At 40.0% G+C, this 72,089-nt stretch overlaps 3 protein-coding genes across 3 annotated transcripts; 2 read left to right on the top strand and 1 right to left on the bottom strand.

The window, feature by feature from the left end:
* The first annotated feature begins 730 nt into the window (after positions 1–730).
* LOC130032972 (olfactory receptor 2T27) lies at positions 731–1,684 on the top strand. The gene has a single exon (XM_056124662.1). It carries the CDS (start codon positions 731–733, stop codon positions 1,682–1,684), a length of 954 nt encoding a protein of 317 aa, XP_055980637.1.
* Positions 1,685–29,260: 27,576 nt separating this feature from the next.
* LOC130032989 (olfactory receptor 2T27-like) lies at positions 29,261–30,214 on the top strand. Its single transcript, XM_056124692.1, has one exon. The coding sequence runs from the start codon at positions 29,261–29,263 to the stop codon at positions 30,212–30,214; it is 954 nt and encodes a 317-aa protein (XP_055980667.1).
* A 29,464-nt stretch (positions 30,215–59,678) lies between these two features.
* On the bottom strand, positions 59,679–60,617 carry LOC130033024 (olfactory receptor 2H1-like). The gene has a single exon (XM_056124726.1). It carries the CDS (start codon positions 60,615–60,617, stop codon positions 59,679–59,681), a length of 939 nt encoding a protein of 312 aa, XP_055980701.1.
* Between the last annotated feature and the right edge of the window lie 11,472 nt (positions 60,618–72,089).

Raw genomic sequence — 72,089 nt, 5'->3', positions numbered from 1 at the left:
TTTATCACACGTGTTCTACTTTGATCTATGCTATGTGTATCCACTTTGTGTAAGATTGTGTTTGAGAATAGTTTAAATATTCTTGAACCATAAAGCACAGAATTGTTTCATTATAACATGTAATTGAATAGCACTGTCTGTAGCACTGTCCTCCCATTGTTCATCAATTTTCTCGAGCAGGCACCAGTAAAGTCTCCATTGTGAGACTTCTTGTTACTGTTTTTGGCGTTTTGAATACAGCACGATAGCTTGCCAGGCTCTACCGTGTGAGCAGGATACTCTTGGTAGCTTTCCCAGCTCTCTTAGAGAGACAGAGGAATTGAACCTGGCTCGGCCGCATGCAAGGCAAACGCCCTACCCGCTGTGCTGTGGCTCTGGCCCATAATTGAATAACTCTTTAGAAAAAAGTTAAACACATTTATTACTAATGAATTCATCTAGATGAGGTGTGACATAATATTTTTTAGTGTGCTCCAGAAAATAGAACATTCTAAACATCATTAATTGGGGTATGTGGTACTTACTATCCAAAGTAAAAACTAAGTTTTCAAAGCAATATTGGAATCAAATATAGAAAATATTAGTAACATGAAGAAATTCACGAGATATTTTTACTTTGTTTGATTGTCACATGTTTTGTGAGATAAATATGTATCTTTATTTAGATTAAGCTTTACTTTATGAATCTTTGTCTGTTTTGTAAATAAGTACTTCTATCACTTATAGGACTATGGAGTGGGGTAATTCATCAATGTATGATGACTTTGTTCTACTGGGCTTATTCAACAACACCCGTTTGCCCTGGCTCCTATTTGTCCTTATCCTCGTGGTCTACATCATCTCCATAGCCAGCAACACGATCATGATCATTCTCATCCACATAGACTCCAACCTTCACACACCTATGTACTTCCTGCTTAGTCATCTCTCCATCATGGATATTCTCTACATTTCCACCATCGTACCTAAGATGTTGATTGACCAGGTAGTGGGAACGAGGACTATTTCTTTTGCAGGATGTACTGCACAGCACTTCCTCTACTTGACTTTGGCAGGAGCTGAGTTCTTCCTCCTAGGACTCATGTCTTATGACCGCTATGTTGCCATCTGCAACCCATTGCGCTATCCTATCCTCATGAGCCGTAAGGTCTGCTTATTGATTGTGATGGCAGCCTGGCTAGGAGGGTCCATAGATGGCTTCCTTCTCACTCCTGTTACCATGCAGTTCCCATTTTGTGCCTCTCGGGAAATCAACCACTTCTTCTGTGAAGTTCCTGCTCTTTTGAAGCTCTCTTGTACAGACACGTCAACGTATGAAACAGCTATGTATGTCTGCTGTATCTTGATGCTTCTCATCCCGTTCTCGGTCATCTCAGCCTCTTACACAAGAATTCTAATCACTGTCTATAGAATGAGTGAAGCAGAAGGGAAGCGAAAGGCAGTGGCCACATGCTCTTCACACATGGTGGTTGTTAGCCTCTTTTATGGGGCTGCTATGTATACCTATGTGCTACCGCACTCTTATCATACGCCTGAGCAAGACAAAGCTGTGTCTGCCTTCTATACAATCCTAACTCCCTTGCTCAACCCACTCATATACAGTCTCAGGAACAAGGATGTTGCAGGGGCTCTACGAAAAGCTCTGCGAAAGTGTTTTTCCTCCAAAAGAATAGCTAGTTTCTAAAGAAACCAAAGAAACCATGTTTACATTTCCAACTGGGAGCAATCCCTTCCAACCATTACTGTCATAATGGTCCCTTCTCTGTTCCAAGTACCATCTACCCCAGACCTTGAGGCATGTTTTCAATGGCCATAGACCATTCATCCTGACCCTTTTTTATGCTGTCCTTGGGTGTCAGTCAAAAGAGCTCCTTTAAAGGACAGGAGAAACTTGCCATCTTGTGGTATTGAGTAGGGAACTCACTAATGGTGCATAAGGTTCTTCTCTACTAGAGTAAAAGAAGTTAAAAACATTTAGTAAATCATAATTACAAATTGGCTTTTATTTATTTATTTTCTAATAATTCTATTTGCCATTTTTAATTTTTATTGGACTAGTAAGTAAGTAAGTAAGTAAAGGCCCTCCCGTTGATCATCGATTTGCTCGAGCGGGCCCAGTAACGTCTCCATTGGAGACTTTGTTGTTACTGTGTCTGGCATATCGAATACTCTCGGTAGCTTGCCGGGCTCTCCGAGAGGGGCGGAGGAATCGAACTCGGGTCGGCCATGTTGGCCGCTTGTAAGGCGAACGCCCTACCGCTGTGCTATCGCTAATATGAAATAAATTTGTTGTCTTTCTGCCAAGGGGAAAGATTGGGAGGGAGTAAGGGAACCAGGGATTATTGGTGGAGACGAGGCAACATTGGTGATGGAATTGGTGTCGAAACACTGTGCCTGAAACAGCTCTATTATAAATAAATTAATAAATCACAGTGTCTCAATAAATATTCTAAAAGACAGAAATTAAAAAGAAGAAACCGTGTTTATTGCTTCAGGTTTGAAATTAGTGATAATGGATTTCCTTGTTACCTTTGGATATAAGTATTTCATTCTTAAAGCATAGCAGTCATCCAAATGCCAACAGCTATGGGACATTCTTAGAATTTAGGAAGCTGATTATAAGATTTAGAAGGTTTTGGTCAGTTTTTGGAAGAGTGCAGATTCTGAGCAATGACTGGTTTAGAATAGGGTTAGACATAAAATTGTTTCTGTAGTCACCCTTCTCCTTAAAAAATAAAATTACGCATCCCGCTAGAAACCATGTCTGTTTCTCATCTTGTCTGTTTCCTACATTTATTAGAGATGGTGAAGAAAATTCTCATTCAGTTATTCCTCTTACTTCTCACCATTTAGATACACTACAGAATAACTACTTCAAAGAAACAAGTTCATCAAGTGCTATTTTGATTGTTTTTAAAACTCCCCTTTTTTATTGAATTGATATATCCTCAAATGTTTTGGACCTTCAACATTAATAAGTTAAATTTAAAAAATACAGTACCATTAGTACACATCAAACTTTGTAGAAGACCAGTACCTTCACCTTTTTTCCATACAGTTGAAAAAAATAAATGAACTAGAGATTCAAAAATTTAACGTGTATTTTGCTTCTTTTGCAAACCACAAAACCCAATAAGAGAGAGAGAACAAAAGGGAATGCTCTGCGACAGAGGCAGGGTGGGATGGGGGGGGTGCGCGTGGGAGAGATACTGGGATCAGTGGTGGTGGGAAATGGGCACTGGTGGAGGGATGGGTATTTGATCATTGTATAATTGAAACCCAAGCACAAAAATTTGTAAGTCTACAACTATACCTCATGATGTCTCACTAATAAAAATTTTTTAAAAATTTAACGTGTATTTGAGTCATTGTCAAACATAGATGACTACTACATTTTCTCCCATTGTCCAATCCCCTAACAGGAACATCTGCTTTGCACACTTAAAACAATTTCATTTTTCTCTGGAAAGAAAGATGGCCACCACATGGGAGCCTTGTGGACAGCAGGTGTGAGCCGGGGATGGGGGGCGGCAAAAACCTCATGGGAAGGGGGGCATTCCGGTCCGTCCTTCACGCCCTACCGAGGTCACCAGTTACCCCCCACAAGCGGCTCTCCGGCACGGCCACGACTCCAGAGCACAGAAACCAATCTCTTAATTATCTAATTTTTAAAAGAAATACTTTCAGGATTAATAAGTAAAATAGCAGAAATCCAAAACCGCGCGGCTGCTATTGTGGCCGTGCAACATCATTTAATTCTTAAACCCAGCTGTAGAAAGCAAATCATTTCACAACGCTTTTTTAGCATGTCTGATTTGGGGGGGGGTCGTAAACTCTAAATAATAATGGTGCATCTTTTATCGAAACAATGAATCTAGTCAAAGTAGATAGAGTGTTAACTAGAACTCATCTGCCTCACAGGAATTGGGAGGGGTGGAAGGTGGGGTTCTATTGGGGTTCACGGTAAAAAATAAGGATTGGTAAAGGGAAATGTGTTTGATATTTACATGACTGAGACCTAAACCTGAAATCTCTGTAATTTTTCCCACAGTGATTCAATAAATAAATAAATTATAAAAAAAAAACCAACTTCATTTTTGTTTGTCTGGGGCGGGGGGGAGGGCCACACCTAACAGTACTTGGGGTTTATTCTTGGCTCTCTGCTCAGGGATCACACATAATGGACTCATAGGACCATGTGCTGTATCAGGGACCGACCTGTGAAAATATGTGCCAGTGAAAATATGTGTAATATGGATCCAGAATAGTCATGTATTATATGGAAGCAACCTGAATGCCCAAGAACAGATGACTGGTTAAAGAAACTTTGGTACATCTACACAATGGAGTACTATGTAGCTGTTAGAAAAGATGAAGTCATGAAATTTACATGCAAGTGGTACAACATGGAAAGTATCATGCTAAGTGAAATGAGTCAGAAAGAGAGGGATAGACATAGAAAGATTGCATTGATCTGGGGGATATAAAGTAACAAAATATGAAATTAATACCCAAGAATAGCTGAGATCAGCACCAGGAGGATTACTCCACAGCTTAGTGGCCAGACGGGCATTCTAGAGGAAAGGGCAGCTCAGATAGAGATGGGAGCACCGAATAAAGGGTGTTTGGAGGATCCTCCCAGGAGGAGAGATGCATGTCGAAAGTAGACTATGTACTGAACATGTTTGCCACTCAATGCCTCTTTTGCAGACCACAACATCCAAAAGGAGAGAGAGAACACAGGGGATTGCCCTGCCACAGAGGCAGGGGGGGATGGGGGGATGGGGGTGGGAGGGATATTATCCATGGTGGTGGAAAATGGGCACTGGTGGAGGGATGGGTATCTGATCATTGTATAATTGAAACCCAAGCACAAAAAATTGTAAATCTACAACTGTACCTCATGGTGTTTCACTAATAAAAAAAAGTGGGAAGAGAGGCTGACATAAGTAAAATTGAAGAATGACTTTATGGTTATTTTCACATTGCTAAAATTTGAGTATGGCAAAAGGAATAAACTGCCATTTAGAGATCTATGAAAAAATGGATGTTTGGTAAGATGACTCTTAACCCAAGTAAAAAGAGTATTTACCATAGTTTATACTAACTGTTGTACTGAAGGACCATGGAATACAAAATTTAATTTGGCAATAAGTTCACAACTGTTATATACAAGTAAGTGTGGATGAAACTTGTAATCTATAGGTTATATTATCTTAATTTAAATTATGGAATGTAAACTTGAAAGATCACAGCAGTCTTGGGTAGGAATCATATTCTAATATCACATGAGGTCAGGACACAAAATTGACAATTATTTGTATGCCCCCAAATATGTATTTATTACAAAATAGAACTTGTTATTTGAAAATGCTGTGATGGTATTACTAATATATCTATTAATATATTTATAGTATACAATGTAATTAAAGTAATTTAAGCATTAAAGTAACTTTCAATCAATTAATTAGTGCCATTTTTATCCAATAACTTTTTCCTATGCTTTCATTATTTATAGGTCAAACACATCTGTGTTTTCAAATACATCAGTCTCTTCTCTTGCAAAAATATACTGTACATAATTTTCTGATGATATTTTGTTTGTTTTTGAACTACAGCTGGTGGTACAGTCCTGGCTCTGTGCTATGGTGCCAGAGATTGAACTTTGGTCACCCATGTGCTATTTCTCTAGCCCTCTGAGGATTTAAAGACTCTAGTCTTTAAAGCAAAGGATATCAGGGACGTGTAAATATACAAATTAAATGCTGAATTATCATCATCAGGAGTTCAAAGGTCTATTAAACTAAAATTCAAGAGGTATGTGCGATTAAAATTTATAGATTTCATTTGGATATACACATTGATGTAAAATTACTAATCTTCATTTATTTGCTAATAGGTTGGAAAGAGAACATTTATATATTTCACTGATATTTGTAAATTATGAACTTTTATTGTTTTAAAGTACAATGTTGAAATTGTTACATCTAAAATCCATATAAACAGAAACAGAATTAGATCATTTGAGGATAGAATCCAAGGCTACAGTAAAAAACTATGTCATACCCAAGAAAAGTCAATCCTTTTGATTCTAAATATTGTCTTATTATAAGTTTATGTAATAATTTGAGAATGAAATTTCTATAGAATTTACTCCAGAAATTTCCAATTTTCTATTTCTATTTATTTTTTCCCCTACCCTGTGCCTGACTGTCCTCACCAGTGCTCGACAGCTGAAAACCTCCGGGACCCAGCTAAAGTTATGCTGAGACAACTCTCCACACGCTTGAATGAGCTTCACGCATAAAGGAACTGGCAGAGGAACCCTGGTGTGCGGGACTTGGGGTTGAGATCTCCAAGCCTGCACAGTTTGGGACTGGACCTTCCAGTACCTAGACAGTTACACACACCAACTGCCATGTAACCCCAACAACAGCCAGGATCCAGAGATTATCACACCAAGCTCCCGGGAGCCATTTGCAGCTGTGCGACTTTTTATTTATATCTATTTTTCCAGACTACCTTGAAATATCCCACCCACATGGCAGAGCCTGGCAACCTATCTGTGGTATATTCGGTATGCCAAATCCAGTAAAAAAAATGGATCTCATTCCCTTGACCCTGAATACAGCAGAGTCAAGAAGGATGTGGAAGGAGCGGCTGATAAAATCTCAAGGCCGAACTAGGCTGCCAAAATGAAGAAAGACAAAAATGTTTGTCTGTACTTTCATTGCACGTACGCTGGCATCTGATGCATCCATCGAGGACCTGATGATACAAGCCCCAAAGATCAATTATGATATCATTTATCTGACAGAAACGAGAAGACATCAATCACATCACGCAATTTTCGGCACTGGAGAAGAACTGTTCCTTGGAACATGTGACAAAAGAGGCATCGGTGGTGTCGGTATCCTTGTCAACACGAACTTAGCCATGAGCATAGATTCATTCGAATGCCTAACAACCTGAATTGGACAATTACACTTGAATAGATGTGGCTCACTGCTGGCAGTTTCTATCCTTGTTTTCTATGCACCAACATCCAATTATGGTGAAGGAGAAATTGAGAAGTTCTATATGGAGCTGGAGAAGTTCTATAAAGAAGATCACACCTTCTACAAGATCATTGTCGGTGATCTTAATGCCAAGATAGGACCAAGAAGATCAGTTGATGAACTCCACATCGGGACCCATGGCCTAGAATGGAACAAACTGGGTGACAGACTGTCTGAGTTCATCATGTCAACCAAAACCTTCCATGGTAACTCACAATTCCAAAAGGCTGAATCTAAACATTGGACATGGGAGTCTCCCGGTGGACAGTTCCACCATGAAATAGACAAAATCATATTCAATCGGCGGTTTTGCCTAATCGATGTTGCTGTTGTCCCAAAATTCCAAACGGGATTGGACCGCCTTCTCCTTCGTGCAAAATTCTACCTCACAGAATGGGGAGAAAAGAATGCAAAGTTTAAGAAGAGAACTCCCAGAACGACCACCAACTGGAAGCTCTTTGGCTCTGTTGCATGGGAAGATACCGTCATTGACAACATTGATGAGGAATAGCGATAGCACAGCGGGTAGGGCGTTTGCCTTGCATGCAGCCACATGGCCGACCCGAGTTCGATTCCTCCGCCCCTCTCGGAGAGCCCGGCAAGCTACCAAGAGTATTCGATATGCCAGACACAGTAACAACAAAGTCTCCAATGGAGACGTTACTGGGCCCGCTCGAGCAAGATCGAATGATTCAGCACCTCCATGATTGTGCGAGGAATGCCAAGAGAGAGATAACCACAAAAAAAACGCCTTTCTTAGAACATTCTTAAACTTATTCGCCAATGTGGCTTGGCACATGCCTCAGGCAACCGAGACGAACGTCCGAGCTGGCAAAACAGTGCAGAGAAGCGATAAAGGATGACCTCAAAGAAAAGAGAGCAGCAGTGCTGGTAGATGCGGCAGAAGCCAGGAAAAGCATTTGTAATGCCCACCTGTCCTTCACCAACTACAAGACCAAGATGACTGCCCTCCGACATCCTGATGGATCTATCACATCCTCCAGAAAGGCAATGGAGAAGATTATTCATGAATTCTACTCAGATCTTTTTAATAGCCACGTCCACTTGCCCACATACCAAATTCCGAAGATGGATATGTCATTCCCAATGTTCTCCCTTTTGAAATCCAACATGGCATCTTGTCGGTAAAGAAACAAAAAGCACCTGGCCCAGACAAGGTCAGCCCTGAACATCTGAAGAACTTACCGTCAGTACTCATCAATACACTGGCTCGGCTCTTCACACGCTACCTGTCTGAATGCAAGGTTCCATCCCAGTGCAAAACCAGCAGGACTGTACTACTATACAAGAAGGGAGACATCCACAACATTGGCAACTATCGCCCAATTTGCCTATTGTCTGTCATCTACAAAGTGTTCACTCAAGTCATCCTGAATAGGATTGGCAGAACACTAGATGAAGGACAACCATGTGAACAAGCCGGGTTCCGCAAAGGATTCAGCACCATCGACCATATCCACACTATAACCAAGCTCATTGAGGTTTCTCGGGAGTTCAAGATGCCACTCTGTCTAACGTTCACTGATTTAAAGAAGGCCTTTGATTCTGTTGAGATGGAAGCTGTCATTGAAGCCCTAGCCAATCAGGGCGTACAAACTCAATACATCAGGATCCTCGGTGAGCTGTATTATGGATTCACTACCAGGATCTCACCATTCTACAAAGAAGTAATCATCCATATCAAGAGAGGGGTTTGGCAGGGTGATACCACTTCACTGAAACTCTTCAGTGCCACCCTCGAGAACATCATGCGACAACTGGAATGGGAAGGAATGGGAGTGAAGATAGATGGTCGGCAACTACACCACCTCCGCTTTGCTGATGACATCATTCTAATAACACCAAACATCAGCCAAGAGGCACAGATGCTAACCGACTTTGACCATGAGTGTGGAAAGGTCGGATTACAACTGAATCTCACAAAGACAATGTTCATGAGAAACAGTCTTGTTCTTGATGTTCTAATCACTCTCAACGGAACCACCATCTCCAAATGCAACAGTTATATATACCTTGGTCAAGAAATCAACATGATGAATGACCTGGCACCTGAGTTACACAGGAGGAAGAGAGCGGCTTGGAAAGCCTTCAAAAGCGTTGAAGAAATCACTAAGAGGACAAAGAAACTTCAGCTCCAAGCACATCTCTTCGATTCCACTGTTCTTCCTGTATTAACATATGCCTCAGAGACCTGGGCCCTTTGAAAACAGGATGAGAACACTATTCAGGTCTCTCAAAGAGAAATCAAAAGAGCTCTGCTTGGAGTATCATGTTTCACTCAAATGAGAGATAGAATCCGAGTTCGGATCTCCATCAATGCTCAAGAATCAGGGACGCTGTCTCATTTGCCAAGGCATCAAAAATCAGATGGACAATACACGTAATGAGGTTTAGAGACGACCACTGGACTAGAGCCATTACTGACTGGATTCCACAGGACGTCAAAAAATCGCGTGGACGCCCACCTACAATATGGTCAGACTTCTTCGTCAAGACCCTGAATGATCGGTTTGAGACTCTGCATATTTCTAGAATGAGCAGATGCCATTTGGCTACGCTAGCATGCAACAGGGATGAATGGAGACGTTACTGGCACCCACTCAAGTAAATCGATGAGTAATGGGCTGTCAAGTGATCAAGTGATTTTTTAAAAATTTTTATTAGTGAGACACAATGAGGCACAGTTGTAGACTTACAAATTTTTGTACTTGGGTTTCAATTATACAGTGATCAAATACCCATCCCTCCACCATTGCCCATTTCCCACCATCACAGATCCCAGTATCGCTCCCACCCTGGATCACCCCATCCCACCCTGCCTCTGTGGCAGGGCATTCCCTTTTGTTTAATCTCTCCTATTGGGTGTTGTTGTTTGCAAAAGAGGCAACGGGTGACAATCATGTTTGGTCTATAGTCTACTTTTAGCATGCTTCTCCCCTCCTGGGAGGATCCTCCCAACACCTTTATTTGGTGTTCCCTACTCTATCTGAGCTCCCTTTTCCCCTAGCATGTGTGGTTGGCCTCCAAGCCATGTACCAACAGTTTTAATCCCTTCTGTGCTCTGTTAGGAAAATAAGCTTGTGTAATGATATGAATCTATTAAAATTTTGACTACATGTGATCATTAATGAGATTTGTCCATTAGTCTTAATTATATCCTGTATATTGTCAATACTTGCTAAGTGAAGGAGAGATCTTGGGTGGGGTTAACAGAGGATTAGTTTTATTTTAATGTTTTGATTTTTATTGTTATAAAATAATTAAGCATAAAGAGTATATCATTTTATATTGGTATACCTAATAAATATTAAAAATAAAATACATTATGTAAAAGTACATCATAGAGATGAATATAGTCAGGACTGATACTTTATTTTTTCTTTTTTTTTTTATTTGTTTCTTTTTTTTTTATAGTTGTAGATTTACAATTTTTTGTGCTTGGGTTTTGATTATACAATGATCAGATACCCATCCCTCCACCAGTGCCCATTCTCCACCACCATGGATAATATCCCCCCACCCCCATCCCCCCATCCCCCCCTGCCTCTGTGGCAGGGCAATCCCCTGTGTTCTCTCTCTCCTTTTGGGTGTTGTGGTCTGCAAAACAGGCATTGAGGGGCAAACATGTTCAGTCCATAGTCTACTTTCGACATGCATCTCCCCTCCTGGGAGGATCCTCCAAACACCCTTTATTTGGTGCTCCCTTCTCTATCTGAACTGCCCTTTTCTCTAGGATACCCGGCTGGCCTCTAAGTTATGGAGTAATCCTCCTGGTGCTGATCTCAGCTATTCTTGGGTATTAATCTCATACTTTGTTACTTTATATCCCCCAGATGAATGCAATCTTTCTATGTCTATCCCTTTCTTTCTGACTCATTTCGCTTAGCATGATACTTTCCATATTGTACCACTTGTATGTAAATTTCATGACTTCATCTTTTCTAACAGCTATATAGTACTCCATTGTGTAGATGTACCAAAGTTTCTTTAACCAGTCATCTGTTCTTGGGCATTCAGGTTTCTTCCAGTTTCTGGCTATTGTAAAGAGTGCTGCAATGAACAAACAAATGCAGATCTCACTTCGACTATACATTTTTGCCTCTCTGGGATATATTCCCAGGAGTGGTATTGCTGGGTCAAATGGGAGCTCAATTTCTAATTTTTTGAGAATTGTCCATACTGTTTTCCAGAAGGGCTGAACCAGTCGACATTCCCACCAACAGTGAAGGAGTGTCCCTTTCTCGCCACATCCACGCCAGCATCGGTTGCTTTTGTTCTTTTGAATGTGGGCCAGTCTCTGAGGTGTGAGATGGTATCTCATTGTGGTTTTGATCTGCATCTCCCTGTTGAATAATGATGTAGAGCATTTTCTCATGTGCGTTTTTGCCATTCGGATTTCTTCTTTGAGAAAGTTTCTGTTCATTTCATTGCCCCATTTTTGGATGGGGTTGGATGTTTTCTTCTTGTGGAGTTTAACCAGTATTTTGTATATCCTGGATATCAACCCCTTGTCAGATGTGTATTCGGCGAATATCCTTTCCCATTCTGTAGACTGTCTTTGTATTTTGGTCACTGTTTCTTTGGAGGTGCAGAAGCTTCTAAGTTTAAGATAGTCCCATTTATCTATCTCTGTTTTCACTTGCTCGGCCAGTGGCGTGGCATCTTTGAAGATACCATTAGCTACAATGTCATGGAGGGTTTTGCCAACTTTATCTTCAATGTACCTTATGGTTTCTGGTCTGATGTTGAGGTCTTTAATCCATTTTGATCTTACTTTTGTACATGGTGTTAGGCAGAGTTCTGAGCCTATTTTTTTGCATGTAGCCGTCCAGTGATGCCAACACAATTTGTTAAAGAGGCTTTCCTTACTCCAATTCACATTACTTGCACCTTTATCAAAGATTAGATGATCATATGATTGAGGGGAGATGTCAGTGTATTCAACCCTGTTCCATTGGTCTGCAGTTCTGCCTTTGTTCCAGTACCATGCTGTTTTAATTATTACTGCTTTGTGGTACAGTTTGAAGTTCGGGAGGTTGATTCCTCCCATTTTCTTTTTCCCAAGAATTGCTTTAGCTATTCGTGGGGGCTTATTGTTCCATATAAATTTCAGGAGTGTTTGCTCCATTTCTTTGAAGAATGTCATGGGTATCCTTATAGGGATTGCATTGAATTTATACAATGCTTTCGGTAGTATTGCCATTTTGACAATGTTAAGTCTCCCGACCCATGAGCAGGGGATATCTTTCCATTTCCTCATGTCCTCTTTTATTTCCTGAAGTAGCATTTTGTAGTTTTCTTTGTACAGGTCGTTTACTTCCTTAGTTAAGCTGATTCCTAGGTACTTGATTTTCTGGGGCACAACTGTGAACGGGATTTTTTTTTCATGTTGCTTTCTTCTCTCTCACTGTTTGCGTATAGGAAAGCCATGGACTTTTGGGTATTGATTTTATAACCTGCATCTTTACTATATGAGTCTATTGTTTCTAGGAGTTTTTTGGTGGAGGTTATTGGGTTCTCTAAGTAGAGTATCATATCATCTGCGAATATTGAGAGCTTGATTTCTTCCTTTCCTACCTGAATGCCCTTAATATCTTTTTCTTGCCTAATCGCTATTGCAAGTACTTCCAGTACTATATTGAATAACAGTGGAGAGAGTGGGCATCCCTGTCTCATCCCTGATCTTAGAGGGAAGGCTCTCAGTTTTTCCCCATTGAGGATGATGCTTGCTGTAGGCTTGTGGTAGATGGCTTTAATTATGTTGAGGAAGGCCCCCTCTATACCCATTTTGGCTAGGGTTTTCATCATAAAGGGGTGCTGGATCTTGTCAAATGCTTTCTCTGCATCTATTGATATAATCATATGCTTTTTATCTTTTCTTTTGTTGATATGGTGGATTATGTTGGTTGATTTTCGAATGTTAAACCATCCTTGCATCCCTGGGATGAATCCTACTTGGTCATGGTGTATGATCTTTTTGATAAGTAGTTGGATTCTATTTGCTAGTAGTTTGTTGAGGATCTTTGCATCTGTGTTCATCAGGGATATCGGCCTGTAATTCTCTTTCTTTGTGGTATCTCTGTCTGCTTTTGGTATCAGTGTGATATTTGCTTCGTAGAAACTGTTCGGAAGTGTTTTTGATATTTCAATTTCGTGGAAAAGCTTAAAGAGCACTGGGAGTAAGTCCTCTTTAAAGATTTGGAAGAATTCATTAGTGAATCCATCCGGGCCAGGACTTTTGTGCTTGGGGAGACTTTTTATTACCATTTCAATTTCCTTGATGGTGATAGGTCTGTTCAGGTATTCCAGGTCTTCTTGGTTCAGCCTTGGGAGTCTGTAGGAGTCACTGATTCTGTTCTCAGCAGCTCTTACTCTGCTGCTGAGGCCTTCCACTGAGCTTTTCAATTCGCCTACGAGATTTTTCAGGTCTGACATTTCTGATTGCATTTTCCTCATTTCTGCCTTCAGATCCTCTTGTCTTCTATTGGCATTGCTTTCCATTGTTTCTTTTAATTCCCTAAGCATCCTAAGTAGCTCCCTTCTGAATTCCTTGTCAGAGAGGTTGTCTAACACTACAGTACTGTTGGTGTCATGTGGGCTAGACTCTTCAATATGAAACTTTGGTGGGCTTTTGCGTTGCTTTACCATTGTGAGAGGTGTGGTGTAGTCCTTCACGTTCACTGTTACTATTCTGCTTGATATGCAGTGTGAGTTAAGATAGGCTTATGAGTTATTGGCTACTGTGTTTCTAGTGGCTGAGCTAAACTAGAGAAGTTTCCATCTAAGAAGGTAGCTTATGGTTCCTATGGCATACGTAGTGGGAAAATATTTCACGGCCGTGTTAGCAGCCGCGGCTCCTGAAAGAGTCCTTGGCACTGGGCGAGGAGTTGGGAATGTCTCCTGTTTGGAATTTGAACCATTCAGCTTTGTTCCCCAGAGCTGGGCCTCCGTGCCCGTCCCGCGCAGATCAGGGGTTGAAAACCGGCTTTCTAGGGGCTGGATCGAGCTGTGCATGCCCATAGAGGGTCCCAGGCCCTTGGGGGCGGGCTGTACCTGTTTGGAATTGGAGCCGTTCAGCTTTGTTGCCCAGAGCTGGGCCTCCGTGCCCGTCCCATGCAGATCAGGGGTTGAAAACTGGCTTTCTAGGGGCTGGATCTAGCTGTGCATGCCCAGAGAGGGTCCCAGGCCCTTGGGGGCGGGCTGTACCTGTTTGGAATTGGAGCCGTTCAGCTTTGTTGCCCAGAGCTGGGCCTCCGTGCCCGTCCCGCACAGATCAGCAGGACTGATACTTTTTAATAACCAACTCTGCTTTTCTGCTGTTTTCATTTTCAATTTTAGAACTTTGGGTTCCAGTTCTCATAAGTTAGCTTAATATCACCTACCATTTCATAAGCTTTTGAGGTTACGTTTCTTTTACTCCTTCATTCAATATTTCATTAGTAAACTAGTTCAAATATGCATCTGGGGCTACGGAGTTGGTACAGGGCTTCTGGTGTATGCTTTATTTGAAGTTGTTCTCGGCTAGATACCCTAATGATATGGGTCACTGAACACCCCAGGTGCAGGCTTGGGGGGTCTCTGAGCACATAAGGTGTGGACCTAAAATCCCTTAAGCACTGCCAAGGAGGCCTGGATAATTTACTCTCCTGTAGAGTCAGAGCAACAGAGTCTCCTCCCAAGCTGCTCTCCTGTTTGTCAAAGTATTGCAAGAAGGGGGTTTCTGCCTTTGAGGCATTGCTTGGTTTATATATTTCTTATATGTGTATATACATGAGTGTCGTGTATATATATTAATCAAGAATATTCATGCCAACATTTTAATAAATACTGTTTTTTAAAACATTTTTAAAATAATGTGTTCATGAAGGAAAGAAAAAGGAAAAATGTCTAAAGGAAAATCTTGAACAGTAATATTGCAAATGCTTTCAAATTTCTGAGTGGCAGAGAAAATAATATGCATTGCTTCATAAGGGCAATTACATTTACTTGGTCTCCATTTATATTCACCTGTAAATATTGAAAATGTCTGCTTTACATTGTATACTTGGCCTTAAAATTTTACTACTAACAGATACAACTGTAAAGTTGTAAAGTGCTTTTTATTTTGTAACTAGATGGAATTGTACTCCTCTTAGTATATCTGATATTTAAAACATCAAGTTCAATTTGGTTTTATTTATTATATATAATCACCAAGTAATGAGAAAGTTGTGCTTAGATTAATGCTTATCATTGAATTATTGCTTTGCAGTAGTTCAGTGCAAGTGAAAATAGAAATAGAAACTCCCTTTTCCCCTAGCATGTGTGGCTGGCCTCCAAACCTTAGAGTAAAATTCCAGGTACTAATCTCGGCCATTCTTGAGTGTTAGTCTCCTATTTTGTTACTTTATGTTACCCAGATGAATGCAATCTTTCTATGTCTATTCCTTTCTTTTTGAGTCATTTTACTTAACACGATACTTTCCATGTAGTACCACCTCCACTTTGCTGATGACATCAGTCTAATAACACCAAACATTAGTCAAACAGCACAAATGCTGGCCAACTTGGACCGTGAGTGTGGAAAGGTTGGACTCCAGCTGAATCTCATGAAGACAATGTTTATGAGAAACAGTCTCATTCATGACGTTCCGTCCGCTCTCAAAGCAACAACCATCTCCAAATGCAACAGTTATGTATACTAGGGCGAGAAGTCAACATGACGAATGACCTGGCACCTGAGTTGCACAGGAGGAAGAGAGCGGCATGGAATGCCTTTGAGAGCTTCGAAGAAATAGCTGAGAACAAAGAACCTCTGGTTTTAGGCACATCTCTTCAATTCCACTATTCTTCCTGCGTTAACATATGCCTCAGAGACCTGGGCCCTACATAAACAGGATGTGAACTTTATTCGGGTCTCCAAAAGAGGAATCAAAAGAGCTATGCTTGGAGTATCATGTTTCACTCAAATGAGAGAAGAATTCGGAGTTCCAACCTCTGTGTACGGTCAAGAATCAGGGATGCTGTCTCATTTGCCATGGCATTGAAGATCAGATGAGCTGGACACGTAATGAGATTTGCAGATGACAGCTGGACTAGAGCTGTTACCAACTGGATTCCATGGACATCAAAAGACCGCATGACCGTCTGCCTATGAGGTGGTCAGATTTCTTCGTCAAGACCCTAAACAATCAGTTTGAGGTTCTTTGTGTTCCTAGAATGAGCAGGTGCCATTTTGTTACACTAGCACTTGAGAGGAATGAATGGAGACATTACTGGCACCCGTTCGAACAAATCGATGAGTAACGGGATGTCCAGTGGTCAAGTGATCAAAAGGCACATGAAAAAATTGCTCTATGTCATTTATTTTCAGGGATATACAAATCAAAACAATAATGTGATATCAACTCACACCACAGAAACTGACACACATCAAAAAGAACAAGAAGAACCAGTGCTGGTACAAATGAAGAAAAAAAGTGATTTGTATCTTATTTTATTTATTATTATTCATTGTTGTTGAGAATGCCAACTGGTTCAGCCTTTTTGGAAAACAATCTCTTTTTCCCTGATTTCAACTTCACTTCACTTTTTCTGCCCCTTATGGGTCATATTCTTCAAGAAAGATGTGTACTCCTTATGATCACCTAATCTTTGATAAATGAGCAGTAAATATGAACTTGTGCAAGAAAAGCCTGTTCGACAAGTGGTTCTGGGAAAACTAGGCAGCTACATGCAAAAAAAAAAACTCAGATCTCTTTCTAACACCAGGCACAAAAGTCAGATCAAAATAGATAAAAGACCTCAATATCAGACCTGAATCCATAAAGTGCATGGAGGAAAATGTGGGAAGAACTCTCCATGACATTGAAATTGAAGACATCTTCAAAAATGAAAGATCATTGACCAAGCATGTGGAAGCAAAGATAAACAAACGGGGATACAATAAACTAAGAAGCTTCTACACCTCAAAAGAAATGGTCACGGTCACAGTCCTCCCATTGTTCATGGATTTTGCTCAAGCGGGCTCAGTAACATTGTGAGATTTATTACTGTGTTTGGCATATCAAATACCTCACGGGGAGCTTGCCAGGCATTGCTGTGCGGGCGAGATTCTCTCAGTAACTTGCCGGGCTCTCCGAGAGGGTGGAGGAATCAAACTAGGGTTGGCCATGTTGACTGCATGCAAGGCAAACGCCCTACCCACTGTGTTATCGCTCGCCCGCAAAAGAAACAATGACCAAAATACAAAGACATCTGCAGATTGGAAAAAAATATTTACCCATAAGATAAAGGACTGGAGCTGGAGCGATAGCACAGCGGTAGGGCGTTTGCCTTGCACACAGCCAACATGGCCGACCCGAGTTCGATTCCTCCACCCCTCTCGAAGAGCCCGGCAAGCTACTGAGAGTATCTCGCCCACACTGCAGAGCCTGGCAAGCTACCCGTGATGTATTCGATATGCCAAACACAGTAACAACAAAGTCTCCAATGGAGGCATTACTGGGCCCAATCGAGCAAATCGATGAACAACGGGAGGACAGTTACAATGACAGATAAGGGGCTAATATCCAAGATATATAAGGCACTGGTAGATCTTTACAACAAAATATCCGACCCCATCAAAAAATGGGTAGAAGTGAACATAAACTTCTCATAGGAGAAATACAAATAGCTAAAAGGCACATGAAAAATTGTTCACTATAAATCTCTCAGAAGATAGCACAAAATGATATGCCATAGACACGCCTCCAGTCCCTGCACAAAGCTGTTTCATTCGGGGCAACCTGGAGAGGGGCGAATTTCCCTCCCCACCCCAACAGAGCCAGCCCTGACAGCTGAAAACCTCCAGAACTTAACTGCCGCCATGCTCATGGCTACACTCCACATGCTCAGATGAACCTCATGCTTGACTGAATCTATTCCTGGACTGTGCAGCTGCATTTACGGCCAAAAGACATCTCATACATTACACCACTAATATAACAAGGGTAGCACACCACATTTGATGGAGTTTAAAGTAGAAAGCAAGCCAATCTTAGGGGCAAATATTTTATACAGATATATGTATATACATAGATATAGATATATAGATATAAGTGCACAAGCTCAACATTTAACAACATGTTAGGAATCTCTTATAAAAGAGCTTAAATGCTTCTGGGTGATATACAACAACCTTTACACACTTTTCTCTAAGAAACCTTTTTCTGGATCATTTTTAGAGAATTATTTAGAACAAGCAATACAAAATAAATTATTTCAGTTTTCTTTTGGATCAGGGTTTGAGGTTCAGGATGAAAACATATGAAATATGGTGGTAGGATAGTGTAATGGTGGCGGGATTGATATTCGGATATTAAATGTAATCAAATATTGTGAACAACTTTATGAAAATAAAATTTGGGGGCCAGGGGGTAATACAGCAGGTAGGGTGTTTTCTTTGCATGTGGCCAACCTGAGTTCAATCCTGGGCATTCCACATGGTCTCCTGAGCACTGTCAGGAGTAATTCCTGAGTGCAGAGCCAGGAGTAACCCCTGAGCATTGACAGGTGTGACCCAAAAAGCAAAAATTAATCAATTATCTCTGGAAAGAAAGATGGCGACCACATGGGAGCCTTGTGGACAGCAGGTGTGAGCCAGGGGTCTGGGGGCGACAAAAATCTCATGGGAAGGGGGTCATTCTGGCCCATCCTTCACGCCCTACCGAGGTCACCATTAGCCCCTCACGAGCAGCTCTCTGGCATGGTCACTACTCCAGAGCACAGAAACCAATCCCTTAATTATCTGACTTTTAGTAGAAATACTTCCAGGGTTAATAAGTAAAATAGCAGAAATCCAAAACCGCGCGGCCGCTATCGTGGCCACGCAACAACATTTAATTCTTGAACCCAGCTGTAGAAAGCAAATCATTTCACAACGCTTTTTCAGCATGTCTGATTTGGGGGGGGAGGGTAAACTCTAAATAATGGTGCATCTTTTATCGAAACAATGAATCTAGTCAAGGTAGATAGAGTGTTAACTAGAATTCATCTGCCTCACGGGCATTGGGAGGGGTGGGAGGTGGGGTTTTATTGGGGTTCATGGAAAAAATAAGTATTGGTAAAGGGAAATGTGTTTGATATTTGCATGACTGAGACCTAAACCTGAAAGCTTTGTAACTTTTCCCACAGTGATTCAATAAATAAATAAATTATTTTTAAAAATTAATCAATTAATTAAAAAATAAAAATAAAATGAAAAAATTTTTAAATGTTCATTACTCATCAAGGAGAAACAAACCACAACTAGCAAAGAAATATCATCTCCCACCACAGAGACTAGCAATCATCAAAAAGAGCAAGAGGACCACTGCTAGTGTGAATGTGGACAGAAAGGGACTCTCCTTCATTGTTTGTGAGAATGCTGACTCATCCAGCCTTTTTTGGAAAATAACATGGGCATTCCTAGAAAAAGCTAGCTAGAAATTGAGTTTCCATATGACCTGTCAACATCACTTCTGAGAATATACCATGGGGCCCCAAAAATACATAGAAGAAATGCCACCTGCACTTCTATGTTCACTGTACACTGTTCACAATAGCCAGAATCTGGAAATAACCAGAGTGCCTGAAAACAGATGACTAGTTAAAGAAACTATGGCTGATCTACACAATAGACTACTATGCAACTGTGGGAAAAATGAAAGTATTACATTTGCTTATAAATTGATGGACATAGAGAGAATCATACTGAGTAAAATGAGTCAGAAGTGGACAGACACTTTGAAGGGTATAAAAAAAAAACATCATTTGAGACTAATACCAAAGGACAATAGACAAAAGGACCAGGAGGTTTGGTCCAAGTTTGGAGCCTCCCTCAACTGCTGAGGAAGAAGATGTTGAGATAGAAAAGAAGCCCCTATGACAAAGATAATTAGAAAGAGAGAGAGAGAGAGAAGGAAAGTGCCTGGCATAGAGATAGTCTGGGGTGCGGGAAGGCGGGAAGGAAACTGGTGACACTGAAGGTGGAAATGTACTCCTGTGGAGAGATGGGTGTTGGAACATTGTATGACTGAAACCCGAGCATGAGCAGCCCTGTAAATGTGTATATCACAGTGATTCAATGAAAAAAATGTAAATGAATACAGTGGGTGGAAGGAAGTGTACTCCAATACTAAATCACTTAATCACTTAATCCCCGTTATTCATCGATTTATTCGAGCGGGTGCCAGTAACGTCTCCATTCCTCACGGTTGCGTGCTAGTGTAGCCCAATGGTATCTGTTCGTTTTAGGAACATGTAGAGCCTCAAACCGATCATTTAGGGTCTTGACGAAGAAGTCTGACCATCTTATAGGTGGGCGTCCACGTGATCTTTTGATGTCTCGTGGAATCCAATCAGTAATGGCTCTAGTCCAGCGGTTGTCTGTAAACCTCATTACATGTCCAGCCCATCTGATTTTTGATGTCTTGGCAAATGAGACAGCGTCTCTGATTCTTGAGCGTTGACGAAGATCAGAACTCCGGATTCTATCTCTCATTTGAGTGAATCGTGATATTCCAAGCATAGTTCTTTCGATTCCTCTTTGAGAGACCCGAATAGTGTTCTCATCCTGTTTTCGTAGGGTCCAGGTCTCTGAGGCATATGTTAATGCAGGAAGAATAGTGGAATCAAAGAGATGTGCTCGTAGTTGGAGGTTCTTTGTCCTTTTAGTTATTTCTTCAATGCTCTTGAAGGCATTCCAAGCCATTCTCTTCCTCCTGCGTAACTCAGGTGCCAGGTCATTCATCATGTTGATTTCTCGACCTAAGTATATATAATTGTTGCATTCGGAGATGGTGGTTCCGTTGAGAGCGAATGGAGCGTCAGGAACAAGGCTGTTTCTCATAAACATTGTCTTCGTAAGATTCAGCTGTAGTCCAACCTTTCCACACTCACGGTCAAAGTCCGCAAGCATTTGTGCCGCTTGGCTGATGTTTGATGTTATTAGAACGATGTCATCAGCAAAGCGGAGGTGGTGTAGTTGCCGACCATCTATCTTCACTCCCATGTTTTCCCATTCTAGTTGTCGCATGATGTTCTCGAGGGTGGCACTGAAGAGTTTTGGTGAAATGGTATCACCCTGCCGAACCCCTCTCTTGATATGGATGATTACTTCTTTGTAGAATGGTGAGATCTTGGTAGTGAATCCGCAATAGAGCTCACGAAGGATCCTGATGTATTGAGTTTGTACGCCCTGATTGGCTAGGGCTTCCATGACCGCTTCCGTCTCAACAGAATCAAAGGCCTTCTTTAAATCAATGAACGTTAGACAGAGCGGCATCTTGAACTCCCGAGATACCTCAATGAGCTTGGTTATTGTGTGGATATGGTCGATGGTACTGAATCCTTTTCGGAATCCAGCTTGTTCACATGGTTGTCCTTCATCTAGTGTTCTGCTAATCCTATTCAGGATGACTCGAGTGAATAGTTTGTAGATGACAGACAATAGGCAGATTGGGCGATAGTTGCCAATGTCGTGGATGTCTCCTTTCTTGTATAGTAGTACAGTCTTGCTGGTTTTCCATTGGGATGGAACCTTGCATTCAGACAGGTAGCGTGTGAAGAGTCGAGCTAATGTATTGATGAGTACTGATGGTAAGTTCTTCAGGTGTTCAGGTCTGATCTTGTCTGGGCCAGGTGCTTTTTGTTTCTTTACCGACGAGATGGCATGTTGGATTTCGGAAGGGAGAACATTGGGAACGACATATCCATCATGCGGTATGTGGTATGTGGGCAAGTGGATGTGGCTATTAAAGAGATCTGAGTAGAATTCATGAATAATCTTCTCCATTGCCCTTCTGGAAGATGTGATAGATCCATCATGATGTCGGAGGGCAGTCATCTTGGTTTTGTAGTTGGTGAAGGACAGGCGGGCATTACGAATGTTTTTCCCAGCTTCTGCTGCATCTACCAGTACTGCTGCTCTCCTGTTTTTGAGGTCATCCTTGATGGCTTTTCTGCACTGTTTTGCCAGTTCGGACGTTTGCTTGTGGTTGCCTGAGGCACGTGCCACGCCACGTTGGCGAATAAGTTCAAGAGTGTTCGAAGAAAGACGGTTTTTTGTGGTTATCTCTCTCTTGGCATTCCTTGCACAATCATGGAGGTGCTGAATCATTCGATCGTATTCCTCATCAATGTTGTCAATGACGGCATCTTCCCATGTTGCTGCAACAGAGCCAAAGAGTTTCCAGTTGGTGGTTGTTCTGGGAGTCTTCTTCTTAAACCTTGCATTCTTTTCTCCTCGTTCTGTGAGGTAGAATTTTGCACGAAGAAGACGGTGGTCTGATCCCGTTTGGAATTTTGGGACAACAGCAACATCGGTTAGGCAAAACCGCCGATTGAATATGATGTGGTCTATTTCATTGTGGAACCGTCCATCGGGAGACTCCCATGTCCAACGTTTAGATTCAGCCTTTTGGAATTGTGAGTTACCATGGAAGGTTTTGGTTGACATGATGAACTCAGACAGTCTGTCACCTTGTTCGTTCCATTCCAGGCCATGGGTTCCGATGTGGAGTTCATCGACTGATCTTCTTGGTCCTATCTTGGCATTAAAATCACCGACAATGATCTTGTAGAAGGTGTGATCTTCTTTATAGAATTTCTCCAGCTCCATGTAGAATTTCTCAGTTTCTTTTTCACCATAACTGGATGTTGGTGCGTAGACAACAAAGATAGAAACTGCCGGTAGTGAGCCACATTTATTCAAGTGTAATCGTCCGATTCGGGTTGTTAGGCATTCAAATGAATCAATGCTTGTGACTAAGTTTGTGTTGACAAGGATACCGACACCACCGACGCCTCTTTTATCACATGTTCCAAGGAACAGTTCTTCTCCAGTGTCGAAAACAGCATGATGGGATTGATGTCTTCTCGTTTCGGTCAGACCAATGATGTCGTACTTGATCTTTCGTGCTTGTACCATAAGGTCTTCAATGGATGCAGCAGATGCCAGCGTACGAGCATTAAAAGTACAGACAATCATTTTTGTTTTTCTGCGTTTTGGCAGCCCATGTCTGCCTTGGTGTTTTATCAGCTTCTCCTTCCATATCCTTCTCGACTCTGCTAAATATATTGGAAAATTTTATAAACTATCAAAAATATTTTCTGCACTAATCATACTGGAAAACAATTTATATTTATTTACATTAAATAATTCTAAATGTACTCAAAATAAATGATAAAAATTGTTATTAAAAATATTAAAGTGGCATATAAAGCTATTAAATGATAGTATTATGAGTGCTTAATATTTTAGATTTTTCTAGTGTTTGTATCTAATTATACAAGCATTCTCCATATTACATAGTCTTGAATCACAGAAAACCTAAAATGCAACCTTCATTTATACATACATAGGGAAAGTTTAATCATTTGATCACTTGACATCCCATTACTCATCGATTGGCTGGAGCGGGCACCAGTAATGTCTCCATTCGTTACATGCTAGTATAGCCCAATGGCACCTGCTCGCTCCAGGAACATGAGGAGCATCAAACTGTTCATACATGGTCTTGACAAAGAAGTCTGACTATCTCGTAGGTGGGTGGCCATCCGATCTTTGGTGTCCCGTGGAATCCAGTCAGTAATGGCCCTAGTCCAGTGGTCATTCCCAAATTGCATTACATGTCCAGCCCATCTGATTTTTGATGCCTTGACAAACAAGACTGCGTTCCTGATCCTCAATTGTCAACAGAGACAGGAACTCCGGATTCCTTCTCTCACTTGAGTGAAGCTATACTTCAAGAGTGATACTTCAAGCATAGCTCTTTCAATTCCTCTTTGGGAGACCGAATAGCATTCTATCCTGTTTTCATAGGGTACAGGTCTCTGAGGCGTATGTTAATGTAGGAAGAATGATGGAGTCGAAGAGATGTGCCCAGAGCCGGAAGTTCTTCATCCTCTTAGCGATTTCTTCAACATTCTTGAAGGCATTCCACACCACTCTCTTCCTCCTGCACAACTCAGGTGCCAGGTCGTTCGTCACATTGAGTTCTCAACTTAGGTACACATAACTGCTGCATTCGGAGATGTTTATTCTGTTGAGAGCAAATGGATCATCAGGAGCAAGTCCGTTTCTCATGAACATTGTCTTCGTGAAATTCAGCTGCAGTTCTACCTCTCCACACTCATGGTCAAAGTTCACCAGCATTTGTGCCACTTGGCTAATGTTTGGTGTTATTAGAATGATGCCATCAGTGAAGCAAGGTAGTGTAGTTGCAGCTGTCTATCTTAAGTACCATTCTTTCCCATCCAGTCCTTGCGTGACATTCTCAAGGGTAGCACTGAAGAGTTTTGGTGAAATGGTATCATCCTGCTTAACCCCTCTCTTGACATCGATTCCTTGTAGAATGGTGATTTCCTGGTAGTGAATCTGTAATACAGCTCACAGAGGATCCTGATGTATTGAGTTTGAACACCCTGTTTGATTAGGGTTTCTATCACCACTTCAGTCTCAACAGATTCAAAGGCCTCCTTTAAATCAGTGAACATTAGACAGAGCAGCATCTTGAATTCCCGAGAAACCTCAATGAGCTTGGTTAAGGTAAAAAAGGTAAAGGCCCTCCCGTTGATCGTCGATTTGCTCGAGCGGGCCCAGTAACGTCTCCATTGGAGACTTTGTTGTTACTGTGTCTGGCATATCCAATACTCTCGGTAGCTTGCCGGGCTCTCCGAGAGGGGCGGAGGAATCGAACTCGGGTCGGCCATGTTGGCCGCTTGTAAGACGAACATCCTACCGCTGTGCTATCGCTCCAGCCATGAGCTTGGTTACCGTGTAAATATGGTCGTTCGTTCTGAATCCTTTACGGAACCTCGCTTGCTTGCATGGTTGTCCTTCATCTAGTGTTCTGCCTATCCTATTCAGGATGACTCGAGTAGACAATGGATAACAGGCAGAGAGGGTGATAGTTGCCAATGTCGTGGATGTCTCCCTTCTCGTACAGTAGAACAGTCCTGCTGGTTAAATAAACCACATAATGCTGAAGAAGGAAGACAACAACAAAGCAAAGTCATATAGCACCTAGGAATTTTTATATGAGCAGAGTGTGGGCACTTGTGAGAATATTACAATTGCTGGTGCAATCACAATATTCTAGTTCTACTGCCATTTTTAGGTTAAATCAGTCAATAGAAAGACAAGATGACAAACTAGAGGAGGTGATTTTATTATGCAGCTAAGCAGGTTGGAAGATTATGGACTCATAGAGAACAAAATTATATTGGCAAAAGAAGGCGCTTATAAACAAAAATAATAAGGTTATACGTTTTATGTAATGCATGTATAATACATATTGGCATCACATATTATAGTTTGGTCGTGTACCAGATAAGATTTATTCTGGCATGACCCAGAGTAGGTTACATTGTAGTCCCTAAGTCCAGTCCTATGAATGTATTTATTTTTTCAGGGTACAGTGGATTCCCTCCACACAATCTGGAAATTCAAATTCTGTGTGCAGGGTCTGAAAGTTTGTGTTCATAGACCATTATGTATTCCATTACATTTTCCCTGATATACAATCTATACCTGAAACAATGTGATCTTTGTCTTTCTTTTTTCTGGTATTGTCTGTAGTATGATGCAATCCAGTTACAGAAATATTGAAGAAAATTTAAGATTTCATCTTATAGCATAGTAGTTTTATATTGTGTATGTACACTGTGCTTCTTACTCATTTATTCATCATTCGGTACTTGAGTTGTTTTATGCAGCTACTCTTTCAACTGCATGTGAACTGTGTTCTTTCTACAGAACTCAGGAAAGTACAAGCAAGGAAGATAAAACATTATGTATTTTGTTTAGTCATTTATGTTTGCTCAACATCTGGTGCAGAAAGGAGTTTGCCGCTTTAAAATTTTTTATCCCAACTCCTAACTCCTCTTAGAAAAATTTAATGAAAGGGGTTTTACTTAATTTAACTAGCTCAAATAATTCATTTTCTTACTGTTTTTAGACATTTTACTGTGTATTTTTGGATATTTTGTCAATGATAACCATTTTTTATAACTTCAGTTATAAGAAAAGTAACATCCAAACATCCAAATAGCCGAACAGTTAAAGACAAAAATAACCGCTAATTTTCATGTAGAGTCTCACAAGCCATTTTATTAAAGGATGCTTCAATTATCTTAATACTTTTTAAACTGGGCTGGAGCGAGAGCACACTGGGTAGGGCGTTTGCCTTGCACGCAGCCAACATGTCCGATCTGAGTTTCATTCTTGTTCCTCTGCCCCTCTCGGAGAGCCCAGCAAGCTACCTAGAGTATCTTGCCCACACGTCAAAGCCTGGCAAGCTACCTGTGACGTATTCAATATGCCAAACACAGTAACAAGTCTCACGATGGAGACATTACCGGGCCCGCTCGAGCAAATCGATGAACAACGGGAGGACCATGACCGTGACCATGACTTTTTAAATTTAAAGTTTATATTTTAGGAATTTATAAAAAATAAAAATGACTTTTCATATATATTATATATCTATATATGAACAGGTGGCCTAATGGCAAGCTAGGGACAAATTACTCTGGGGACTGATATTCTGACATCAATTATTCTTGCAAATGGGAGCAATGGACTGTACTGATCATGCAAGACCTCTAATTTAAATTGATGAGCTCTTTCTTTAGCAGTCAGCACAATATAACTAATGCCAACTTCCGTATCATCTCTACTAGGCTTTTAGGATTTCTCCGTGTGTAGGTTTTCTATTTGCCTATCTTTGTCTATTTTAAAACATTCACTCTGGCTGGAAACAGACTCCTCTCTTCTTGTCTTCAAGATATAATTCCATGCTCAAACCACTCTTCCACTAATTCATTCTTTGAAACCATTTCCAGCCTTACCCTCTCTTTATTTTGTAAATCTGTCATGATTTTATTTTGGCTAAATGAAGAGCAAGTATCTGATATGAATTTTCATGAAACAACCAACGTGCTTTGACTTCTATCACTTCTTTTTTCCTTGTCTCACAATCATTCTTTCTTTTTATTTCTGCAAAAGGTAAGTCAAAATCAAGACCATTCTTAAAATGTATCTCTGTACATACATACTCTTTAGTGTTCTTAATTTGCCACAACTTTAGACCCCTCTGGGCAGGAGACATCCTTCATATAGTCTTTGAGATCCATTCAGAGTCAAAATATTGACTCACCATGCCTCGAGAAATGTAATTAGGGAATGAATAAATTGGCTTTGTCATATAGTAAAACAATATAGAACAATCAGATTCTCACTATTAATCTGAATCACATGACCCTTAAGAATCTTTTTAACACATTTAAGCATTTTTTATCTGTAAGGCATATTTCATAGGGTTGTTGAAGAAAATATAAAATAAAATGTGTGAAACACTAAGAACTCTACTATTAATATGTTTGTATTACTCTTTGCAGGTGAATATATAAAGAGATCACTCTTTATTTTACTTGGAATATTCTACCTAAGTACAATGATGAGTTCTCTATTATTTATAATTAGAAATGTGTTTAATTCTGGGGAATTTGGTTGGATGGAGTATATTGAATCATTGTTTTCTAGATAAAGGAAGTTCCTAGAGCAGTGGTCTCTAGTAGAAATATGATGATGGACTTCTGGGAAGTAATTATAAATTTTCTAATAGCCATATTATAATGTAAAGAGGAACAGGCTAAACTAATTCTAATGTTATTTAATTAAACATGATCAAATGCACTACTATAATGTAATCTATGAAATAGAAATAAAACAAATTTTCAAATAATAAATTCCAGTGACAAAATATCATTGATACATATTGCATATCATTTTTGTACTAAATCTTTAATTATCAATGTAATTTGTATTTACAGAGCACATCTTCATTCATAAAAGGCATATTTCAGTTCTGAACTGTCTCATATAATTTGTGATTTCTATACTTAGCTATGAAGTGATATATTAAGCCAGAAAGCTTTTTGTCCAAACATCATAAAGCTTATATTAACAAAATGTATTACAAACATTATTAAGATACAGTTTATAGTATAAGAGAATATCATTGTAATTAATTTGTTTTCATCACTTTTCTATTAAAATATTATGCAGTCGTATTGTTTTGTGTCATGTAGTACTGTAGTCATATTAATTCCAATGAGTCATGTTTTAATAAACATCATTAACCATTTTTCATGGATTAATATTTTATACCAATTCTCAGTGCTCAGAGTTCTTGCATTTTATTTATGTATCTCTGTGTTTTTTGTTATTTTCAACATGGAATTGTAATTTTCAAAAAATTAATAACTGACATATTAGCTAAGTACTCATATATTATAACTTTTAATGTCTCATTAATAGCATAAATTGTCTAAAGTTAGCTAAGGTTGTCACTCTTCATTGGAAGTATAAATGTTCTTAATCAGAAATTTCAAATTTATTCTAATTGTAAAAATAATAGCTTATATAGGGAGAGAATGCATTGTGGAGAGACCCTACTGCTTTATCAGTACTCTATATCCCTGTTTACTTATCAAGCATGTTCTACTTTGATCTATGCTATGTGTATTCACTTTGTATAAGATAGTGCTTGAGCATAGTTAAATAATCTTGAACCATAAAGCACAGAATTGTTTCATTATAACATGTAATTGAATAGCACTGTCCTCCCGTTGTTCATAGATTTGCTCGAGCAAGCACTAATAACATCTCCATTGTGATACTTCTTGGTACTGTTTTTGGCATTTCGAATATACCACGGTAGCTTGCCTGGCTCTGTCGTGAGGGCAGGATACTCTTGATAGCTTTCCCAGCTCTCTGAGAGGGACGGAGGAACTGAACCCGGTTCAGAAACATGCAATGGCTCCAGTCCGTAATTGAATAAGTATTTAGAAAAAAAGTTAAACACATTTATTACTAATGAATTCCTATAGATGAGATGGGGCATAATATTTGTAGTCTGCTCCAGAAAAGAGAACATTCTAAACATCATTAATTGGGGTATGTGGTACTTACTATCCAAAGTAAAAACTAAGTTTTCAATCAACATTGGAATCAAACATAGAAAATATTAGTAACATGAAGGAATTTATGAGATGTGTTTACTTTGTTTGATTGTCACATGTTTTGTGAGATAAATATGCATCTTTATTTATATTAAGCTTTGCTTTATGTATCTTTATCTATTGTGTAAATATGTCCTTGTGTCACTTACAGGACTATGGAGTGGGATAATTCATCAATGTATGATGACTTTGTTCTACAGGGCTTATTCAATAACACCCGTTTGCCCTGGCTCCTATTTGTCCTTGTCTTCGTGGTCTATATCATCTCCATAACCAGCAACACCATCATGATCATTCTCATAAACATAGACTCCAATCTTCACACACCTATGTACTTCCTGCTCAGTCATCTCTCCTTCATGGATATTATCTACATTTCCACCACTGTACCTAAGATGTTGATTGACCAGGTAGTGGGAACGAGGACTATTTCTTTTGCAGGATGTTCTGCACAGCACTTCCTCTACTTGACTTTGGTAGGAGCTGAGTTCTTCCTCCTAGGATTCATGTCTTATGACCGCTATGTTGCCATCTGCAACCCATTGCGCTATCCTATCCTCATGAGCCGTAAGGTCTGCTTATTGATTGTGATGGCAGCCTGGCTAGGAGGGTCCCTAGATGGCTTCCTTCTCACTCCTGTTACCATGCAGTTCCCATTTTGTGCCTCTCGGGAAATCAACCACTTCTTCTGTGAAGGTCCTGCTCTTCTGAAGCTCTCTTGTACAGACACATCAACATATGAAACAGCTATGTATGTCTGCTGTATCTTGATGCTTCTCATCCCGTTCTCGGTCATCTCAGCCTCTTACACAAGAATTCTAATCACTGTCTATAGAATGAGTGAAGCAGAAGGGAAGCGAAAGGCAGTGGCCACATGCTCTTCACACATGGTGGTTGTTAGCCTCTTTTATGGGGCTGCTATGTATACCTATGTGCTACCGCACTCTTACCATACCCCTGAGCAAGACAAAGCTGTGTCTGCCTTCTACACAATCCTAACTCCCATGCTCAACCCACTCACATACAGTCTCAGGAACAAGGATGTTACAGGGGCTCTACGGAAGGCTCTGCGAAAGTGTTTGTCCTCCAAAAGAATAGCTAGTTTCTAAAGAAACCAAAGAAACCATGTTTACATTTCCAACTGGGAGCAATCCCTTTCAACCATTACTGTCATAATGGTTCCTCCTCTGTTCCAAGTACCCTCTACCCCAGACCTTGAGGCAGGTTTCCAACCATGGACCATTCATCCTGACCCTTTTTTATGCTGTCCTTGGGTGTCAGTCAAAAGAGCTCCTTTAAAGGACAGGAGAAACTTGCCATCTTGTAGTATTGAGTCGGGAACTCACTAATGGTGCATAAGGTTGTTCTCTACTAGATTAAAAGAAGTTAAAAACACCCCAAGCACAAAAATTTGTAAATCTTCAACTCATGGTTTTTCACTAACAAAAATTTTTTAAAAATGTAAATGATGGAAAATGGGCATTGGTGGAGGGATGGGTACTGGATCATTGTATAACTGAAACCCAACCACAAAAATTTGTAACTCTACAACTGTACCTCATGGTGTTTCACTAATAAAAATTTTTAAAAATAGTAAATCATAATTACAAATTAACTTTTATTGATTTATTTTCTAATAATTCTATTTGCCATTTTTAATTTTTATTGGACTAAAAATATGAAATAAATTTGTAATCTTTCTGCCAAGGGGACAGATTGGGAGGGAGGAAGGGAACCAGGAAATATTGGTGGAGACAAGGCAACATTTGTGGTGGAATTGGTGTCAAAACACTGTATGCCTAAAACAGCTCTATTATAAATGATATTATTAATAAATCACAGTGTCTCAATAAATATTCTAAAAGACAGAAATTGGAAAAAAAGAAACCGTGTTTATTGCTTCAGGTTTGAAATTAGTGATAATGGATTTCCTTGTTACCTTTGGATATAAGTATTTCATCCTTAAAGCATAGCAGTCATCCAAATGCCAACAGCTATGGGTCATTCTTAGAATTTAGGAAGCTGATTATAAGATTTAGAAGGTTTTGGTCAGTTTTTGGAGGTGTGCAGATTCTGAGCAATGACTGGTTTAGAATAGGGTTAGACATAAAATTGTTTCTGTAGTCACCCTTCTCCTTAAAAAAGTAAAATTATGCATCCCTCTAGAAACCATGTCTGTTTCTCATCTTGTCTGTTTCCTACATTTATTAGAGATGGTGAAGAAAATTCTCATTCAGTTATTCCTCTTACTTCTCACCATTTAGATACACTACAGAATGACTACTTCACAGAAACAAGTTCATCAAGTGCTATTTTGATTGTTTTTAAAACTCCCCTTTTTTATTGAATTGATATATCCTCAAATGTTTTGGACCTTCAACATTTAATAAGTTAAATTTAAAAAATACAGTACCATTAGTACACATCAAATTTTGTAGAAGACCAGTACCTTCACCTTTTTTCCATACAGTTGAAAAAAATAAACTAGAGATTCAAAAATTTAATGTGTATTTGAGTCATTGTCAAACATAGATTACTACTACATTTTCTCCCATTGTCCAATCTCCTAACAGGAACATGTGCTTTGCACACTTAAAACAGTTTCATTTTTTTGTTTGTCTGGGGGACACACCTAACATTACTCGGGGTTTATTCCTGGATCTCTGTTCAGGGATAACACCTAATGGACTCATAGGACCATGTGCTGTGTCAGGGACCGAACTGGGTCAGCAATGTGCAAGGTAAGCCTCCTATATACTGTACTATTGCTCCGGCCCCTTAAAACAATTTTATATCACATATTTTAACTATACAAAGAAATAAAAAATCTTAAGAACAAAAATTAGTTATATTTTAATGTTAGTCACTTTTTATTTTTATAAATTTTAGTTTATCTTCTCAACCCAGTCCCTTTCACTCACTGCCTGCCTGGACTCTCCCTTCTCCTACCCTATTGCCCCTCAGAAACCATAGTAAAGCAACTGAATCCAAACGATTGTTTTCTTCTGTTTTTATTTGTTCCTTTGATTTGCTACCATACATTTTATATGCGCAAGATCATCTAGTATTTGTCTTTCCTCTCTGACTTACTTTGCTTAGCACAACCCACTCTGATTCCATCCACACTGTATTTGTCTTTTTTAAAACTGAGTCATATTTTCTAGTGTGAATAATTTTAATAATTATATACTGACATGTGTTGTAAAAGAACTGAAAATATGAATTTTAAGCAGCAATCACTGAAACTTTGTAATGCTGACAGGCGGGAGTGGAGTCAGGGTTGGGATGGGGAGGGAATCTGGGAACACTGGTGGAGGAAAGCTGACACTGTTGGAAGGATTAGTGTTGAATTACTCTATGCCTAAAAGGCAACTATCAGTAGCTTTGTAAATCATGGCTTTTTAATGAAAATTTTTAAAAACACATTGCATTCCCTCATCCAGCTATTCTAAATACCATATATCAGAGATATTATCCTTTCCTCTTATGGTGGTGGGACGGTGCATGGTGGTGGAATTGATGTTGAACATTATTTGCAATGAACTATTGTGAACAACTTTATAAAAATAAAAATAAAACAACAGCAAGAAATTCAATTCATAGTGGATCAAAGATCTTAGATCAGTTCTGAATCTATAAAGTACTTTGAGTAAAATATGGAAATTGCTCCAAGACCTAGATATTAAAGGATTATTTAATGGTATTATGCTATTGGCAAAGGCTACGGAATCAAAGCTAAACAAACAGGACTGTATCAAATTAAAAAGTTCAGTATGGCAAAAGAAACATGGACTACAACTAATGACAAATGGAAAAAGATATTTTCACTCATATTAGATAAGGGGTTGATGTTCATGATATATAAGGTACAAAGGTGAATGAAAAAATAATCTAAAAACCCCACCAAAAAGTGGAAAAAGAGAAATGAACAAACAACTTCACTGAGGAAGACCAACAGATGTTCAACAGGCACATTAAAAAGTGCTCTGATTACTTTTTTGGGGGGGGGGGGATTTCAGCTCATTAATTTCTGCTTTAAGTTTTATTATGCCCATCCTCCTGCCTGGTTTGAGCTCCTTTTTTTGGTGATTTTCTAAAATCTTAAACTGTGAAAACATGTTTATGTGGTTCTTTAATTCTTCCCTGAAGTATGCTTGCATAGCTATAAACTTTCCTCTTAAAACTGCTTTTGCTGTATCCTGTAAATTCTGGTAGTTTGTGTCTTCACTCTCATTTGTTTCCAGAAACCTCTCCATTTCCTCTCTAGCCCTCCGGTTGTTCAGTAACAAATTGTAGAATTTCTAAGTGTTTGATTTGATTCTCTGCTATTGTGTTTGATTAACTTCTACTTAAGTGCCTCATAGTCTAAAAAAATAGTTGGTGCAATTTATTTCTTCTTAGTTTTCTGGAGGCATGTTTTGTGGCCCAGCATGTGGTCTATCTTGAAAAATGTCCCATGTGCACTAGAGAAGAATGTATATTTAGTTTTGGAGGGATAAAAAGTCCTGTACATGCTACTATCCCCCAGTCTTCATTTAATCCTTCAAAGCCAGTATTTCCTTGCTGAGTTTTAGTCTTGTCAATCTATGCAGAGGTAACAAGGCAGTGTTTAAGTCTCCAACTACTATTGTGTTGTTACCAATGTCCTCCTTGAAGTCTATTGGCAGTTGTTTTAAGTATTTTGCTGTTCCCTTTTTGGGTACATATACAATGATGAGTGTAATCTCTTCCTGATGTAAATATCCCTTGATTATTAAGAAATGACCTTTACTATCTCTTATTTTTCAGCCTAAAATATATGTTGTTGGATACTAGTGTGGTCAGCTAGTTTTTTCGTTTTGTTTACTTGAAGAATTATTTTACAGCCTTTCACTATGAGATCCAGAGATCATCACACTCAGCTCCTGGGAGAGAACAAGGCAGAGTCTCCTACCCTATGCCTGACTGTCTCCACCAGGGCCCAACAGCTGAAGACCACCGAGGCCCAGCCAAGGCCATGCTGGGACCACTCTCCACACACTTGGATGAGCCTCATGCATAAAAGAACTGACAGAGGAACCCAGGTGTGTGGGACCCGGGGCTGAGATCTCCAAGCCTGCACCGTTTGGGACTGGACCTGCCAGTAACTAGACAGTTACACCCACCAACTGCCGTGTAACTCCAACAACGGCCAGGATCCAGAGATTATCACACTCAGCTCCCGGAAGCGCGCGGCCGCATTCGTGGCCACGTGACATCTTATCATCTCATTCCTAATTTGGTCAAACTGGCAGGCTACCAAATGTAACATGCCCACACGGCAGAGTCTGGCAAACTCCCCGTGGTATACCCAATATGCCAAATACCAGTAACAATGATGGGTCTCATTCTCCTAACCCTGAAAAAGCCTTGAATATGGCACTTTAAAAAAAAAAATCTCAGGGCTAGGACGAAGAAGACGTTACTGGCACCTGCTCGAGGCAATCGACAAACAACAGGGTGGTCGTGATCGTGATCACTATGAGTTAGGATTCACTCTATTTAAATGTGCTTCTTGTAGTTAGCAGAATGCTGGGTTCAAAATTTATTATTTATGTGTGTGTTTGTGTGTGTGAAGATTGTTGTATCTCACCCTGGACTCATGAAACCCTGTACAAGAAATTACTAACATGTTGTTACACATTGAGCCTGTGTGCAAATTTTTTTATCAAGATTGGTTGCCTTCTACTTTAGACCCAATCAAATGTGATGTGCTACTCTTGGTACAACAACAACAACAATGGTGTAGGGTATGAGATGTTGCTCCAGGAATTTTAAATTTTTAAATAGGGTAATACAGCTAGAATTAAATTTTTTTTTTGCTTTTTGAGTCACGCCCGGCGATGCTCAGGGATTACTCCTGGCTCATGCACTCAGGAATTGCTCCTGGTGGTGCTCGGGGGGACCATATGGGATGCTGGGAATCGAACCTGTGTCGGCCATGTTGGCTGAGTGCAAGGCAAACGCCCTACCCGCTGTGCTATCGCTCCAGCCCTAGAATTAAATTTTTAACTGAATCTGGAGTTGGAGTCTGGAGACATCTCTGCAGCTTGTGGCTTTCTTCTGAGATTTTTTTGTGAGTCTCCACATCATGGACGTAAATGAGCTAATATGGCACCAGAGACAGTTTGTGGGAATGACTGCCAGACTGGATTCAATTTTTCAATCCATTTTGCCACTCTCGGTCTTTTAATTGGTGGATTTAGACCATTGACATTGAGAGAGATTATTGTTATGGGTTTGTGCCATCTTTCTTTGAGGACTATGTGTTTGTGGGGGTTATCTTGCCTTACAGTGGCCACTTCAGTATTTCTTTCACTATTGGTTTTGAGTCTGAAGTTCCTGAGCTGTTGTTTATCCATGTATTTGTGTATCATTCCTTCAAACCTGAATGAGAGTCTAGCTGGGTAAAGTATTCTTGGTGAAGCTTCTATTTCATTAAGATTTTTTAAAATATAGGGCCATTGTTTGGTCCGGAGGATTTCATTTAAAAAGTCTGCTGTTAATCTAAGGGATGCTCCTTTCTATGTAATTTCCTACTTTGATCTTGCTGCTTTCAGTATTGTATCTCTGTCTGTGGTGTTCATAATTCTGATTATATGTGCCTTAGAGTCTTTTTATTAGGGTTTATTTTAGCTGGTACCCTTTGTGCTTCTTAGATCAGGATGCCTGTGTTTTACAGCTCTGGGAATTTTTAGCAATGATGACTTTAACTGTTACTATTTCACAGGGGTTGCCTCTATGGTGTTCTTCTGGGACTCCAGTGATTTTTATGTTGTTTCTCTTTAATTCATCCCATAGTTCTCTGTTCTGCCCTTGAGTTATTTGGAGGACTTTTTCTATCCTTTGCTGTTTGCTGGAGGTTTTCTGCATCTCATCCTCAAGCTCATTGATTCTGTCTTCAGCTGTTGTTACTCTAGTGTTACGGGCACCCAGTAAGTTTTTTATTTCCTCTACTGAATTTTTAATGAATGCCACTTATGTTTATAGTTTTCTTATTTATGCTCCCATTTCCTCCTTTATTTTATTGGATGTCTGCTTCACTATTTCTTTCATATCCTCCTGTATATTATTGGATGTCCATTCCACTGTTTCTTCAGCTCATTAAACATCCAATTTTGTTTCTTAATTCTTTATCAGAGAGATTATTTATGTATATGGGCATTCCTTGTTGAGGCTTCAGTTCTCCTATCTTTATCCAGTCCTTGTGGTGGGGGTCCTAGCAGTTTCCCTATGGTACCTATGGTAGTCTGGAGGTGTTTCTAATATACTATCAGCATCCTCACTGCCTGGGAGGGATCTGGGGGAGCTTGATGGGTGGTGGTCTTTTCTTTATCTGAGTAGGTTATAGTGGACGAAATTAACTGAGTGCTGCCTTCTTCAAATAACCATACCCACCTGTGGGATAGCCAGGCATTAGGGCCCTGTAACCACCATTTTAGTAGATTCTGTGTCCCAAACTGCCTCCAGCTTGCCAGTTCCCAGGAAATATGTAGATTTTTGTTAGATGTTTTAAGTCATTATATGACTTTATTCATGCTCTTTTTTTTTCTTTTTTCTTAAATTTTTATTAGTGAAACACTATGAGGTACAGTTGTAGACTTACAAATTTTTATACTTGGGTTTCGATTATACAATGATCAAATACCCATCCCTCCACTAGTGCCCATTTTCCATCACCAGGAATCTCAGTATCCCTCCCACCCCCATACCCCCCATCCCACCCTGCCTCTGTGGCAGGCATTCCCTTTTGTTCTCTCTCTCCTTTTGGGTGTTGTGGTCTGCAAAAGAGGCATTGAGTGGCAATCATGTTCGGTCTATAGTCTACTTTCAGCATGCATCTCTCATCCTGGGAGGATCCACCCAACACCCTTTACTTGGTGCTCTCTTCTCTATCTGAACTTCCTTTTCCCCCAGCATGTGCGGCTGGCCTCCAAGCCATGGAATGAACATCCTGGTAATTATCTAGGCTATTATTGGGTATTAATCTCCTATTTTGTCACTTTATGTCCCCCAGATGAATGCAATCTTTTTATGTCTGTCCTTCTCTTTCTGACTCATTTCACTTAGCATGATACTTTCCATGTAGTACCACTTGTATGTAAATTTCATGACTTCATCTTTTCTAACAGCTACATAGTACTCCATTGTGTAGATGTACCAAAGTTTTTTTAACCAGTCATCTGTTCTCAGACATTCAGGATTTTTCCAGATTCTGGCTATTGTAAAGAGTGCTGCAATGAACAAACAAGTGAAGATGTCACTTCGACTATACTTTTTTGCCTCTCTGGGAATATATTCCCAGGAGTGGTATTGCTGGGTCAAATGGGAGCTCAATTTCTAACTTTTTGAGAATTGTCCATACTGTTTTCCAAAAAAGGCTGAACCAGTCGGCATTCCCACCAGCAGTGAAGGTGGGTCCTTTCTCGCCACATCTGCGCCGGCACCGGTTGCTTTTTTTCTTTGGGATGCGGGCCAGTCTCTGAGGTGTGAGATGGTATCTCATTGTGGTTTTGATCTGCATCTCCCTGATGATTAATGATGTAGAGAATTTTCTCATGTGCCTTTTTGCCATTCGGATTTCTTCTTGAGAAAGTTTCTGTTCATTTCGTTGCCCCATTTTTTATGGCGTTGGATGTTTTCTTATTGTGGAGTTCAACCAGTACTTTGTATATCCTTGATATCAACCCCTTGCCGGATGTGTATTCGGCGAATATCCTTTCCCATCTGTAGACTGTCTTTGTATTTTGGTCATTGTTTCTTTTGAGGTGCAGAAGCTTCTTAGTTTAAGATAGTCCCATTTATCTATCTCTGTTTTCACTTGCTGGGCCAGTGGCATGACATCTTTGAAGATACCATTAGCTTCAATGTCATTGAGGGTTTTGCCAACCTTGTCTTCTTTGTACCTTATGGATTCCGGTCTGATGTTGAGGTCTTTAATCCATTTTGAACTTACTTTTGTACATGGTGTTAGGCAGAGATCTGAGCCCAATTTTTTGCATGTAGCCGTCCAGTTTTGCCAGCCAATTTGTTAAAGAGACTTTCCTTACTCCACTTCACATTTCTTGCTCCTTTATCAAAGATTAGATGATCATATGATTGAGGGGAGATGGCAGTGTATTCAACCCTGTTCCATTGGTCTGCAGCTCTGCCTTTGTTCCAGTATCATGCAGTTTTAATTATTACTGCTTTGTAGTAGAGTTTCAAGTTAGGGAGATTTATTCCTCCCATTTTCTTTTTCCCAAGAATTGCTTTAGCTATTCGAGGGGGCTTAATGTTCCATATGAATTTCAGGAGTGTTTGCTCCATTTCTTTGAAGAATGTCATGGGTATCCTTATAGGGATTGCATTGAATTTATACAATGCTTTCGGTAGTATTGCCATTTTGACAATGTTAATTCTTCTGATCCATGAGCAGGGAATATCTTTCCATTTCCTCGTGTCCTCTTTTATTTCCTGAAGTAGCGTTTTGTAGTTTTCTTTGTACAGGTCCTTTACTTCTTTAGTTAAGCTGATTCCTAGGTACTTGATTTTCTGGGACAAAATTATGAATGGGATTTTTATGTCACTTTCTTCTCTTTCACTGTTTGCACATAGGAAAGCCATGGACTTTTAGGTATTGATTTTATAGCCTGAAACTTTACTATACAAGTCTATTGTTTCTAGGAGTTTTTTGGTGGAAGTTATTGGGTTCTCTAAGTAGAGTATCATATCATCTGCAAATAGTGAGAGCTTGATTTCTTCCTTTCCTACCTGAATGCCCTTAATATCTTTTTCCTGCCTAATCGCTATTGCAAGTACTTCCAGTACTATATTGAACAGCAGTGGAGAGTGTGGGCATCCCTGTCTCTTCCCTGATCTTAGAGGGAAGGCTCTCAGTTTTTCCCCATTGGGGATGATGGTTGCTGTAGGCTTGTGGTAGATGCCTTTAACTATAATGAGGAAAGTCCCCTCTATACCCATTTTGGCGAGGGTTTTCATCATAAAGGGGTGCTGGATCTTGTCAAATGCTTTCTCTGCATCTATTGATATGATCATATGCTTTTTATCTTTTCTTTTGTTGATATGATGGATTATGTTGATCAATTTCCGAACGTTAAATCATCTTTGCATCCCTGGGATGAATCCTACTTGGTCATGGTGTATGATCTTTTTGATGAGTCGTTGGATTCTATTTGCTAATAGTTTGTTGAGGATCTTTGCATCTGTGTTCATCAGGGATATTTGCCTGTAATTCCCTTTCTTTGTGGTATCTTTGTCTGCTTTTGGTATTGGGGTGATATTTGCTTCGTAGAAACTGTCCGGAAGCGTTTTTGATATTTCAATTTCATGGAAAAGCTTAAAGAGGATTTGGAGTAATTTAAAGACTTGGAAGAATTCACTAGTGAATCCACCTGGGCCAGGACTTTTGTGCTTGGGGAGACTTTTTATTACCATTCCAATTTCCTTGATGGTGATAGGTCTGTTCAGGTATTCCAGGTCTACTTGGTTCAGTCTGTAGGAAGTCTGTAGGAATCTAAGAATTTATCCATTTCCTCAAGGTTTTCATGTTCCATGCCATAAAGCTTCTCAAAGTACTCCCTGAGGATCCTTTGAATTTCTGTAGTTTCTGTTGTAATGACCCCCTTTTCATTTCTGATTCGGTTTATTAGGGTTTTCTCTCTCCCTTTCTTTGTGAGTTTTGCTAGAGGCTTATCGATCTTGTTAATTTTCTCGAAGAACCAGCTCTTGGTTTCATTGATCTTTCGGATTGTTTTTTGGGTTTCCATCTCGTTAATCTCTGCTCTGAGTTTTATTATTTCCTTCCTTCTGTTTGGGTTGGGCTCCTTTCGTTGGTCCTTCTCCAAGCTCTTAAACTGTGAGGTTAGGTTACTTATGTGGGCTCGCTTCTCCTTCCTGAAGAATGTTTGTAGAGCTATAAACTTTTCTCTTAACACAGCTTTTGCTGTGTCCCATAAGTTTTGGTAACTCATGTCCTCATTTTCATTCGTTTCTAGGAATCTTTTGATTTCCTCTTTGATTTCCTTTCTAAGCCACTCATTGTCCAATAGTGCACTGTCTAATTTCCATATGTATGATTTAGTTTTCTGTTTTTGCATGTGATTTTCTTCTAATTTCAGCGCACTGTGGTCTGAGAAGATTGTTGATACAATCTCTATCTTCTTAATTTTATGGAGGTATGTTTTGTGGCTCAGCATGTGGTCTATCTTGAATAATGTTCCATGCATGCTTGAGAAGAATGTGTATTCAGCTTTTTTAGGATGAAGTGTCCTGTATATATCTACTAAGTCCCTTTCTTCCATTGTTTCCCTCAGATGAAGTATGTCCTTGCTAAGCTTGAGTCTGGTTGATCTATCAAGAGGTGATAAAGTGGTGTTGAAGTCTCCCACTAGTATTGTGTTGCTATTGATGTCTTTCTCCAAGTCTATGAATAGTTGTTTTAAGTACATTGCTGGTTCCTCATTAGGTGCATATACATTTATTATTGTAAGTTCTTCCTGTTGTACATATCCTTTGATCAATAAGAAATGACCTTCACTGTCTCTTGTGACCTTCTTCACTCTGAAATCAATGTGGTCTGATATTAGGATGGCTACCCCAGCTTTTTTATGGGAGCTGTTTGCCTGTAGGACTGTTTGACTCTGAGCCTATGTTTGCTTTGACTATTGAGATGTGCTTCTTGCAGGAAGCAGAATGTTGGGTTCAACTTTCTAATCCATCCTGCCACTCTGTTTTTTAATTGGTGCGTTTAGCCCATTGACATTGAGAGAGATTATTGTTATGGGGTTTTGTTCCATTTTCTGTTGAAATTTAGTGTATTTGAGGGGCCTGTCTTGTCTTAAAGTAGCCCATTTAGTTGTTCTTGCAACCATGGTTTTGAGTTTATGAAGTTCCTGAGTTGTTGTTTGTCTGTGAAACTGTGTGTTGTTCCTTCTGTTATGAATGAGAGTCTCGCTGGGTAAAGTATTTTTGGTGAGGCATGTATTTTATTGAGTTTTTTCACTATATCCCACCACTGTTTTCGGGCCATGAGGGTTTCATCATATAAATCAGCTGTGAATCTTAAGGATGCTCCTTTGTAGGAAGTTTCTTTCTTTGATCTCGCTGCTTTCAGAATTTTGTCTCTATCTAAGGTTTTTGTCATTTTGATCAGGATGTGTCTTTGGGTATTTTTATTTGGATTTCTTCTAGCTGGTACCCTTTGGGCCGCCTGAATGTGGTCACATGTTTTCTTCAGCTCTGGAAACGTTGTAGCAATGATGTCTTTGACAGTTTCTTCTTCATCAGGGATTTCTTCCTGCCCCTCTGGGACTCCAATAATTCTTATGTATCCCCTCTTTGCTTCATCACGATCTTCTCTTGCCATCTGTTCCTGAATTGTGAATCTCTTTTTCATTTTCTGCTCTTTTCTGGAGAGTCTCTGAACTTCATCTTCGAGCTCACTGATTCTGTTCTCAGCAGCTGTTACTCTGCTGCGGAGGCCTTCCACTGACTTTTTCAATTCGCCTACCAGGTTTTTCAGATCTGACATTTCCGTTTGCATTTTCCTCATTTCTACCTTCAAATCTTCTTTTCTTTTATTGGCATTGCTTTCCATTCTTTCTTTTAGCTCCCTAAGCATCCTCAGTAGCTCCCTTCTAAATTCCTTGTCAGAAAGGTTGTCTAACACTACAGTACTGTTGGTGTCTTCTGGGCTAGCCTCTTCAATAAGAAAGTTTGGTGGGCTTTTGTGTTGATTTACCATTGTGACCAGTGTGGTTTAGACCTTCACGCTAACTGTTACTATTCTGCTTGAGATGCAGAATGAATTGAGATGAGCTTAATGAATTATTGGCTAATGTGTTTCTTGTGGTTGAAATAACCTAGAGAAGGTTCCATCTAAGAGGGTAATTTATGGTTCCTATGGGATATGTAGTGGGAGAATAATTCGCGGCCACATTAGCAGCCGTGGCTCCAGAAAGGGTCCCTGGAGCCAGCTGGGTACCTGTTCGAATGAGGAGAGAATGCCCGAAGCAGTTCAGCTTTGTTTCCCCACTGTGTGCCTCAGTTCCCGTCCTGCAGATACCAAGGGTGAAAACCGGCTGTTCTCAGGGAATCTAGTTAGCTGCACATGCCCGGAAAGGGTCCCTGGCACTGGGTGCCGGCCGGGTACCTGTTTGAATAAGGAGAGAATGCCCAGAGCGCTTCAGCTTTGTTTCCGCGTGGTCGACTTTGTTCTTGCTCTTAAGGAGAAATAATAGCTAAGATGAAATTATATTTATCTTAACTGGGAGTGATAATTGTTACTGATTTTCCACATTTACATTCCTAAATCACTTTTAATTCTGTTTTATTTCTGTTCAATATGACCTTATACTGGCAAACTTAGCCATGGATTATGTACATCTACAAACTACGTATTAAACCACATAAGATTAAGTCAAGAACATATTATTTTTGATTATCAATAGGAAATATTTTTATAAATAATGGTAATACTTGAGGTGTCTAAAATTCTTTGGTTTCCTCATAATCAATCATAAATTGATTATGTTTATTTCACATTAAATATGTAACCTGAGAACTCATTGTATTCATGTATTGTTTATAATAAGCTATTCAGGTAGTTTTTTTTTTTTCCCCTTTATTTTATTTTATTTTTTTTAAAGTTGTAGATTTACAATTTTTTGTGCTTTGGTTTCAATTATACAATGATCAGATACCCATCCCTCCACCAGTGCCCATTTTCCACCACCATGGATAATATCCCTCCCACCCCCATCCCCCCATCCCCCCGTCTCTGTGGCAGGGCAATCCCCTGTGTTCTCTCTCTCCTTTTGGGTGTTGTGGTCTGCAAAAGAGGCATTGAGTGGCAAACATGTTCAGTCCATAGTCTACTTTCGACATGCATCTCCCCTCCTGGGAGGATCCTCCAAACATCCTTTATTTGGTGCTCCCTTCTCTATCTGAATAGCCCTTTCCTCTAGGATACCCGGCTGTCCTCTAAGTTATGGAGTAATCCTCCTGGTGCTGATCTCAGCTATTCTTGGGTATTAATCTCATACTTTGTTACTTTATATCCCCCAGATGAATGCAATCTTTCTATGTCTATCCCTCTCTTTCTGACTCATTTCGCTTAGCATGATACTTTCCATATTGTACCACTTGTATGTAAATTTCATGACTTCATCTTTTCTAAGAGCTACATAGTACTCCATTGTGTAGATGTACCAAAGTTTCTTTAACCAGTCATCTGTTCTTGGGCATTCAGGTTTCTTCCAGTTTCTGGCTATTGTAAAGAGGGCTGCAATGAACAAACAAGTGCAGATGTCACTTCGACTATACATTTTTGCCTCTCTGGGATATATTCCCAGGAGTGGTATTGCTGGGTCAAATGGGAGCTCAATTTCTAATTTTTTGAGAATCGTCCATACGGTTTTCCAGAAGGGCTGAACCAGTGGACATTCCCACCAACAGTGAAGGAGTGTCCCTTTCTCGCCACATCCACGCCAGCATCGGTTGCTTTTGTTCTTTTGAATTTGGGCCAGTCTCTGAGGTGTGAGATGGTATCTCATTGTGGTTTTGATCTGCATCTCCCTGATGATTAATGATGTAGAGCATTTTCTCATGTGCTTTTTTGCCATTCGGATTTCTTCTTTGAGAAAGTTTCTGTTCATTTCATTGCCCCATTTTTGGATGGGGTTGGATGTTTTCTTCTTGTGGAGTTTAACCAGTATTTTGTATATCCTGGATATCAACCCCTTGTCAGATGTGTATTCGGTGAATATCCTTTCCCATTCTGTAGACTGTCTTTGTATTTTGGTCACTGTTTCTTTGGAGGTGCAGAAGCTTCTTAGTTTAAGATAGTCCCATTTATCTATCTCTGTTTTCACTTGCTCGGCCAGTGGCGTGGCATCTTTGAAGATACCATTAGCTTCAATGTCATGGAGGGTTTTGCCAACTTTATCTTCAATGTACCTTATGGTTTCTGGTCTGATGTTGAGGTCTTTAATCCATTTTGATCTTACTTTTGTACATGGTGTTAGGCAGAGTTCTGAGCCTATTTTTTTGCATGTAGCCGTCCAGTGATGCCAACACAATTTATTTTTTTTTTTTTTCCCCCTTTATTTTATTTTATTTTTTTTAAAGTTGTAGATTTACAATTTTTTGTGCTTTGGTTTCAATTATACAATGATCAGATACCCATCCCTCCACCAGTGCCCATTTTCCACCACCATGGATAATATCCCTCCCACCCCCATCCCCCCATCCCCCCGTCTCTGTGGCAGGGCAATCCCCTGTGTTCTCTCTCTCCTTTTGGGTGGCCAACACAATTTATTAAAGAGGCTTTCCTTACTCCACTTCACATTACTTGCACCTTTATCAAAGATTAGATGAGCATATGATTGAGGAGAGATGTCAGTGTATTCAACCCTGTTCCATTGGTCTGCAGTTCTGCCTTTGTTCCAGTACCATGCTGTTTTAATTATTACTGCTTTGTAGTACAGTTTGAAGTTCGGGAGGTTGATTCCTCCCATTTTCTTTTTCCCAAGAATTGCTTTAGCTATTCGTGGGGGCTTATTGTTCCATATAAATTTCAAGAGTGTTTGCTCCATTTCTTTGAAGAATGTCATGGGTATCCTTATAGGGATTGCATTGAATTTATACAATGCTTTCGGTAGTATTGCCATTTTGACAATGTTAAGTCTCCCGACCCATGAGCAGGGGATATCTTTCCATTTCCTCATGTCCTCTTTTATTTCCTGAAGTAGCGTTTTGTAGTTTTCTTTGTACAGGTCCTTTACTTCCTTAGTTAAGCTGATTCCTAGGTACTTGATTTTCTGGGGCACAATTGTGAATGGGATTGTTTTTTTCATGTTGCTTTCTTCTCTCTCACTGTTTGCGTATAGGAAAGCCATGGACTTTTGGGTATTGATTTTATAACCTGCAACTTTACTATACGAGCCTATTGTTTCTAAGAGTTTTTTGGTGGAAGTTATTGGGTTCTCTAAGTAGAGTATCATATCATCTGCGAATAGTGAGAGCTTGATTTCTTCCTTTCCTACCTGAATGCCCTTAATATCTTTTTCCTGCCTAATCGCTATTGCAAGTACTTCCAGTACTATATTGAACAGCAGTGGAGAGAGTGGGCATCCCTGTCTCGTCCCTGATCTTAGAGGGAAGGCTCTCAGTTTTTCCCCATTGAGGATGATGCTTGCTGTAGGCTTGTGGTAGATGGCTTTAATTATGTTGAGGAAGGTCCCCTCTATACCCATTTTGGCTAGGGTTTTCATCATAAAGGGGTGCTGGATCTTATCAAATGCTTTCTCTGCATCTATTGATATGATCATATGCTTTTTATCTTTTCTTTTGTTGATATGGTGGATTATGTTGATTGATTTCCGAATGTTGAACCATCCTTGCATCCCTGGGATGAATCCTACTTGGTCATGGTGTATGATCTTTTTGATGAGTAGTTGGATTCTATTTGCTAGTAGTTTGTTGAGGATCTTTGCATCTGTGTTCATCAGGGATATCGGCCTGTAATTCTCTTTCTTTGTGGTATCTCTGTCTGCTTTTGGTATCAGTGTGATATTTGCTTCGTAGAAACTGTTTGGAAGTGTTTTTGATATTTCAATTTCGTGGAAAAGCTTAAAGAGTATTGGGAGTAAGTCCTCTTTAAAGATTTGGAAGAATTCACTAGTGAATCCATCCGGGCCAGGACTTTTGTGCTTGGGGAGACTTTTTATTACCATTTCAATTTCCTTGATGGTGATAGGTCTGTTCAGGTATTCCAGGTCTTCTTGGTTCAGCCTTGGGAGTCTGTAGGAGTCTAGGAATTTATCCATTTCCTCGAGGTTTTGATGTTCCGTGGCATAAAGCTTCTCAAAGTACTCCCTGAGGATCCTCTGAATTTCTGTGGTTTCTGTTGTAATGACCCCCTTTTCATTTCTGATTCGGTTTATTAGGGTTTTCTCTCTCCCTTTCTTTGTGAGTTTGGCTAGAGGCTTATCGATCTTGTTAATTTTCTCAAAGAACCAGCTCTTGGTTTCATTGATCTTTCGGATTGTTTTTTGGGTTTCCATCTCGTTAATCTCTGCTCTGAGTTTTATTATTTCCTTTCTCCTGTTCGGGTTGTGCTCCTTTTTTTGGTCCTTCTCCAAGCTCTTAAGCTGTGAGGTTAGGTTACTTATGTGTGCTCGCTCCTCCTTCCTGAGGAATGCTTGTAGAGCTATAAACTTTCCTCTTAACACAGCCTTTGCTGTGTCCCATAAGTTTTGGTAACTCGTGTTCTCATTTTCCTTCGTTTCTAGGAATCTTTTGATTTCCTCTTTGATTTCCTGTCTAATCCACTCGTTGTTCAATAGTGCACTGTTTAATTTCCAGGTGTTTGATTTAGTTTTCTGTTTTTGTGTGTGATTTACTTCTAATTTCAGCGCATTATGGTCTGAGAAGATTGTTGATACAATCTCTACCTTCTTAATTTTATGGAGGCATGTTTTGTGGCTCAGCATGTGGTCTATCTTGGAGAATGTTCCATGTACGCTTGAGAAGAATGTGTATTCAGCTTTTTGTGGATGAAGTGTCCTGTATATATCTACTAAGTCCCTTTCTTCCATTGTTTCCCTCAAATGAAGTATGTCCTTGCTAAGCTTGAGTCTGGTTGATCTATCAAGAGGTGACAAAGCAGTGTTGAAGTCTCCCACTAGTATTGTGTTGCTATTGATGTCTTTTTCCAAATCTATGAGTAGTTGTTTTAAGTACTTTGCTGGTCTCTCATTAGGTGCATACACATTTATTATTGTAAGTTCTTCCTGTTGTACAGATCCTCTGATCAATAAGTAATGGCCTTCACTGTCTCTTATGACCTTCCTCACTCTGAAATCAATGTGGTCTGATATAAGGATGGCTACCCCAGCTTTTTTATGGGAGCTGTTTGCCTGTAGGATTGTTTTCCAGCCTTTGACTCTGAGTCTGTGTTTGCTTTGACTATTGAGATGCGTTTCTTGCAGGCAGCAGAATGTTGGGTTCAATTTTCTAATCCATCCTGCCACTCTATGTCTTTTAATTGGTGCGTTTAGCCCATTGACATTGAGAGAGATTATTGTTATGGGATTTTGTCCCATTGTTATGTTAAAATTTGGTGTATTTGAGGGGCCTTTCTTGCCTTAAAGTAGCCCATTTAGTTGTTCTTGTAACCATGGTTTTGAGTCTATGAAGTTCCTGAGCTGTTGTTTGTCTGTGAAACTGTGTGTTGTTCCTTCTATTATGAATGAGAGTCTTGCTGGGAAAAGTATTTTGGGGGAGGCATTTATTTCATTGAGTTTTTTTACTATGTCCCACCACTGTTTTCGGGCCATGAGGGTTTCATCAGAAAAATCAGCTGTGAATTTTAAGGATGCTCCTTTGTAAGAGATTTCTTTCTTCGATCTTGCTGCTTTCAGAATTTTGTCTCTGTCTAAGGTTTTGGTCATTTTGATCAGAATGTGTCTTGGGGTATTTTTATTTGGGTTTCTTCTAGCTGGTACCCTTCGGGCCTCCTGAATGTGGTCACAAGTTTTCTTCAGCTCTGGAAATGTTGTAGCAATGATGTCTTTGACAGTTTCTTCTTCATCGAGGTTTTCTTCCTGTCCCTCTGGGACTCCAATAATTCTTATGTTACCCCTCTTGGCTTCATCACGATCTTCTCTTGCCATCTGTTCCCGAATTGTGAGTCTCTTTTCCATTTTCTGCTCTTTTCGGGAGAGTCTCTGAACTTCATCTTCGAGCTCACTGATTCTGTTCTCAGCCGCTGTTACTCTGCTGCTGAGGCCTTCCACTGAGCTTTTCAATTCGCCTACGAGATTTTTCAGGTCTGACATTTCTGATTGCATTTTCCTCATTTCTGCCTTTAGATCCTCTTGTCTTCTATTGGCATTGCTTTCCATTGTTTCTTTTAATTCCCTAAGCATCCTAAGTAGCTCCCTTCTGAATTCCTTGTCAGAGAGGTTGTCTAACACTACAGTACTGTTGGTGTCATCTGGGCTAGACTCTTCAATATGAATGTTTGGTGGGCTTTTGCGTTGCTTTACCATTGTGAGAGGTGTGGTTTAGTCCTTCACGTTCAGTGTTACTATTCTGCTTGATATGCAGTGTGAGTTAAGATAGGCTTATGAGTTATTGGCAACTGTATTTCTAGTGGCTGAGCTAAAATAGAGAAGTTTCCATCTAAGAAGTTAGGTTATGGTTCCTATGGCATATGTAGTGGGAAAATATTTCGCGGCCGCGTTAGCGGCCGCGGCTCCGGAAAGAGTCCCTGGCACTGGGCGAGGAGTTGGGAATGTCTCCTGTTTGGAATTGGAGCCGTTCAGCTTTGTTGCCCAGAGCTGGGCCTCTGTGCCCGTCCCACGCGGCTCAGGGGTTGAAAACCGGCTGTCTCGGGGCTGTTTCTAGCTGCGCGTGCCCGGAGAGGAACCCAGGCCCTTGGGGGCGGGCTGTACCTGTTGGAATTGGAGCCGTTCAGCTTTGTTGCCCAGAGCTGGGCCTCTGTGCCCGTCCCACGCGGCTCAGGGGTTGAAAACCGGCTGTCTCGGGGCTGTTTCTAGCTGCGCGTGCCCGGAGAGGAACCCAGGCCCTTGGGGGCGGGCTGTACCTGTTGGAATTGGAGCCGTTCAGCTTTGTTGCCCAGAGCTGGGCCTCTGTGCCCGTCCCACGCGGCTCAGGGGTTGAAAACCGGCTGTCTCGGGGCTGTTTCTAGCTGCGCGTGCCCGGAGAGGAACCCAGGCCCTTGGGGGCGGGCTGTACCTGTTGGAATTGGAGCCGTTCAGCTTTGTTGCCCAGAGCTGGGCCTCTGTGCCCGTCCCACGCGGCTCAGGGGTTGAAAACCGGCTGTCTCGAGGCTGTTTCTAGCTGCGCGTGCCCGGAGAGGAACCCAGGCCCTTGGGGGCGGGCTGTACCTGTTGGAATTGGAGCCGTTCAGCTTTGTTGCCCAGAGCTGGGCCTCTGTGCCCGTCCCACGCGGCTCAGGGGTTGAAAACCGGCTGTCTCGGGGCTGTTTCTAGCTGCGCGTGCCCGGAGAGGAACCCAGGCCCTTGGGGGCGGGCTGTACCTGTTGGAATTGGAGCCGTTCAGCTTTGTTGCCCAGAGCTGGGCCTCTGTGCCCGTCCCACGCGGCTCAGGGGTTGAAAACCGGCTGTCTCGGGGCTGTTTCTAGCTGCGCGTGCCCAGAGAGGAACCCAGGCCCTTGGGGGCGGGCTGTACCTGTTGGAATTGGAGCCGTTCAGCTTTGTTGCCCAGAGCTGGGCCTCTGTGCCCGTCCCACGTGGCTCAGGGGTTGAAAACCGGCTGTCTCCGGGCTGTTTCTAGCTGCGCGTGCCCGGAGAGGAACCCAGGCCCTTGGGGGCGGGCTGTACCTGTTGGAATTGGAGCCGTTCAGCTTTGTTGCCCAGAGCTGGGCCTCTGTGCCCGTCCCACGCGGCTCAGGGGTTGAAAACCGGCTGTCTCGGGGCTGTTTCTAGCTGCGCGTGCCCGGAGAGGAACCCAGGCCCTTGGGGGCGGGCTGTACCTGTTGGAATTGGAGCCGTTCAGCTTTGTTGCCCAGAGCTGGGCCTCTGTGCCCGTCCCACGCGGCTCTCAGGTAGTTTTTACTCTATAAAGTGATGTCTCAAGTAAAAAGTAAAATAAAAGGTAAAAGGTAAATGCCCTCCCGTTGTTCGTCGATTTGCTCAAGCGGGCCCAGTAACGTCTCCATCGAAGACTTTGTTGTTACTGTGTCTGACATATCGAATACATCACGGGGAGCTTGCCATGCTCTGCCGTGTGGGCGAGATACTCTCGGTAGCTTGCGGGGCTCTCCGAGAGGGGCGGAGGAATCGAACTCTGGTCGGCCATGTTGGCTGCGTGCAAGGCAAACGCCCTACCGCTGTGCTATCGCTCCATCTCATTTATATGTATATAAACTTAAGAAATAGAACGTAAATACATAGATATATAAATGCTGTAAGGGGCCAGGTAATAGTACCGCATTTAGAAGTACTGCAGTAGCAAGCCTAATCAGGATTTCTCTCAGCACCACACAGCCTCCTGAGAATCACTGCATATAGTCCTGGAACCCCCAAAGGATAGCCAGCAGTGGCTCTGGAGGCTACTGAATTCCATCACAGTGGCTTTGGCACTATTTGGACGCCTGAACACGGAGCCAGGTTAACCCCTAAGCCCTTGAGTATACACCACAAAAATGGCCTAGGTTTGATACCCAACATCCCATATGTTCTTCCAGAGAATCACTGTTGTGATTTCTGCATGAAGAGCCAGTAGTAATTCCTAAGGACCACCAGGTGTAGCCCAACAACACCAAAAGCAAAAATTAAAAGAAAAAGAAAAAACCAGAAAGATTACATAAAGAATGCAAAATCTAAAACTTAATGTCTCTGACATTCAAATCATTAAAATCAAAATCAAGAGTGATGCCATAAAGTAGAGAATTTAGTCACCAGTTTTATGACCAAGTTATGACTACAGTTTCTGTGTAAAGAGTCATAGTATCTTCTTTCGTAGAACCATCATTATTTATGATATAGTTGATAGAATTCTATGCATGTGATTTTCCAATACCACACCCACCACCAAATTTTCTTTCCCTAGTTTCTCCAGCAGTGAGGCTCAGTTATTTGTTAGAGGTTTTTGAGTGTTTTTTCTTATTACGTAGCCTGTATTATTACCAATTTTTCTATTTTTTTTTTGGAAAGTAGAAAAGTTTGCTCGAGCGGTGAAAAGTTTATTGGAAAGTAGAAGTGAAAAGAAAAGGAGCTCCTCAAGTGGGGAGGAACTTAGTATAGGACTAAGTTAAAAGGGAGTTTCATCCATAATGCCCAAAGGTAGAGAGAGAGTAAGAAGGAAATTGTCTGCCATGGAGGCAGGGGTTGCGGTCCCAGTGGAGATGGTGGGAGGGATACTGGGGACTTTGGTGATAGAACGTGTGCACTGGTGGAGAGATGGGTGTTCAATCATTTTGTGACTAAAACTCCATCATGAAAACTTCATAACTATCTCATGGTGATTCACAAAAAAAAAAATTAAAAGGGATTTTTGTGTAGTACCTTTTAAGGCTTTCTGGTCAATTAAATTTCTTATCAATTTCGGAGCTACACAGCTGAGCTCAGGCAGAGCCAATTTTTAAGCCCAGACCTCCGGGGAACAGGAACCCAGACGGACTGTACCAATAGCAGCCAACACTCAAGGACCCACTTAATCTCCCCCTATCCAGATACAGACCCAGTGTGGATGGAGTCCGGAGCCATGGCTGCATTAGCGTCCATGAATTATTCTACCCCTCCATATCCCATAAAAACCATACATTAGTGTCTTAGGTGGAACTCTCACTAGTGTAACCTGATCACCAGAAACACATTAGGCCAATAATTCATTAGCCCCACCTCAATTAATATTATACAAAAAAAAAAACAGTAACAGTGAACATGAAAGTCTAAACCGCACAGGTAACAATGGTGGAGCAACACAGAAGCCCACAAAGCTCAGTTAGTGAAGAAACTAGCCCAGAAGACCCAACCAGTAGTGAAGCACTAGACAACCTCTCTGACAAAGAATTTAGAAGGGAGCTACTGAGGATGCATAGGGAGCTAAAAAAAATAAAAAATTTAAAAAAAAACAATGGAATGCACCACAAATAAGAAAATAAGATACAAGAGGATTCGAGAGCAGAAATGTGGCAAATACAAACAACATTATAAACCAAAATGACATATCTGAAAAACCTGGTAGGTGAATTGAAAAATCACTGGAGTAACAGCTACTGAGCACAAAATCAGTGAACTCCAAGATGAAGTACAGAGACTCTCCAGACAACAGCAGAAAATGGAAAAGAAACTCACAATGAACCAACAGACATCAAGACAAAATCGAGATGAAGCCAAAAGGAATAACATAAAAATCATTGGAGTCCCAGAGGGACAGGAAGAAAACCCTGACGAAGAAGAAACTTTCAAAGACATCACTTGCTAAGACGTTCCCAGAGCTGAGGAGCACATGCAAGCAGATTCAGGAGGCCCAAAGGGTACCAGCTGGGAGAAATCCAAATAAAAATACCCAAAGACACATCCTGATCAAAATGACAAAAACCTTAGAGACAAAATTCTGAAAGCAGCAAAATCAAAGAAAGAAATTGCCTATAATGGTGCATCCTTAAGATTGACAGCTGACTTATCTGATGAAACCGACAGGACCCAAACACAGTGGAGGGATATAGTGAAAAAACTCAATGAAATAAATGCCTCACCAAAAATGCTTTACCCAGCAAGACTCTCATTCATAACAGAAGGAACAACACGCAGTTTCACAGACAAACAACAACTCAGGAACTTCCTAGAATCAAAACCATGATTACAATAACAACTAAACGGTCTACTTTAAGACAAGTCAAACCCCTCAAATATATCAAACTTCAGCAGAAAGATGGGACAAAACCCCATAACAATAATCTCTCTCAATGTCAATGGGCTAAACGCACCAATTAAAAGACACAGAGTCACAGGATGGATCAGAAAATTAAGCTCAACATTCTGCTGCCTGCAAGAAAGACATCTGAACAGTCAGAGCAAACACAGACTCAAAGTCAAAGACTGGAAAACAATTTTACAGAAAAACAGCTCCCTTAAAAAAGCTGGAGTAGACATTCTGGTATCAGACCACATTGATTTCAGATTGAAGGTCATATGAGACAGTGAAGGTCATTTTTTATCAATCAGGGATCTGTACAGCAGGAAGAACTTACACTCCTAAATGTATATGCACCTAATAAGGGGCCAACAAAGTGCCTTCCTTCGTCTCCCCATCTCCATTCACCTTCCCCGGGAGGGGGAAAGTGGCATGATACTACCGAACACAGGCAGCAGGAGAGATAGACCACTGCAGTCTTTTTGAGTTTACACAATAAGTAGATGAACACGGATAGTATCATGCTAAATGAAATGAGTCAGAAAGAGAGGTACAGACATAGAAGGACTGCACTCATTTTTGGAATACAAAATAACATAATATGAGACTGACACCCAAGGACAGCAGACACAAGGGCCAGGAATATTTCCCCATAGTTTGAAGCCTGTCTCATGAGCTGGGGGGAAGGCAACTGGAATATAGAAGGGATCACTAAGACAATGATGGTTGGAGGAATCATTCGGTATGGGAGATGTGTGCTGAAAGTAGATATAGGACAAATGTGATAACCTCTCATTATCTGTGTTGCAAACCATAATGCACAAAAGTAGAGAGAGAATATGGGGGAAAATTGTCTTCCATGGAGACGGGGGAGGGTGGGAAAGGCAGGGGGTATACTGGGGACATTGGTGGTGGAGAATGTGTACTGGTGGAGAGATGGGTGTTTGATTTTATGATTGAAACTTTGTAACTGTATCTCACAGTGATACAGTTTTTTTTTAAAAAAAAAAGCAGTATGGCACATTCACTCTCTAGTACTTCCTTAGTTTTAACCTGTGCATCAAAATTTGTCAGACTGTCGAACATGATTGCCACTCAATGCCTCTTTTGCAAACCACAGCACCCAAAAGGAGAGAAAAAACAAAAGGGAATGCCCTACCACAGGGGTGGGGTGAGATGGGTGGATGGGGGGGTGGGAGGGATACTGGGAGCACTGGAGGTGGAGAATGGGCACTGGTGGAGGGATGGGTACTCAATCATTGTATAACTGAAACCCAAGCACAAAAAATTGTAAGTCTACAACTGTACCTCATGGTGTTTCACTAATAAAAACAATTAAAAAATAAAAAAATTTTAAAAATTGTCAGACTGTCTGCCAGGTAGAGCTAGGATAGAAAACTATACAGGGGTGGAGGCTGAGATTATGTTCCTGCCAGGGCTGAGTCACAACTGTGCTGGGTGATATTTAGCTCTGTAAATGGGCTGCTCCTACTCAAGGCCAGGTGTGACTGCAGCGTTTGTTGTGTTTAACAAGTCCTGAGACTCTAGGGTTCCTGAGTTCCAAAACAATATTCAATTCTGTGATAAACCGGAAAGCTCATCACCTTAAAACTAACCTCTCAGGAGAAACAGGTCCACTTTAGTTCCCATGTCAATATCTGTTGAACATTGAAAGGACATAGAAAACCTTTCATAGTATAGTATCAGTAATAGTATCAGCAATAGATACTCCCTTCTTGTTCCGGAAGCCAGTCCATTGTGTTGAACTCAAACCCTAGGTCTGCTTTTCCCTTAAGGAGTTTTGGGACAAAATAAGTGTTTACTAAGTTACTTGTGTTCATTCACTTCCCACTATCTATTGGCTTTTTTTTTGTTCATTATGTTTACTGAACTTGTATACTTATCCCTTTCTCTTTCAGTGATTGATTCTCCCCCACCCCCAACACCCCCACAAGAATTTTTCCTTAGTCTTGGACTTGGCCACTATTTTGCCATGGACAGGTTTATCTCACCCTGGACTAATGACTGGTTTCTTTAATGCATTTTCTTTGCGATCCTTTGCAAGTTGCTAGCTCTGTTCAGTTTTTATGTGTGTGCTGTATTTATGTCACAAGGATGCTCACAAACTTCATTTTCTTTTATTATTAAGCCAAGAACATTTCATTTTTTAATTTTGTTTAATTTTATTTTTATTAAAGCACCATAATTCACTTAGTTACTCATAGCTAATTTTTAGACATAAAATATTGTAGCATCAATCCCACCACTAGTGTCAATTTTCCTCCACCATTGTTCCCAGGTTCCCTTTCCTCTCCCTTCCAATACCTTTCTAAGAATCTAAGTTTGGGTATTAAAGATCTCACAAACTTCCTTTTCAGTATTGGGATAAGATGGTTACAATAATGCTGTTTATTATTTTGCTATTCATAATTACTATGCTTTTACTGTCACTAAAATGGCAAATACCATCCATTACTGCCACTAATGTCACTTCTTTTGTGGGTTTTGTGTGTGTGCGTGTGTGTTTTGCTTTCTGGGACACACACAGAGATGTTCAGGTGTTACTCCTGGCTCTGCAAATGGGAAGCTAAGGATCAAACCGGGGTCAGATGTGTGCAAGGCAAGTACCCTAAGCACTGTACTATTGCTTCAGCTTCATTAATGTCACTTGTAATACATTGTTTTTCTATCCACTCCCCCTCCTCTCTACTTGATAACCTCAGTTCTGTGGTCCATTGCCTTGCTTTTTACTTTTGTTTTCTTTTTTTTTAATTTATTTATTTATTTATTGAATCGCTGTGGGAAAAATTACAAAGCTTTCAAGTTTAGGTCTCAGTCATGCAAATATCAATCACAATTCCCTTTACCAACACTTATTTTTCACCACGAAGAACCCCAATAAATCCCCACCTCCCAACCCCCCCGCCAATGTCTGTGGGGTAGATGAATTCTAGTTAACACTCTGTCTACTTTGACTAGCTACATTGTTTTGATAAAAGTTGCACCATTATTATTTAGACTTTACCCCCCCCCAAACTCAGCCGTGCTGAAAAAGCATTGTGAAATGATCTGCTTTCTACAGCTGGGTTCAATGGATTTGGTAAACTCATTCATCTTTTAAAATAACACATTAGATAAATTGGTATTTCTGAATGCCACATTTTATTTTTACTGATTATTTTGGAATATAGACATACAGTAATTTAGTTTCTACTGTGTGAATGTTAGTTGGAATTAGGAAAGGAAAACTTTTATTTTTATTTTTGTAACAAGGGAACACTATCAGGTTATTTATATCCAGAGAAACATCACTACCACTACTTTCCTCACCAGTAATAATAACAGTAACAGGGGCCAGGAAAGTGGAATAATACCTAGTACATTTAAAACCCTGAGACTATTTGACCCATCCTTTGTTCAGAGAACCATAAGCCAGAGGATCACTGAATGTTGTCACTACAAAGACAGAAATAAAAAGAAATTAGTAACAGTTACAACAGATATTAACATACCAAATTTTAAGTGTAGTCAAAAGGAAAAAAAAAGATATTTTGGAATTACACTGTAGCACTGTAGCACTGTCCTCCTGTTGTTCATCGATTTGCTCTAGGGCACCAGTAACATCTCCATTGTGAGACTTGTTACTGTTTTTTGGCATAGAATACCTCATGGGTAGCTTGCCAGGCTTTGCTGTGCGGGCAGCATACTCTCGGTAGCTTACCGGGCTCTCTGAGAGGGGCGGACGAATCAAACCCGGGTCGGCCATGTACAAGGCAAATGCCTTACCCACTATGCTAACACTCTGGCCCATTTTAGAATTAGCAAGAAATAATTTGTATCTATTATTTGAGAATAATATTATCTACCATTTACTGAAATAAAATATAAACTTTACGTAATGAATTCTTAGAGACAGAGGAAGAGAAATTTTCCCTGATTAAAGAAATATAACTACTATATATGCAATGATCCCTTTTAAATTTATCCAGGAGAATTAAAAAGTATGGCATATATAAAGATTCCATATAAAATGTTTTCTGTAGTCATTTATTCTGAAATTTCATCTTACATTTATTCAAGTGATCATTTACGTCTGTATTCTTATTCATTTTCTGTTATTCAAATTGGTCCCCTGGTATTACAATTTTTAGCTAAAATTGTGTTGATCTCACCAATTCCCTTCAGATTGGTTTAAAAATGCTTATTTTCTAAGATTGTAAAATATCCTAAAAATATTTTCCTTGGAGTTTTCTGTGAATATTTTTTGATATATAGCCACGGGCTTACATCATATCTCTTGTTTTTCTAGAATTTTTGCAGATATTATTTAACATTAACAAATAACTCTTTAAATTGTCTTTCAATTTTAATACATATTTCACCTAGTTAAATTCTACTCATTATTTCTATTTTTCTATTGGCTGGCATATTCAATATGCCAAATACGGTAAAAACAACAGGTCTCATTCCCCTGACCCTGAAAGAGCCTCCAATAATGGGGAAAAGACAAGTAAGAAGAGGCTGCTAAAATCTCAGAGCTGGGAGGAAGAGATGTTACTGGCACCCGCTTGAGTAATTTGACGATCAACGGGATGACAGTGATTTCTATTGGAGTTATATCATTGGCATCTCTCCTAAATATGATTGTTGACTTGGCCAAGTGGTTCAGTGGTTCTATTCTTGAGTTGGCAAAGAAGTGCTTGATAGAGGTCGTTCAAGAATTAATGGGCCTCCTATTCCAGAGACTCATAATTAAATCTTGAAGAAAATCAACTAGCTTCAAAAATTTCTAATCTATTAGGTCCCAGTTGAGATCTCCAGGGCGATCTTGGGAGATTCTACCCTAACAAAGTACTGGCTTCCATGATCACACCCCAATAGCTGCTGCATGCCTCCGGCTGTACTCCATTAGTTTACAACTGACCTCCACAGAGATATTAACCTACAAAAAAACTTCAGGTACATCAGGTTTTTGTGCTAAAAACTGCAGATCTTTTTGGAGTTGGGGTAGGGAACCTCCCTACACCTTTCCATACTTCTGCACTTCCAGAAGCCACTGCAGCCACACCCATGTCCCACCATTGCCTTCATGTAAACTCATTTATTATTCCTGTTCCAGAGACCCATAGTTAAATATTGAAAGAGACTTTTTTTAAGAAGTTAAAGGTGTTTCACTAATAAAAATTTTAAAAAATAAAGTTAAAGGGCCTCCTGGTAGTATTTGAATGCAAGTTGGGTTAGATCTGCAGATGCTTGGAGACTGTGCAGAACCAAGAATCAAACTTAAGGCCGAGGGGATTGTACGGTGACAGGGAGTAAGGCGCTTGCATGCAGTCAACCTGGTTCAAGCTCCGTTATCCCATTGTGTCCCCCAAGCACCACCGAAGTAATTTCTGAGCATAGAGCCAGGAGTAACCCCTGAGCGTTGATTTGTGGCCCCAAAACAAACCAAACTCCAGGCTTAGTCCATATGATCTAACACTTGAGCTTTATCCCTAATCCCTAACTCCAAAGCTAACTTTTTGAACCTTTGCCATCATGAGTAAATTCCAGAATAATGGGATTAGGAAAAAAAGCAAATAGCATAGTCAGCAGTCACTTTTGTTGTTGTTGTTAAATGTGTGTGTGTGTGACTTCTGAATTCATACTACAGAATGCTTAAAAGAATTTAGTATTTGGGAAAAGGGAATTAATGAATCTAGGGAAGAACAACTTTTATCTATGCCATTCTGCTGTAGCTTAATCACATGAATTGTAGCTGTTTTCAACACATAGATTTCAGCATGACATTCACTACTTTTTCTATATATATACTTTAGATACACGCGTACATTTTTATTTTAATGTTTTTTGGGGTCACACCAGGCTGTGCTCCTGTCTCTGTGCTCAGGGATCACTCTTGGTTGGGCTCATGGGACCAAATGTGGATTCTGGGTTTACTTTGTAAAGACACGTCCCCTACCCCTATATTACCCTATATTATCTCTCTGGCTGCACATTTTGATTATTCAAAATTATTTCCTATGCTGTCAAATAGACTTGAAATATGTTTTCTGTAAGTTAAAATTATAAATGAAATATAAAATACTTACTAGAAATCCACAAATTTTGCTCAAGCACATATACTAGTACAAAATAAATACATGAATTCCTATGCCAGCTTAAATAAGAAAGGGAGCATTACAAATTCTCAAAAATCGCCCCATGTTCCCCTTCGAAAAACCAAAACTAACGAGAATTCAGACTTCTAACTTGATAGTGTTCATTTTATGTTTTAAATAATTGCCAACTTGACTGTGTGTGATCCCAGAAAAACTGAGACGTGGGGCTTACCTGTGGGCAGCAAAGCCTTCATGTACTCTTATGTACATGTACTCTTCATGTACTCAAAGCCTCATAACTCCCTGAAGTTTATCAGCTAAGTGTCAATAGTTGTAGCCTACTACATATAGTTTATTTTCTTAGTTTGGTTCTCAACTGATAAAGTTAAATTTTACTCATAAATATTCAATGACCTAATTACTCGAGTCACAGTAACTCAAATGAAAGATAAAAGGAATATAATCTTGGTTTAAATTTTATTTTTCTTGAATAATAAAAAAAATATTTCTATTTAATACTCATGTTTTGTCATCAGGAGTCTTAGTCATATTTTAATTGCAATGTCTCAAATTTAGAGTATTGAAATAGTAAATAGAGTATCTAATAGTAAAACTATCTGAAGGCTTCCTTCTGTCTCTACACCCAGAGATCACTCCTAGAGGTGTTCAGGGGAGCATACAGGGTAAAAGGAGTTAGAGTCTGATTGGCAAGCTCCTTAATAGCTGTACTATCCCCCTTCCTCCCCTAGAATACCCTATTACTTATGGGTGTATTATGGAGTGAATAATAATGCATTCTTCTACAGTTGATTTTTTGAGAATTATAATTCTCTGGAAAAATACACTTTAAAAATTACCATGGCCCAATAATGTGTCAGTACATTTGCATTTGCTTTGCTTTGTTTGCAACATGATAAGTAAGATATACAAGAATAGCAAAATTATCGTGATTTGCAAAGCATAATCTTATTTGTCTGAGAGAATATCATGGGTTTGAGAGGATATTATAATTTTTCCATTTCCTTTTCATTCAGATCATTGATTACCTTTCTTGTAAGCTAATCCCCTTCCTTAACAGTCTTCTCAAGGCATTTTTTACCTCTTTGTTCCTTAAAGTGTAGATGAGAGGGTTTAATAAAGGTGTAACTATGGTGTAGAAAAATGTGAAGAACTTGCCATGCTTTGATAGAAAGTGATTCTTAGGGTCTGTGTAGACCACGGCCACGGTCCCATAAAACATGAAAACTACAATGAGGTGAGAAGAACAGGTCGCAATGGCTTTCTGTCTTCCCTCCTCTGACTGCATTTTACCTATAGCTTTACCTATGTAACCATAGGAAGTCAGAATCAACCCCACGGGAACAATAGTGAAGACGATAGCAGAGGCAGTCATCTGCCATTCGTTTGCAGAGGTGTCTCCGCAGGCCAAACGTATAAGGGCCGGAACCTCACACAGAAAATCATCCAGGTGATGGTGAGAACAGAAGGGCAGCTGGAATGTAATGGAAGATTGAATCATAGACTCCATCACACCGGACAGCCAGGCTATGAGTGCCAGCTTCCAACACAGCGTGGGGTGCATGATGATCGTGTAACGCAGAGGCTGGCAAATAGCGATATAACGGTCAAAGGCCATCACCACCAACAAGATTCCTTCAGTGGCGCCAAGACAGAGAAACACACATAGTTGGATGACACAGCCCGCGTAGGTAATGCTTTTGTCTGGCCCCCACAAGTTGAACAGCATCTGAGGCACTGAGGTGGTGGTGAAACAGATCTCCAAAACAGAAAGATTGCTAAGAAAGAAGTACATGGGAGTATGAAGGCGAGGATCCATGAAGGAGATCAAGATAATCGTCAGATTCCCAAAGACAATCATGATATAGAAGAGAATCACAATCCAGAAGAGAACCATTTCTAAGAGCGGCCACTCAGAAAAGCCGAGAAGTACAAAGCCCACTGGGAAGCTCTTGTTGATCATTTCTGTTGCTTTTCACATTGCTCCTTGGGCATAATTACAAGTAATATTTGTTAGTGGGTTTTATAATAATAAAAATCATTTATTTTGAAAAATGAAGTTATTGGTTTTACAATGTATTTTGGCTATATGACATAGAGGTGTTTTTCCTTACGTTAAATTATATTGCAATCTCTTTTCCTGAAGGTTTAATTATTTAAATGAGTAACTTCCAGCGCAAAACCCTCAAATTTATAAAGCTGCTGCCAATTAATATGAATGTGCCCAACTCTGACTCCTCAAATAAACATTGCATTTTTCTTAATAAATTTATCCTAATAAGTTAATCTAGGGCCATAATTTTAAAATTAAAAATATATGAAATTGACATGATCCTAAAATAAACTTTGTTTCACGTTTTAAGTGGAATATGCTTTCCACGTTTTATCTAACTTATACTAAACTAGAGCATTGGGTTTGGTCTCTGAATATTCTCTGAATTCTGAGGACTCTGAAAAAATTGATGGGATATGAATACATAAGAGTAGTATGCTACTAAATTATCATGCTGGTAAAAAGAAACTGAGTATTAGACTATATATACAAATTTCGTTTTGTTTTTGAGACACCCTGAAGTGACCAGGGCTTACCCCTGACTTTATGCTTAGGAATCACTCTGGGTGAGGCTCAAGAGACTGACTATGTGAGGTGGTGTGGATAGAGCCTACGTTTACACTTGCAAGGAAAATGCCTAACCATCTGTACTTTCTCTCTGGTCCCTGAATTAATTTTTATAATTGAATCACTATGAATTACAAAGTTACAGAGATATTTATGATTACATTTCAGGCATACATCATTCCAAAACCAATCCCTGTTCTAGTGTCCCCGACCTTCCACCAATGTCACCAGTTTCCCATCATCCCTTCCCCAGCCTGCCTCTGTGGCAGGACTTTGTCTCCTTCCCCATTGTCCTAATATTACCTTCCCTAACTTATCCACCCCATCCATGCCCCAGTGGTCAACTTCCTAATGAAGACCATCCTCCTGCTCTTTATCGCTATTGCCATTGATCATTTGATATTCCCCTATGAGGTTTCTTTATATCCCACATAGGAGAGAGATCCTCTCCCTTTGACTGATTTTAAGTGAGTTGATACATTTTGGGAACTGTGGAGGACTTGTTTCTTCTTAATAACAACTTGATAGGTAATTATTCAGTGACTATTATTGTGGTTATGCTGTAAACAAAGAGATGTGAGTCTTATTATTATAACACTCATCCGCCTATTGTATAGACTTGTAAACAAAAGAGTAATGGGGCTGAAGAAATACATTTACCCTGCAAACCCCAGCACCACATACGGTCCCCCAGCCAGGCCAGGAATGATTCCTAAGGGCAGAGCCAAGAGTAAAGCCTAAGTACTGCCAGGTGTGGCCCTTACCAAAAAAAAATAATAATAATAATAAGGATCAATTAATTCGGATGATAATTCCTAAAATGAAAAAGAAATCAGGATATTATCATTGAAAATAATAACGAAGGGCTGGAGCGATAGCACAGCAGGTAAGGCGTTTGCCTGGCACACACCTGACCTGGGTTTGATTCCCAGCATCTGATATGGTCCCCTAAGCACCACCAGGAGTAATTCCTGAGTGCAGGCAGAGCCGGGAGTAACCCCTGTGCATTGCCAGGTGTGACCCAAAAATAAAATATAATAATAATAATAGTAATCATAATAATAATAATGAAAGATGCAACCACCTAAGGAGGATTACTTCACACAAGAATACAAAAAGACACTGCTTTGTGGCTGCTGTCATAGCTCTAATAGCACAGTCTGGTGGGACACGGAGCAATCTCCTCCATTTAGGAGCGCTATTCTGATCACCAACCAGCTTGGCCACCCTATTCCCGGCCTCATGCGTCTGTTGGTGGTTGCAGCAGGCCAGGGTTGGGAAGCAGCTCTTGGCCACAAAACGCATGTGGCGAGAGAGTCTGCCACACATATTTATTGAATGCACAATAAACTATATCAAATACAAAATCATCTTTTTCATATAGCTCTACTTTACACTAAATACAACTATAGTATTTCTATGTTCTTAAATACATTCAGAAATGTTACTCTTCTAGCTGGACAGAGAGATAGTATTAGTCAACTTTTTGCCTTACATGTCACCTACTCAAGTTTGATTTCTGGCATGGCATATTCCATAAATATGCCTTAAGCTCAGACATGAGTAATTCCTGTGGACAAAGAAAGGAGTAACACCTGACCACAGTCATGTGCAGCCCAAAATACCACTCCAAATGAAATACAACTCTTCTATACATTAATTGAAATATGTATTTTATTACCTAAAATGTAAAAGTTTTATATTTATTAATATGTTGTCTATTATATTTATCTGTATAATGCATAATTATGTAATAATTTATTTAATATAATTGATTAATGGATTATTAATGAAATACATTTTACTTGATTTAGCAAAATTAAAATGCCCCTTTCTGATACATGTATTCAATTTAATTCCTATGGCAACAACTTTGCACATAAAGATTATAAACATTAACACTATTTTAAACCATGTTACTTAAAAAAAATTAATTCCATATTGACAGAGCTATGAGAGTGAAACCTGCAGTCATATTAATCACATGACTGCTGATGAACTTGGAACTTATATCTGTAATTTTGCAAGTAAAATGTGAGTCATAGCTTTCTATTTAATTTTCATTTTAATCATTAACATGTTCCCTGTTCTATAAATTCTTCAAATATGTTATTTATAAATTAAAATGTTTATCTGACTTTCAAAAATATATTATCTAATAACTCTTTGCCTTTGATTTTAAATTATCCACATACACTTTTCAATAAATATTTGAAAAATAATAGTAAAATATTAAAATATTTTACTATTAATTTTTCTCTCTTTACTTTTCCTTTTTAAAAATCTTAATTTTACCCCACGGCATTTTCTTCATTTTCTTTGTTCATGCTTTAGTGATGTAATTAACCATATATTTTTATGACTTTTACATTTTATCTTTACATTCAAATATTTAATGTTTTCTTTTTATTTATTTTTTATTTTATTTTTATTAGTGAGACACCATGAGGTACAGTTGTAGACTTACAAATTTTTGTGCTTGGGTTTCAATTATACAATGATCAAATACCCATCCCTCCACCAGTGTCCATTTCCCACCACCACGAATCCCAGTATCTCTCCCACCTCCCATCCCCCCCCTCCCACCCTGCCTCTGTGGTAGGGCATACCCTTTTGTTCTCTCTCTCCTTTTGGATGTTGTGGTTTGCAAAAGATGCATTGAGTGGCAATCATGTTTGGTCTATAGACTACTTTCAGCATACTTCTTTTTATTTATTTATTGAATCATCGTGGGAAAAGTTACAAAGCTTTCAGGTCTAAGTCTCAATCATGCAATGATCAAACACACTTCCCTTCACCAGTACTTACTTTTCACCACCAAGAACCCCAATATACCCCCCTCCCACCCCTCCCAATGCCTGTGAAGCAGATGAATTCTAATTAGCACTCTACTTTGATTAGATTGATTGTTTCAATAAAAGATGCACCATTATTGTTTAGATCTTACACCCCAAAATCAGACCTCAGCATGCTTCTTTCTAAATGTGAAAATGAGATATAAAATGTATTAATAATTTATTACTAAATTTCTGTATAATTTTATCCCAAATCCTTTCTAAGTTGACTGAATAACAATTACAATTTTGGTGCTTGTGTTTACTTAGATCTATGCTTAAATTATAGTGGGAGATTTCTCTTTCTGCTCTCTTTCTTCTTTATCCTTCCCCAATGTCTTTGCCTCTCCATCTTTTATTTTTACCAATCAATGACACTAGCAGTTCTCAGTGATATAACTAGTTAGCACTTAATAGCACATAATAACAGGATTTTGTTCAAAATACTTGTACCGTCAATGAGGCTGATTTTGCTGGATGCATGAAAGATAATTAAAACACTTGAATATATTTTTAAAATTTTTTTGTTGTTTAAATAAATTCTACTGACCTCATAATTCAATTAGGTACTCTAAAAATTCACTATTATAAAAATAGTAATAATATTTCCTGTGTGTGTTTTAACTTAAAAATTTTGTATTAAATTTACAGAACAGGATCAGTGAAAAGAGATAATTAATGCATCCTAAAATAGATCCTACAGAAAATATAATCAATTTACATAATGGCCAATGAAATATCATACTTTAATTTTTTTCTTACTAGTTTTTTAACTATTGGATATCAGAAATATATGTAGCTTACCCAGTTAGAAAGCAAACTGATGGTTGGGTAGCAGCTAAATCTGTTCAGATGTAACCAACTGACTTTCTTTCCTTGAGGTCTCTCTATGGTTCATCATTTTTTGAGGCACTCTAGTTAAATATTGTCACTGAGCAGTCATTAGAAAATGGGAGAAAATGAGAACTTTTTGCTCTTGAGATAAAGAGCATAAGAAGCACAGAGGAGGGAACTAGGTTTCTCTGGAGTTCCCTTGAGTTTTCTAATTCTGTAGGTGATTAATTATCTGATCAGGCAGAAGTTCTGCAAAGGCACAAATAATTAAATATTATCCTCATATTTTTAGCATATGAATTGTTTACTCTAATATTTTTATTTCTTTTTAATTGATTCCCCAATAATATAGATAGCAACTGATTATATGTGCTAAGGCTTATTCATAGTGTTTGTTTATTTACTAAAGAAAGAAAATTTTGAGTGTCTGTTATATATCCAAGCCTGTATTAGTCTAATAATAGGTCAGAAAAAAATTTAATGTGAAAATTTTACTGTTTATGCAACTACACCATAAATGTAGTCATAGAATATTGAAAGATTGAAACAATGTTTAAAGGAGTAATATTATAAATAAAAGTGTTCGTTGGTAGGTTAAAATATGATTAAAAAGCAACTAAGATTTGACTCTGGCATACAGACTGGCAAAAGACTATAGAGCTTTTCATTCATTACTGCCTATTACTGCTGAGAAAAATGCTCAGCATAACTTATCATTAGAGAAATCCGAATCAAGATGACAATGTCATCTCAAACAAGTGAGAATGGGACCCCCCCATGCTGGGAGGAAAAGGGGATCTGCGTCTCTCTGCCTGTCCCTTTGGTCCAGCCGCCCATCAGAGCTGCTTCCTTGTCCCCCAACCCCCAGGTTGGTCTTTGCGCCTCCCCTCTGACCTGGGACTGGAACCCCACCGCGCAAGTGTCTGCAAGCGCCCCCCCCCACACACACACACTGGGAGGAAAAGGGGATCTGCGTCTGTCTGCCTGTCCCTTTGGTCCAGCCGCCCATCAGAGCTGCTTTCTTGTCCCCCACCCAGTCTTTACTTCCTGGACAAAAACCAGGTATTCGTGGAGGCGTGGCCACTTCAGAGGTGGGCGTGGCTTTAAAAGTGGGCGTGGCCTAATTTTCAGCGGGACAAAGCTCACGCAGCCGCAGGTAGTTCACTCAAACCAACAAATATTACCCCTCCACATATACAACAACATGAGGAAACAACACAAATCCCCACCACAGGGAGACCATGAGGAAATACGTCTAGAAGCCTCAGTAGGTGCTAGCCACCTTAGGGACCTCTCTGACAAGGAATTCAGATATGAAGTCATCAAGACGTTCAATCAACTCGATGAAACAGTCACACACATATCCGCTAAACTGAAAGAGAACATGAAAGAAACAATTGATCGCACAATTGACAAAATACAGCAAGAAATGAGAGCCAAAATTGGAAAGCTCCGCACAGAAATGGCACGCATCACAGATTCCATAGATGAAGTCAAAACCTCACTCACTGCCCTCAAAAATAGAACGACCACAGCTGAGGAAAGAATCAGTGACTTGGAAGATCAGCTGCACCAAGCCAACAGACAACAGCAAACAATGGCAAGAGACCTCAAAATAGCTCAAGAGCGAATCAGAGTCCTACGAGATGATTCCAGAAGAAACAACATTAGAATCATTGGACTACCAGAAGCTCAAGGAAACAATCCCAACGAAAAAACCATGCTGAAACAAATTATTGTCGAAAAATTCCCAGAGCTCCATAATACAGCCATCCAGATTCAAAAAGCCCGAAGGGTGTCAGCTAAAAGAGACCCCAACAGAAACACCCCAAGACATATTATATTTAGAATGATTGATGCTGCCGATAGAGACACAATACTGCAAGCAGCAAGGGCAAAAAAGGAAATCACATACAAAGGAGCACCCCTGAGATTCACAGCAGACCTCTCAGAGGAAACCCTACAAGCCCGAAGACAGTGGCAAGATATAGTCAAAAAACTCACTGAAATGAATGCTTCACCAAGAACACTCTATCCGGCTAAACTCTCACTCCAAATAGATGGAAAGCTACACTATTTTCTAGATAAACAGCAGCTCAGGAACTTCATAGACTCAAAACCAAACCCAAAACAAGGACTAAAGGGGCTACTATAAGACAAGACAAACCCTACAACCACAACACACCCGCACAGAAACATGACACAAAACCCCATAGCCATACTCTCTCTCAATGTCAACGGTCTCAATTCACCATTGAAGAGACACAGAGTGGCAAAATGGATACAGAGACAGAACCCAACATTCTGCTGCCTACAAGAAACTCATCTCAACACTCAGAGCAAACACAGACTCAAAGTCAAAGGATGGAAAACAATCCTGCAAGCAAACAGCTCCTGTAAAAAAGCTGGGGTGGCCATACTAGTATCTGACAACATTAATTTCACCCTGAAAAAGGCTAGAAGGGACAGTGAAGGCCATTTTCTATTCATCAAGGGATACATACAACAGGAAGAAATCACACTCTTAAATGTATACGCACCTAATGAGGGAACAGCCAAGTATTTAAAACAACTGCTAACAGACTTTAAGGAGGACATTGCAAGCAGCACAATAGTACTTGGAGACTTCAACATTGCCCTATCATCTCTGGACAGATCAACAAGAACAAAACCCAGCAAGGAATCATTGGCTTTGAAAGAAGAAATAGAAGAGAGAGGGCTTATAGACTTATACAGGGCTTTACACCCTAAAAAGAAAGAATACACATTCTTCTCCAGTGCACACGGAACATTTTCCAAAATAGACCATGTGCTAGGACACAAAACATACCTCAACAAAATAAGGAAGATAGAAATAGTATCAGCCATCTTTTCAGACCATGATGCACTGAGGATAGAAGTGAATCACATATAGACACGGAGAACCAAATCAAACACCTGGAAATTAAACAACTCGATGCTGAACAATGAATGGGTCAGGAACGAAGTGAAGGACGAAATCAAAAGATACCTGGAAACAAATGAGAATGAAGACACGAGCTACCAGAACCTATGGGATGCAGCGAAAGCTGTATTAAGGGGAAAATTTATAGCTCTGCAAGCATATCTTAGGTCTGTGGAAATGGTGCACATAAACAACTTGACCTCACAGCTCAAGTCCTTAGAGAAGGATCAACAGAAAGAACCTAAATCAGGCAGAAGGAAAGAGATCATAAAACTTAGAGCAGAAATCAATGACATGGAAACCAAAGAAACAATCCGAAAGATCAATGAAACCAAGAGCTGGTTCTTCGAGAGAATAAACAAGATAGATAAACCACTCGCAACACTCACAAAGAAACAGAGAGAGAGAACCCTAATAAACCGAATCAGAAATGAGAAGGGGGATATCACAACAGAAACCAAAGAAATCCAAAAGATCATCAGAGACTACTTTGAAAGTCTGTATGCCACGAAACAAGAGAACCTAGAAGAAATAGACAAATTCCTGGACTCCTATAATCTCCCAAAGCTGAATCAAGAAGACCTGGAGTATCTGAATAGACCTATTAACATCAACGAAATAGAAACTGCAATCAAAAGCCTTCCCAAAAACAAAAGCCCGAGCCCAGATGGATTCACTAGCGAATTTTTCCAAACATTTAAAGAGGACCTGCTGCCAGTCCTTCTCAAGCTCTTTCAGGAAATTGAAAAAACGGAAACTCTCCCAAACAGTTTCTATGAAGCCCATATCTCTCTAATACCAAAAGGAAACAAAGATACCACGAGAAAAAAAAACTACAGGCCGATATCCCTGATGAACACGGATGCGAAGATTCTCAACAAAATACTAGCAAATAGAATTCAACTACTCATCAAAAAGATCATACACCATGACCAAGTAGGATTCATCCTGGGGATGCAAGGCTGGTTTAACACTAGGAAACCAATCAACATAATCCACCACATCAACAAAAGAAAAGATAAAAATCATATGATCATATCAATAGATGCATAGAAAGCATTTGACAAGATCCAGAACCCATTTATGATGAAAACCCTAGCCAAAATGGGGATAGAGGGGACTTTTCTCAATATAGTTAAAGCCATCTACCACAAGCCTACAGCAAGCATCGTCCTCAATGGCGAAAAACTGAGAGCCTTCCCTCTAAGATCAGGGACGAGACAAGGATGCCCACTTTCTCCATTGCTGTTCAATATAGTATTGGAAGTACTTGCAATAGTGATTAGGCAAGAAAAGGATATTAGGGGCATCCAGGTAGGAAAGGAAGAAATCAAGCTCTCACTATTCGCAGATGATATGTTACTATACTTAGAGAACCCAATAACCTCCACCAAAAAACTCCTAGAAACAATAGGCTTGTATAGTAAAGTGGCAGGTTATAAAATCAATGCCCAAAAGTCCATGGCTTTCCTATATGCAAATAGTGAAAGAGAAGAAAAAGACATGAAGAAAACAATCCCATTCACAATTGTGCCCCAGAAAATCAAGTACCTAGGAATCACCTTAACTAAGGAAGTAAAGGACCTGTACAAAGAAAACTACAAAACTCTACTTCAGGAAATAAAAGAGGATATGAGGAAATGGAAAAATATCCCCTGTTCATGGATCGGGAGAATTAACATTGTCAAAATGGCAATACTTCCCAAAGCACTGTATAAATTCAACACAATCCCTATTAGGATACCCATGACATTCTTCAAAGAATTGGAGCAAATACTCCTGAAATTCATATGGAACAATAAGCCCCCACAAATAGCTAAAGCAATTCTTGGGAAAAAGAAAATGGGAGGAATCAACCTCCCTAACTTCAAACTCTACTACAAGGCAGTAATAATTAAAACAGCATGGTACTGGAACAAAGGCAGAGCTGTAGACCAATGGAACAGGGTTGAATATACTGACGTCCTCCCCCAAGCATACGAGCATCTAATCTTCGATAAGGGGGCAAGAAAAGTGAAGTGGAGCAGGGAAAGCCTCTTTAACAAATTATGCTGGCAAAACTGGACGGCTATATGCAAAAAAAAATGGGTTCAGATCTCTGCCTAACTCCATGTACAAAAGTAAGATCTAAGTGGATTAAAGACCTCAACATCAGACCGGAATCTATAAGATACATTGAGGAAAATGTTGGCAAAACCCTTCATGACATAGAAGCTAATAGTGTCTTCAAAGATGTCACACCGCTGGCCAAGCAAGTGAAAACAGAGATAGATAAATGGGACTATCTTAAACTAAGAAGCTTCTGCACCTCAAAAGAAACAATGACCAAAATACAAAGACAGTCAACTGAATGGGAAAGGATATTCGCCAACTACACATCTGATAAGGGGTTAATTTCAAGGATATACAAAATACTGGTTCAACTCCACAAAAAGAAAACATTCAACCCCATCAAAAAATGGGGAGATGAAATGAATAGAAATTTTGACAAAGAAGAAATCCGAATGGCTAAAAGACACATGAGAAAATGTTCCACATCATTAATCATCAGGGAGATGCAGATCAAAACCACAATGAGGTATCACCTCACACCACAGAGACTGGCCCATATCCACAAGAACAAAAGCAGCTGGTGCTGGCGCGGATGTGGTGAGAAAGGGACACTCCTTCACTGTTGGTGGGAATGCCGACTGGTTCAGCCCTTCTGGAAAACAGTATGGATGATTCTCAAAAAACTAGAAATTGAGCTCCCATTTGACCCAGCAATACCACTCCTGGGAATATATCCCAGAGAGGCAAAAAAGTATAGCCGAAGTGACATCTGCAATTGTCTGTTTATTGCAGCACTCTTTACAATAGCCAGAATCTGGAAAAAACCTGAGTGCCCGAGAACAGATTACTGGTTGAAGAAACTCTGGCACATTTACACAATGGAATACTATGTAGCTGTTAGAAAAGACGAAGTCATGAAGTTTACATACAAGTGGTACTACATGGAAAGTATCATGTTAAGCGAAATGACTCAGAAAGAAAGGGATAGACATAGAAAGATTGCATTCATCTGGGGAACATAAAGTAACAAAATAGGAAACTAACACCCAAGTATAGCAGAGATTAGTACCAGGAATTTTACTCAATGACCCAGAGGACAACCACACATGTTAGGGGAAGGGGAGCTCAGAAAGAGAAGGGAACACCAAATAAAGGGTGTTGGAAGGATCCGCCCACGATGGGAGAGCATGCTGAGGGTAGACTGTCGACCAAGCATGATTGCCACTCAATGCCTCTTTTGCAGACCATGGCACTCAAAAGGAGAGAGAGGGAAATGCCCTGCCACAGAGGCAGGGTGGGATGGGGGCTGGGGGGGAGGGGATACTGGGATCCGTGGTGGTGGGAAATGCGCACTGGTGGAGGGATGGGTGTTTGATCATTGTATAATCGAAACCCAAGCACAAAAATGTGTAAGTCTACAACTGTACCTTATGGTGCCTCACTATTAAAAAATAAATAAATATTTTTAAAAAAGTGAGAATGGCACAAATCAAAAACGGTGGGAACAATCTGTGTTTGTATGTGGTGAAAAAAAGGAACTTTCATTCATTGCTGGTGGGAATGTTGTTTGGGTCAGTTCCACTGGAAAATCGTATGGAGATATCTCAGTGAACTCAGAGTTGAGCTGCCATATGACACTTAAATACCAATGGTGGGGATCTAGCCCCCAGGACCAAAAAAAAATAATTCATTCAAAAGGACATACATGGGGCTGGAGAGATAGCACAGCGGGTAGGGCGTTTCCTTGCATGTGGCCAACCTGGGTTCAATTCCCAGCATCCTATATGGTCCCCCAAGTACCGCCAGGGGTAATTTCTGAGTGCATGAGCCAGGAGTAACCCCGTGCATCACCGAATGTGACCCAAATAGAAAAAAAAGGCATACGCATAGCATTATTCATTACAGCTTGTAGAACAATAGCTAAGATATAGAATAAACCTAGATATTCAACAAGATATAAATGGACTATGAAGATGTGGTTTATATACATGATGGATGACTGCACAGGTGCAAGAAATGATGAAATCAGGCAATTTAATGCAATGTGGATGGAGCTGGAAGATATAATATTTAGTGAAGTAAGGCAGAGCCTGGCAAACTACCCATGGAGTATTTGATATGCCAAAAAACAGTAACAATAATGGGCCTCAT

The sequence above is a fragment of the Sorex fumeus genome, unplaced genomic scaffold, assembly GCF_029834395.1.
Source record: "Sorex fumeus unplaced genomic scaffold, SorFum_2.1 ptg000051l, whole genome shotgun sequence".
In the NCBI taxonomy this organism is placed as follows: domain Eukaryota; kingdom Metazoa; phylum Chordata; class Mammalia; order Eulipotyphla; family Soricidae; genus Sorex; species Sorex fumeus.
This window is presented reverse-complemented; position numbering and strand designations above follow the sequence as displayed.

Excerpts from the sequence above, each read along its gene's own strand:
- LOC130032972 (XM_056124662.1), top strand. The coding sequence starts at position 731 with ATGGAGTGGGGTAATTCATCAATGTATGATGACTTTGTTCTACTGGGC.
- LOC130032989 (XM_056124692.1), top strand. The coding sequence starts at position 29,261 with ATGGAGTGGGATAATTCATCAATGTATGATGACTTTGTTCTACAGGGC.
- LOC130033024 (XM_056124726.1), bottom strand. The coding sequence starts at position 60,617 with ATGATCAACAAGAGCTTCCCAGTGGGCTTTGTACTTCTCGGCTTTTCT.